Source organism: Ursus arctos, unplaced genomic scaffold (genome assembly GCF_023065955.2).
Source record: "Ursus arctos isolate Adak ecotype North America unplaced genomic scaffold, UrsArc2.0 scaffold_22, whole genome shotgun sequence".
Classification (NCBI taxonomy): domain Eukaryota; kingdom Metazoa; phylum Chordata; class Mammalia; order Carnivora; family Ursidae; genus Ursus; species Ursus arctos.
This window is the reverse complement of record NW_026622897.1, coordinates 19,322,013-19,394,101: the sequence shown is the minus strand read 5'-3', so window position 1 is coordinate 19,394,101 and position 72,089 is coordinate 19,322,013. Positions and strand designations below refer to the sequence as shown.

Here is a 72,089-nt window from a genome sequence, read left to right as displayed (position 1 = left end):
AGTGCCTCTGACACCGCAATGGCTGTTCCTATTTTTTTCTTTTTTTTTTTTTTAAAGATTTTATTTATTTATTTGACAGAGAGAGAGACAGCCAGCGAGAGAGGGAACACAAGCAGGGGGAGTGGGAGAGGAAGAAGCAGGCTCCTAGCGGAGGAGCCTGATGTGGGGCTCGATCCCATAACACCGGGATCACGCCCTGAGCCGAAGGCAGACACTTAACCGCTGTGCCACCCAGGCGCCCCTGTTCCTATTTTTTTCTTATTCAGTAGAAGAGAGCCATGAATTCCAGCCCATATTCAAGGGGAGGGGAACTAGGCACCACATTTTGAAGGGAGTGTCAAAAAATATGTGGAATGTTTTAAAAGCACTACAGGTGACAAGTTAAATTTTTGAGGAAATTGTCCATTCTTCATGCAAATTGTCAAATTTATTTTGCATACCAGTATTTATAATATCCTCTCATTATATCGTAGCAATATTTTATCATGAAAATAATAAATATAAAGTCGAAAGCTTATACAGTGAATATCTGTAATACTTGTCATTTGCATATTTTACTCTGCTTGATTTTTTACACATCTATCTACCCATCCCTCTATCTACCCAACAATCTGTGTTATTATGCTTATGATATGTGCATATTAATGTCTGTATATCCTCCAACAAGATGTAAACTGATTTATGCAAAAGAAAACACATACATACAAACCAATAATGAACATTTGGCAAAAAATTATTTGTTATTGACATGGGTACATGTCAAAGTAAATGGCAAATATTCACATACTTCTCCCTAAATACTTCAGCATGCATATCACTAATTATACTTAAAATTTGTTTACAGTTTGTTTCTTGTAAGGTAAAATTTATGTACAGTGATGCACAAAGCATAAATGTGCATACATAGAGCTCGACAAACGCATAGACAGGTGTAATCCATACCAACTCAAGATTAGAATGTTATCATCACTCCAGAAAATTCCATTTTATTCTTTTTTAAAGATCCTAATTTTCTGGTGAAAATCTGCACACTTTCATCTAATTCATCCATCCTCTATTTTCTTGATTATATTAATCAGAATTGTTTTAAAATCCTTGTTGCCAACTCCAGAATTGGGATGATCTGGAGACCTGCTTCTGCTGTCTCCTTTTTGCAGATTGTCTTACCTCCTTGCCATTTTGCACTGGATGCTGAACATTGTGGATAAAAGAACTAACTCTAAGAACCAGAGATGCTCTAGGTGATTCTACCTTTTTGCCAGAGATGTTTCCGCTTTCTTTTGTTAGGTACACAGTAGGTAAGATGCTGATCACTGAATCCAATCAGGGACCGAGCTGAGTTAGGTCAGTGCTGGAGTTTTAGTACAATTCATTCCACAACTTAGTTTTTTCTCATCTTAGAGCCTGATCTTTCCAGGTTTTTGATTGGGAGTCTGTTGGGTTTTTGTCTCTTAATCTCTGAAAGACTGGAGAGGTTTTATTATCCTCTAGAGAGGATTTCAGCTTAATTCTTTAGCCTCCCACTGCATGTCCTTAGTTTCACAATCTGGCCCCTGTTTTGAAGCAGAGATGGGTTGGGTGAGTTTGTATCAGTGAGTTAAATGCAGGCTCCCTCCCTATGCAGTGTCTTTGTTTCCTAAATACAGCAGAGTGTAGGAGATTTCCCTGTTGGTCTAGTCCACCAGCACCCGGTAAATGTCCTGTGGGGAAGAATGGGTGCCTGATTAAAAGTCCCTCAAATCTCCAATTGTCACTCCACCTTCGTAACAACCGCTGAGAGCTCCGATAGTTCATTTTAACCCCAACAGAGGGCCTTTGCTTGGACCAAGGCCAACGGTGAGTTGGCACCCACAAGCAGAAAATTCCTCCAGGGTAAAAATTTCCGGAGATGGTCCTCTTACCTTGAAATGGGTCTGTCCCCTCTGGAAGTTTAATTCATCTTGTCCTCATTTCTTCCATAGCTTCCTGATATCCTGATACAAAACATAATTTTTGTAGTTCATATAGCCTTTTATTCCCTGCCATGACATATTGCACTTTACCCAAAAGTCTTTGTACTAGAATTTTAATATTCTTAATATTCATAAGTGATTTTGTGTTTTATTACTCATTGTTTCTTTCTTTCTCTTTCTTTCTTTCCCTTTCTTTCTTTCTTTCTTTCTTTCTTTCTTTCTTTCTTTCTTTCTTTCTTTTTTACTCAGCCCTGTGCTTCTAAAGTCAATTCATGTTGCTATGTTCACAGCTCATCCGTGGTCTTTACTGCTGCAAAATACTTCATTGTACCTCCTCATTTGCCTGTTGATGAACACACATTTTGCTTGTACTCCTTGTGCCACAGAAAAGGTACATTTCCCCTTGTGGTCCTTTAAGAGAATTCAATTGCGATACGTGTGGAGGACCTAGAAGTTTCAGGTCATAGGGCAGCATATAGTTACCTTGTCTTAAGTAGTATCATATTGCTCTCTAGAATGGCCACGGTGCATAAAGTTTCTTACATTCCCACATCTTCACTGACAGTTAACACCCTTCAACTTTCAAATTTTTGTCAGTCTGTTGAATGTAAAGCAGAGGTCCTCAAAACGTGGTCCAGGAACTCCTGAGAGTACCTGAGGAGCTTTTAAGGGGTCCACAAGGTCAAAACTATTTTCATACTAATATTAAGACACTATTTGGTCTTTTAACTCCCATTCTTGCAGGACAGTGTAGTGGTGTTTTCCAGAGGCTGCATGACATGGATATTTCAGCAAGCGATCCGAGAGGGGACAACCTGAGCATGAATGCATCAGACTGTTAAAAAATCTCAGAGCTTTTGCTGAAGGCTTTGGACTCGCCTTCTGTGATACTGATGTGGAGGATGCTGGAGAGAAAAGGCATAGGAAACAAAGATGGTTAGCAGCGACTACAATGTTGAATTAAGCCAAAAAGAAAATTGTCATATCAATATCATACATGCTAGTATATGGGAGAAGTAATGACTGAGGAATAATTCATAAAAGGACAATTTTAACACCAGGCATAATGTCTGTTGTTGAACCAATCAACCCCATTACAAATACTGCAACTCCCCACTGGGAACTGCCTTGATGAGACGTGATGACAAAACACTATGGTCAGCATGCAACCCTCAGCCATGACAAACACAAGCTAGGAATAGAGCTGTGATGTGCAGTCTTCAAATGGTGTCTCTGACACAAAGTTCATCAGTACCTTAGGGGTAATCACAGAGCAGTTGCTGAGATCCACAAATGATAAGCTCCCTAGAAGGGGAGGAGCTGGAGCCTTGGCTGCCTTGTGCCGTCCCTGAGAATGAACTCTGTCCCTATAGCGGTATGGTCTGCAGAAATTCTCTTCCAGGTGGGAGGCCAGGTGTGAGCATCTCCCCCACTGAACTATTGCCTGTGTTTTATTCGTCTCACTACACTCAATGTTCATTAGGAGTCAGATGGGCCGGGCAGTGTTTCAGAGATCAGCATGGTTAAGAGGAAATGGCAAAGGCCTGGAGTTTTTACTGCCTACAGTCTTTTTGTACATTTAGAGATAAAACTTTTTGTGTTGCATTTCTTGGGTCTGGATGTGTATTTTGCTTCAGAAATTTAATCTCCTTTTTCATATAGTCAATCCCAAAATATTCACCAGAACATGATAATGTAAAGCTGACATTATCTCAAATCCAGGGAGCACAGCGTGGTGTGGATATAGTTATACCACGTACTGAATGACAAGTCCTGTCCTTATCTACAAAGTGAGAAGTCAAAATATCAACTCTTAAGGTGTTCTGTAAACCCAAAATGGGATAATGCATATGGAAATATATATTTTTTTCAAATGCTCAGTTGCTATAGAAATATGAGTTGCCATCAGGCAGCTGGAAATTGACTTTAGATTTTCCCTGGACCAGAAGCTCTATGATCCAAACATCAGGAGAGGTTAGTTACCAGCTAAATCAGAGGGCAGCAGTTGGGGTGACAGCACCATGTGGTCGTTCCTGAGAAACCTTTCAAAAAGGGGTACAGTCTTCACTCTGACAGGCCAGGCATATCAGTATTTTTTTTTATTATGTTCAATTAGCCAACCCACGTTGGCTAATTACGGAGGGCACGTGTGGTCATGCATATAAGTATTAATGGAGATCGAGTTGTTGAATTTTAATGCACATAGTTGTAGAAGTTAGAAGACCATGAAGAAACTGTTTTACGTGCCTGCATGTGGTCTATGCAAGATGTAGTCAAAGATGAAGGAAAGCAATAAAGAACAAGGAATTGTATATACCCACAAAAAAGATGGGTGTTATCACAGTTATTTATCTGTGAAAAATTATACATGCTTGTGAGTGTATGTATTGAAAATTGTAAAAAAGCAGAAGAGAAGTAGGATAAAGTATTTTGTGTATTTATACCAGTAACTAGATTTTCCTTGTACATGAAACTGAATCCAAAAAATTGGTAGTTGGGTCAAGCCCTATGATGCTTGAAAGTCAGCATCTATGACTCTCTACAGTGTTCTATTAAAGAAAGATTAGATTATATCAACTGAGAATTTTCTAGCTTGAAAAATTAAGGAATCAGAATAATTTTATAGCTTCATACTTGGGTATATTAGGCTTGGAATGTAGTTTGTCTTGAATAAAATAAGGGAACTAAGGAAAAAAGATGAAATCTATTGGTCTTTCTGTACTCAGAGGAGCTCAGGAAAATTCAGGGTAGGTCAGGGTTAGAAGTAGGTGAAACTAGAAATAGAACATAATAGGTTCACAGATAAAAGAAAAATGATTTGGGTGGGGAACCAGATCCCCCTCCTCTGTGTATCCTTTATATTGGGATCCCAAGAAGTCTGTCTGTCCTTCAATTCCCGCCTCATGTCATATCCACCCCTGAGAGTGGAGCATGCATATATATTAAGAAGAGGCACATAGAAAGTCATGGGGACAGCATTCACTCTCGAAAAAAGAAAATAGAACCAATAAAGAAACATACTCAGAGTACAATAAACATTAAGTATTGAGAAATTCAAACTGTGATGTACCTATGTTGAGGGGATAGGACAGAAGAATTGGGGGTTCAGTGAGTCTAAGAGAACTAAATCCAAATCAAATCTAATTGGCAGTAATTCCCTTAGCAAATAACTCATAATAACTATAATGAGTTAGACACTATTCTGGGCTCTGAATTAACAAATAATGTCTAAATTATGTCTAAATAATGAAGTGAAACAATAAATACCACCGTAAGCATATTTAGAAACTCTGTTTCCGATCTTGACTGGGTGACCCTGAGCAAATTATATGACCACCGGAAGCCTAAACTCCCTTAGCTACAGCTTGGGGATTATTATAGTAGCTACTTTATGCTATCGTGAGGTTTAAATCACCAAAGGACCCGGTAAATAGCAAGTGTTCAATTAATGTTAACTCTTGTGTTGTTTATTATTATTATTTACATGTTCTCATCATGGTATTTAACCAAAGCGCTATTATCTCCACAGTGGCAAAGTACTCAACTCTTAGGCATGTTTTCTAGAAGCGTGCATCTTCATTGTTGGGAATCTAAACTGACAGACATCTGTGTCTAAGATGTATTTCCTAAAATAAAAATAATTTAAATTCTAGTTACTTTAGTTGCCTTACTTATATAATTAATGCCATTTGCATAATTCAGTAGAGTTTATGCATTCCTTTCACACATTTAAATCATTTAATCCTCATAAAAATCTTGGGGGCAGATGGTACTTATTAGCAGGAATTATAATATGCTTTTTATCGGAGAAGAAACTCAAGAGCAGATAGATTAAGAGATTTGCCCAAGGTCACAGAACTGAGCGATGACTTGGAACTTGAACCCAAAGAACTTTTTTTCCCCTCACCTCCAGTTCAGTGGTTCTTAACATGTGGTTCCCAGATCAGTGCCATCAGCACCCCATGGGAATTGGCAATATAAACCTCGGGCCCCACCCAGATCTATCAAAATTCTGGAGATGAGGCCTGCAGTATGAGTCTTCACAACTTTTCTAGGCGATTCTGATGTACATAAACATTTGAGAGCCACTGTTCTAAGTCTGTAGCCTTTTAAATATGTATACCTGGGCCTCTCAGCCACTTTATTCTTGATGTCTTGCTATTAGCACAGCCTAGGGAAAAAGAGGAAAACTGTATTATTATGATAGTTTTTTTCATCTTCTAGGAAACTGAAGCTCCAAAAGTTACTCAAGTTACCAGGTAGCTAGTAAGAGACAGAACTGGGCCTGGGACCCAGGACTTCTGGCCACCAGTCCATCCTGTAATATATGCTGTTTTGCATGTTTTTGTTGGATTTTATTTTTTAAAGTAAAATTGATTTACTGGATTTCTGGAGATAAAGAGGAGAGGGATCTAATTACTATGTTTCATAAGCATTTTTAAAAAAAATTTCAAAAGCAATATATGTACATGAAAAAAAAGAAAATGTAAGTAGGTAAGAAAAAATGCGAAATTAAAAACACCATATTTCCTTTATCTAATGATGACGATTCTTAATTATTTAATGTCTACCTTCCAGATATTTTTGTATGGCTACCTGTCCTTTTTTTTCCTTGAAAAGAGACCATATTATAGACACTGTTTATAACTTACTTTTTTGTGTTGCATTTTAAAATACATGGTTTCATATGATTTCCTCCACCCCTCTCCACTAACAATACCTGCCTTAATCATGCTCCTTTAGGGCTGGTTTAAGATTTAAGATTATAGATTATATAAGATTTAAGATTATAACTTACTTTTTAAAGATTATAGATTTAAGATTTAAGATTATAACTTACTCTTTTGTGTTGCATTTTAAAATACATGGTTTCATATGATTTCCTCCACCCCTCTCCACTAACAATACCTGCCTTAATCATGCTCCTTTAGGGTTGGTTTAAGATTTCTGTAGTAAATACAGGGAAACACACATTGCATCATAAGCTTTATACCTTAAATTGTGATGCCAGAAATGGCCCATTTTTTCATAAATATAACTCTTTGAGTTGTGTTTATTATCCCATTTTAAGATAAGGGATTTGAAAGTCAGAGAGAGGTTAATCAACTTTGCCAGGGTCATTCAGCTAAGAAGTGGCAGAACAGAATTTGTACTGAGATCAGACTGATTCCAACGTGTATGGTCTGAATAATTAGCAGGGACATATAATTTATCATTGAACTAGGATATATCTGAGAGGGAAAGAGATGATTCTAGAGTGCTGTGAGCAGAAATGGCAGAGTAGGGAACTCCCCACGTCCTTTCATACACAAAGGCGATAAATAAACCGACAGAAGACTTTTGAAATTAACTTTCTAGGAACTCTGGATACTAACCAAAAGTTTGCAGCAACCAGAGACACACAATTAAGAGAAAAAAGCTAAATCTCAGTAGGACCGCTGAGTGGCATTTTAATTTATCCCAGATGCATCTCGGGCTCCCGGCTGGGTGTTGGCCTTGAAGACAACAGCCTGCATTCCTGGTATAAGTACCAGTACTGGAGGGAGCACAACAGACCTAATTCTCCAAGAATCGTGGTTATTTGTTTCAACCTCTCTGGTGGTTCTCTGAAAGGCCAGCTCAAAGGGCTTGCCTCTGCTTCACCTAATCTGGATTTCTCCCAGGGCTGAGGTGGCTGTAGGGGGAGGAGGACATGTGTGAAAAATGTTTAAAGGCAAATGCCTTAGTTACTACAACTTAGTTGGGGCAAACAATAGATGAGCCATAAAACTTGGGAAGAAAGACTAGGGAATGAGATGTTTTGGGAAATAGGGGCTTTGAAAAGCTCCCACATATTCCTGAGAATCTAGAAGGCCACAAGCATGCCCAGCACGGGGCTCATACTCAGAACAGGTCTGAGAAGACCCTAAGTTCTCACCTCTGACTGACCTTCTGGTAGCGTTATCTATAAAGTGGCACTAACTCAAATGTCCACCAACAGATGCATGGACGGATAAAGGAAATGTAGTATAGCCATACAAAGGAATATTATTCAGCCACGAGAAGGCTGAAATACCGACACGTGCTACAACATGGATGAACCTTGAAAACATTACATGGCGTGAAAGAAGACAGACATAAAAGGCCCCATGGTGTACAATTCCATTTAAATTAGGGAAATCAATAGGGACAGAAAGCAGATTAGTGGCTCCATGGGCTGGGGGTAGGTGGGAGTACGGAGTGACTGTTTATAATTGCACAGCACTTATAAACTGCAGTATATACAACTTAAAATGCTTAAGGTGGTGAATTTTACCTCAATAAAAAGTAAAAATAAAATAAAACAGAAAACAAAAAAGCAGGTGGCTCTAATAGCTTTGAGGTGCCTTTGAAATGATGCCTCCATGGCAACAGTCTCTCAAAAGACATCAAGTCAGAGGAACTTCTCCTGGGGTCACATCATCCAAGCAAGAACCCTCAAAGGTTCTGAGAGAAAACTCAACTTTTAATGAACCCCTGAGGTCTTATTTGTGTTCGAGTCCCAAGGAGACTCTGCCTTGAGGGGCCTATGTGAAGTTTGTGATAATGAATTGTTTTTGTATATTTGTAAATTTTGTGCAGTGGGACTGAGGAGATAGCTTGGGATTGATTAATGATACTGGAGGACGTAGAACAATTCTAAGCAAAAATCTATAAATCAGGTACCAACCAGTGCTGCTGAACCCTGGTTGAAAAGGGGCCACAAAGAAAAATAAGCAATCATTGTTAAGTGTGCATATATACTTATCAACATAAACAGGACTTGAAGAAGATGGGTTTTGGTGTTTGTGGTATAATTTCATAATTTCTCCAAGCCCTTAATTCTGATCAAAAATATATGTAACTCACCAATATGCTGAGACTTGAATTTCCCCAAATTGAGATTTATTCGCTAAAAAGTCTGTCTTCCTTAAAATAAAAATGCACCTAATAAGGAATGTAGAGACAGATGGTCACATACCAACTGTATTAGTCCTTGAAGGAATGAGTTTATCATATCCCTTCCTAAAGCCAATTACACAAGGAATGGAATTTAGAGCCACCAGGGCTGGGTGTTTAAGAACAGAATTGGGTATCTATATAGGTACCTTCATTATATGACTTGTGATTTCTTAAAATGCCCAGAAAGTCTTTTGCTCCTCTAATCTCTATGTCTAAAAATTTCTCCCTTACAGCCAGTGCTTTGGATTAAGGCATGGTTACCAAAATGCACGATAAAACGTATTGCTTGGGAGGAATGTTTCATTGAGCTTTGTTTACCCAACGGGACCTCAGGATAGCTGGTATTACCAAGCACAATTCCAGCCATGTCTTTTCCAAGTATTTGTTCAATTATCACCTTCATAATGAGGCCTAATCTCACCATCTTACTTAAAATTGCAGCCCATTTCCCTCCCTTTCTTTCTTTCTTTCTTTTTTTTTTTTAAAGATTTTATTTTATTTATTCGACAGAGACAGAGACAGCCAGCAAGAGAGGGAACACAAGCAGGGGGAGTGGGAGAGGAAGAAGCAGGCTCACAGCGGAAGAGCCCGATGTGGGGCTCGATCCCATCACGCCGGGATCACGCCCTGAGCCGAAGGCAGACGCCTAACCGCTGTGCCACCCAGGCGCCCCTCCCTCCCTTTCTATAATCTTTCCTTGTGTTATTTTTAAGGATATAAAAAAATTGCGAAAAATATATTTTATATTTATCCACATACTTAAAATTTGAAGTGCTCTCCAAGTTTACGGTTATATTATATATACAAGGTTACTTTTTACAATTTCAGGGGCTCCCCAAATTATCTTTGTCATTCCGACTAGAGAAATTCCTCTAACATTACTTTTGGTGTGGTCAGCTGACAGCAGAATCTTGAAGCTTTTGATTGTATGAAAAAATCTTGATTTCACCTTCAATTTTGAAAGATACTTCCACTGAATACAGAATTCTAGATTGCCAATTGTTTTCTTTCTGCACTCCAAAGATGTTATTCCAATATCTTCTTGCTTGCATTGTTTCTGCTGAGAAATCTGTTATGATTCTTATCTTTGTTCCTCTATATAATGTGCTTTTTTCCTTTGGCTGCTTTTAAAATGTTCTCTTTATGATTGCTATTTGGCCATTTGACTATGGTACAACTTTGTGTGGTTTTACTTGTGTTAATTCTGCTTGTAGATTAAGTGAGCCTCTTGGATACATGGGTATATAGTTTTCATCTAATTTGGAAAAATTTCTGCTGTTATTTTAAAAAAATATTTCCCCCCCTTTCTCTTGCTAGGACTCAAATTACACCTATGTTAGACTGCTTGCTATTCTAAAGGTTACTGAGTTTCTATTAATTTTTATGTCAGCCTTTTTACTGTCTTTCTAGAGAGTTTCTATTGCTATGTCTTCAAGTGCCTTGATATTTTCTTCTGCAGTATATAATCTGACATTAATACAATTGAGTGATTTTTTTTCCTCTTCAGATATTTATTTTTAAGTTTCTAGATGTTCAGTTTGTTTTTTCTTATACCTTCAATTTCTTTTAGCATTATGCCCATTTTTTCTTTAAATTATTAAGCATATTGAATATATTTATAACAGCTAATTGTAAAGTCCTTATCTGCCAGTTCCATCATCTCTGTCATTTCTGGGCTGTTTCTGTCGACTTATTTTCCTCCTGGTTATAGATGACATTTTTCTCCTTCTTCCATATCTAGTAATTTTTGATTGCATTTAAAATTACAGATTTTATGTTGTCAAATGCTGAATTTTATTGTATTTCTTTAAAGTGTATTGGGCTTTCTTCTGGCAGGTTTTCTTTTAAAGTTTGTTTTTAAACTTTTCTAGATACATCTAGAATAGCATAGGGTATGCCCCATGTATTTATTGAAATCCTTTCACTCTGTCTGGCAGGAATTCAAATGATTCCAGGCTACACGAGCTCTGGGAATTATTCTGCTTTTTTTTTTTTTTTTTTTAAAGGCATTTTTTTTTTTTTTTAAGATTTTATTTATTTATGTGACAGACAGCCAGCGAGAGAGGGAACACAGCAGGGGGAGTGGGAGAGGAAGAAGCAGGCTCACAGCGGAAGAGCCTGATGTGGGACTCGATCCCGGATCGCCAGGATCACGCCCTGAGCCGAAGGCAGACGCTTTAACGACTGCGCCACCCAGGCGCACCTGGGAATTATTCTGCTTAATACTCTCTGGTAATTGGTTTTGTCCAAGAAGGGTTTTTGGTTTTTGTTGTTGTTGTTGTTTGTTTGTTTTCCCTTAAACCTGGCCTTATGGAATTTAACCGTACTCAGCTTTGGGATTGAACCAGTCTCAAGTAGATCTCTATTCAGGTTTCTGGAGCTCCCCTATGCAAGCACCCTCTGCTCCAGTATTCTACTCCACAGGTTTTAGCTGCTTTGGGCTCTCCAACTGCCAGCATCTGTCTCCTCAGTTGAGCACAACTACCAGGCTGTGTTTGTTTTGCTTTCCCTGCACTCCTGTTTGGAAATTGCCTCTAGGAAGAAAGTCAGGGTGATCACATTTATTCTCCCCCCCCCTCCCGGAACTAGATTCTTCTGCTGCTTTTTGTCAACATCTGAAACAGTTGTTTCATATATTCTATTTTTTTAGTTTAAGGCATAGGGCAAGTCTGAACCCTATTACTCCCTCATGGTTAGAAGAGGAAGTTGCAACTCCACTTTTTCTGAAGTATCTTTTCTGTATACTTTTTTCTTTTTCTTTTTTAAAGATTTTATTTATTAATTTGAGAGAGAGAGAGAGACAGTGACAGAGATAGCAAGAGAGAGCATAAGCAGGGAGGAGAGGGAGGAGCAGACTCCCCGTGGAGCAGGGAGCTTGACGTGGGGCTTGATCTCAGGACCCTGGGATCATGACCTGAGCCGAAGGCAGACACTTAACCAACTGAGCCACCCAGGCGCCCTTCTTTTCTCTATACTTTGAATGACAATTTCTCATATGAGAAAAGTTGAACATCTTTTCATGTGTTTAAAAGCAATTAATATTTCTATTTTCTTTGAAATCTCTATTCACGTCTTTTGTCCATTTTCTCTTGGGTTGTAGGTCTTTTTATTCTCAATTTTTAGAAGCTTTTTATATACAGACTTCAGCTTTTTGTCTGAGATATAAATATATACATTTGAAATTTCCACTGTTTATGGTGTGAGAAATGGATCTAATTTTATTATTGTTCATATGGCTATCCAGTTGTACCATCACTATTTAAAAAAATGGAAACTCATCTTTCTCCTACCAACTTGAGATGCTACCTTCATCGAATATTAAATTTCTACTTGTTCTCAAGTCCATATGCAAGTTTTATATTCTATTCCAGCCATTTACAATTCTCTTCATGTGCTATTATAGAAGCTTTATAATGTCTCCTGATCTGTAGGGTTAGCTTGTACGCATTGTGCATTCTTTCCCAATCCCCTCCCCCCCTCAGGATGTTCCATACTATTCTTGCTTATTTATTCTTTCTTATAAACTTTATAATTAGTTTGTATTCTCCAGGAAAAAACTGTGGGTATATTTACTGAGATTATGTTACATTTATAAACAGACTTAGAATTGATATATTTTGGTTGAGTTCTCCATTCCAAGAACATGGAATGTCTTCCTATTTGTTAGATCTTGTTTGTGTCCTAAGTACGTTTACATCTTTAGCCATATAGGTTTTATAAAGTTCTTGTCGGACTTTTAGCTAGGAATTTTATTTCATTTTTCTATTATAATGAGATCTATTATTATATGCTCTAACAGGTTACTATTTGTGTATGCAGTATTTTGATTTTTTATTTTATTCCTGCAATTTTATTATTATTTTTAGTATACTCATTAATTCTTTTGAAGTTTTCAGGTATATAATAATGTCATCTGCACATACAGATGGTTTTACTTCTTTCTTTCTGATTCTTTGGCCTCTAATTCCATTCTCTTGCCTAATGGTATTTTCTCTTCTCTCCTATACTATATTAAGTATAGTGGGCATCCTCTTCTTGGTTAGGTTTTAATGGGAATGCATTAGTTTGCTAGGGCTGCCATAACAAAATACTATTGAGTGGGTGGCATAAACAACAAAAATTTATTTTGTCATAGTTTTGGAGGCTAGAAATCAAGATCAAGAGGTCAGCAGGTTTGGTTTCTCCTGAGCCCGCTCTACTTGGCTTAAAGATGGCTGTCCTCTCCCTGTGCCCTCACACGGTTTTCCCTCTGTGTGCACACATCCCTGGTGTCTCTCTTGGTGTCCAAATGTCCTCATTTTATAAGGACAACAGTTGGAGGTGTTGTATTAGGGCCCACCCTAATGGCCTCATTGTAACTTAATTACCTATTTAAAGGCCCTTTTTCCAATACAGTCATATTAGGGCTTCAACATGTGAATTCGGAGGGGGTGGGGCACAATTCAGCCTATAAAAGCAGTGAATATTTTTACATTAAGAATGTTTTCAGTTCATCTGAAGAACTGCCTATTGATTTCTATTTATTTAATATGTAGACATAATGAATGGGCATTGGATTTTTCATGTGCTCTTGGCCCCACTTCATCACATCCCCTCAGATACTTCACATCCTGAAAGTTCCATTTTCTCCCTTGTACCTTTAATATTCTCTTCCCCACTAACTCTTTTTCTCAGTGTACAAGCATAAGCACACCTTCATTACACAAAAATGTTCCTCCCAATACCCTTTCCCTCTCTTTTTCGTTTACTGTAAAACAATTTAAAACAGTGATGTATACTTATACCTTCCATTTCTGTCTACATTAAGGACTGGTGTTCATTTTTAAATGTTATGCCATTTTTGCCCATCTCTCCCCTAATACCCAGTGCACCTCTGTGCAGATGGACCTGTAAATCAAAATCTGGGTTTTCTATGCGTTTTTGAACTGCTGCCTAATTGTCAAGTCGTTCCTGGGCTAGAGGGAGCTCCTGAGCAGGATCTTTGATTTCTGTCCTTAAATTTTAGGCATGTTGCCACCAGGTGGCAGTAGCTAAAGGAAAGTCTGAACTGATAGTGAAGATGTTTAGGCCTTTGTTGATTTTTAAACACCATGTATATAAATATACATATTTATACATACACATATACATATATAATTTATTTAATGGAGGAATATATACATATATATAGTAACATAGTGTGTATATGTATATATATAGTATATAGTATATAGTATATACTATATATATACACACACACACTTTATATACTTTAAAAAGTAAAATAAAAGCAAGCACTAGAGTTTGTCATGTGGAAAATGTTACAACCCTGTCCGATATCCAGATCTATAAGTTGTTTTACTGAATTTTGGTCATCTTTGAAGAGAGCCAGTGTGGGGATGCCTGCATAGCATCCGTCTGGGCCCTGGGACCAAATGGGGGAGGGGACGGAGTAGGCACATGTGTTCATTGTTCTTGAGATAAGCAGTGCCAGGGTTGAAGTGAAATTGTGCATGGTAGTGGTTAAAGTGTGTTTCATGTATGATCTCAAAGGCCATGATTTCCTGTTTTCTATAGTATCTAGGAGAGTATTCGAGGGAACCACCTCTTGATTACTACTTAGGCCTCTGATTTATCTACATGTAAAATAAAACTCTTTAAAATATCATCTTATGGCTGGATGCTTGGGTGGCTCAGTTGGTTAGGCGTCTGCCTTTGGCTCAGGTCATGATCCCAAGGTCCTGGGATCAAGTCCTGCACTGGGCTCCCTGCTCAGCTGGGAGCCTGGTTCTCCCTCTGCCTACTGCTCCCCCTGTTTGTGCTCTCTCTCTGTCAAATAAATAAATAAAATAAAAAAAATATCATATGTGGCCACAGTGATACAAAGGATATTTTCCTCCTTCATTTGGAGAGAAGACTCTGGGCACAGCCTTAATTGGAAATCATGGTCTTTAGCTCAGAATTCCTGCCAGGCTAACAAAAAAAGAAAGGCACTAGGCTCTCCTTTTTCTGGAATAACAGAGAAAAGAAGGATTTAGGTTCAGGACTTCTCCCTCCTCCATTATCTGAGCATTTTCCCTTCTAGGACCAGGAGAGAAGGGACTCTAAGACCCAGCTCTGATGTCACCATTGGGAGAGCGGCTGCATTCCACGTCTCTTGGTAGCCTTCCCAACCTAGAGTCCCACAGTGGAATGTTTTGGATGTGGATTTTCGTTTGGATTTGTCCCCTCCTCTTGTTTGGAACCGGGGTGGGGGAGAGTGAATCAAGGGAGGAGGGCTTCCCTGGTCTCAGTCTTTGAACCTCGTTCAAGGACAAGTTCTGAGTAGCCTGGGCAACTACTCAATCTTTCTGCGATGCTGTCAGTACTGGATTCTGGTGTACAGTCTAGCACTGTCCCACGCGGACTGGAGATATGCCCTGGGGCCTGAGGACCTGTGGACATCTTCCCATTTAAAAGGGGAGAACATACTTAAGTGTGGAAAGGGACAAGAAGGGATGCGTTTAAAAGGGGGGAGCACACTTAAGTGTGGAAAGGGACAAGCATGTCTAGTCCATGCTCCTGTTCCTTTGCATGGACTAGACATTCTCTTTATTTGGAGATGGAAATTCCCATTCTAAAGGTAAGGAACTGGCTCTACCTTTAATAAGGTTCTTCTTTTCCAAACCAAGAGATCACTGTCCAGAAAAGGATGGCTCAGCCATGATTGCTAGATCCCTGTTGAGTTCACAGATAGACCAGAGCGGCAGGCCATTCACTTCCTCTTGATTTTAGTTAAGTGGTGTGTCACTCAACACCCCCTCTTATTCTTCTTTTTCTTATCTTTAGCTTATCCTTCAAAGATTTCTTTTATTTATTTTGTAATTCATCCCAAATAATTGAACTCATTAATCATCATCACCTATGTAAACTGCAAGACTTAGATCTTTTTATTTGTTTCTTTGTCATCAGTGACCACTGTGTTTTGATACTATGGCTTATGGTCACTGTGGAGGCTGTGTTCTCTAATGATTCTTTCCTGCTCATCCTTGGTTCCCGTGTTATAATGTTTGGTAGAGCCATGGCTTGACCAGGCGGCCTGGACTGACCAAGTTTTATGATGACAACAGCAACAACTCTTACAGATATGTCATAGCCCCTCCTCCAGCTCTCCTGAAATATCTCCTGTGTAATGGCTGGTGGATTTTGTAGTCATGGGCACTACCTTTGTAGTTGTCAGGCTTAGTATCTTTATTTCAGGTTTTCATTCATTTTATCTCTGTAGGTATCATCTCTGATAGGGGCAGGTCCAAAGTTTCACTACCTACCGATTCCATTTAAAACTGGTCACTCTCTCTTCCTCTTCTTTGCTTTTCACCCTTCCCCACTTCTTCAGCATTCATGCTCTTTTTAAAAAGATTTATTTATTTATTTTAGAGAGGGAGAGAGTGCAAGAGACCATGAGTAAGGGGAGGGGCAGAGGGAGAGGAAGAGAATCTTAAGCAGAATCTGCACTGAGTGTGGAGCCTGATGCGGGGCTCAATCCCACGACTCTGAGATCATGACCTGAGCTGAAATCAAGAGTTGGACACTTAACTGACTGAGCCACCCAGATGCCCCAGCATTCATGTTCTTCATAAATTCTCTTGGAACTTGAGTGTTGGGTAAACCATCCAATTTGAGTGTGCTGTTTTCTACTGGGGCTCTGAGTGACATTATCTTAGTTTTCTGGGCAAGCTCTCAATTTCCTTGACCTAGACTTTGACCTTGCCTCTTACTAGTTCCCTCTCTGGGAACTATTTTATTTCCCACCAGTCACTGATTGTGGCCCTACTATGTATGTAAAGATAACCAGGAAGCAGGAAATGATTCTTGCCTACCTTCAAGTATTCCTTCCTGCCTTTGCTTGTCTAGCTCCTGTGCCTTATTCACCCATGGCTAGGACTCTTTGTTCTCCCTACCTCACCAAATACCAGATTTGCTCTGCCCTATGGATCCTGTGCACTAAATCAGGTCTTATTTGCCCCGTAGCCAACAGGACAAGGAAGGACAGGACGCAGGAAAGCTAAAGATTAAGACTGATAGGTACATATCTCTCTGCTTCCCTCCCCCACAAAGAGCTCCTCTCCCAAAAGAGCTCCCAAATTGGGTTGGGAGTTCTCTGGGTTGCTCTTGCCTTGGGACACAATTCGTATACTTACCCCAAATTGCACATGGGATCCTAGAAACAGATCCAAACTCTGACATTTCTGAGAGAAATGGCTAGGCTAAAAGGGAAGCGGTCTTTTAAAGAGGTTGTATCTTAAGATTTCTTTATTATTTCTTGGGGGTAGTTTAAAAATTAAAGGCATGTCTCAGTAGTATCATGGTATTGAACTATATTTAGTGGAACTTTATAAGGGAGTCTACAAGATATGACCAGGAGGAAAATGATTGCCCCATCTGTGAAGGGGCCATTGGCTCTGGCCAAAAGCAGATGAATCCTGTGTAACTGGGCACCTATTCCTTCTGTGCCCCAGGATGATGAAAAATGGGAGGAATCCTTTCTCTTTGTCCACATTCCCTCCTGACTCATCCCCAAGAGAAAACAATGAGTCCTCTGTGTGGGGGCTAGAAGAGGGTACTGGTGCTGGTGACGTATGGCCCCACCCTGAGCCTTTTAGGACACGCCTGTCCTCAGGAGTTTCTTCCTCTTCAGAGTGCTCACCCTTTGCAGGGAAGACTACTACTGCTAGCTCTGCTGGTTTGTAAAGTCAACCTGGGGAAGTAGGGAGGGAATTAGAGAGTCCTTTTATGGTTACAGCTCCAAGGTGTTCAGTTTATCTTTTTAATATATAGCTCTTGCGAGACAAATGGCCTACAGACTTCCTCTACCCTCTTCCTCAAAGATGTTACTCTCTGAAAGAATAATCATCTTTGGAATCTGGCCTGTTTGTACTTTTTTGGGGGGTTTATTACACTAACAAAAAGAGCTTGGAAGGGAAAAACAAGTATAAATACACACTGAGTATTGTGTGGGAGCAAGAGGGGAGGGCTGTTTTCACCCCATTAGGAAGATGGTGGAGGGGCTAATGACCAGTCACAGGATGTGAGAGCTGTTCTCCAGCCTGGAATGCTCTCTGCCCCCTCCCTTCCCTTGCGTGCTCCAATTGGCCAGCAGTGATGGTGCGTCCTATCAACTTCATCAGTATTTAGGCTGATCTTTATTTCGTTTTGTGTGGCTCCTGTCTTCTTTCTCAGTTAGTTCACCACTCAGAGTGTGGAGGGGAGGAGGGTTAATTATCAGTAGCCACATGTGTCAGTCAGTGTTCTCCAGAGAAACAGAATCAATAGGATTTATCTATCTACAATTTATTTTAAGGAATTGGTTCACGTGATTGTGGAAGCAAACAAGTCCGCAACTTGTAGGGCAGGCTGGCATGTTGGAATTCAGGTAAAAGTTGATGTTGTAGTTTTGAATCTCAAATTTCATGGGGTAGACCAGCAGGCTGGAAACTCTGGCAGGATTCTTTGTCTTGAGGCGAAACTCCTCCAGGAAATTTCTTTGCTTTTAAGGCCTTCAACCAATTGGATGAGAGCTGCCCACATTATGGAGAATAACCTGCTTAGAGTCAGATGATCATAAATGTTAACCACATCTACAAAATACATCCACACAACTTCTAGACTAGTGTTTGGTCAAACAACTGGATACTATAGCCTAGATAAGCTGACATACAAAATCAGCTGTCACAGTCTGCCCACTGTCAAGTTGGCATCCAAATGTATCTCCTTGAATTGTACTGAATCTCCACCATAAGACAATAACAAAGCTGTGCTTCTTCCCAACATGACACAGCCTGACCCATAAGATCAAGAATCACACCACTCTAGGGGGGGCGCCTGGGTGGCACAGCGGTTAAGCGTCTGCCTTCGGCTCAGGGTGTGATCCTGGTGTTATGGGATCGAGCCCCACATCAGGCTCCTCCGCTATGAGCCTGCTTCTTCCTCTCCCACTCCCCTGCTTGTGTTCCCTCTCTCGCTGGCTGTCTCTATCTCTGTCAACTAAATAAATAAATAAATAAATCTTTAAAAAAAAAAAATGAATCACACCACTCTTAGCCAAAGCTCTCTTATTTTACTCTTCAGTAGACTCACTGATTTAGCCATATTCCACCTTTCCCTAAATACACTTGTGTTTTCTGTACCTCCATGTCTTTTTTTTAAATTTTTAAAAAATTTTTTTATGCTGCTTTCCCTACCTGGAAATCCTTCTCCCACTGTCTGCTAGTCACTTTCTACTTATCACTTAGGACTCGGAGCAAAGAGTTCTTAGCACACTGTGAAACTTAATCATGTATTTCCATAGTAATGATGTTAAGAGATAGGACATGGTTTCTGAGTGAAGACGGAATATAAAATAAAGGTCTGGCCAATTATCTATCATAAAAATAAAGACACACCACATATTATACACTAAAATCATTTAAAACATAAAGTCATAAAATAAATTGTATAAAACAGGAAATGAGCTACTCCTCAACAGACAACAAAGTGTGTGTGTGTGTGTACGTGCGTGTGCGTGCAGGTGTGTGTCACATAAAAGACTGCTACTATAAACAGGCTCATTCAAAATATAAATGCTAACTATGCCACATGTTAGCCATGTAAACAATAATGATGTCATTAGCCTTATTTGAGTTCGAAAATAATTTGGAGGATGTATTAAATTATTTTAAGATGTTTCCCAGTAACTTTTGAGCAGATACATAGATAGATATCGAGGTTGCAAGCAAACGTGGTTAGAGTTGTTTTGCTGACATTAGAGCATTAGTTTATCTTTTTAAAATATAGCTCTTGCGAGACAAATGGCCTACAGACTTCCCCTACCCACTTCCTCAAAGATGTTACTCTGAAAGAATAATAATTTCTGGAATCTGGCCTATTTGTACTTTTTTGGGGGGGGGGTTGTACTACACCGATAAAAGGGGCCTGGTAGTGAAAAGCAAGTATAATACACATTGAGTATTGTCTGGAAGCAAGAGGGGAGGGCTGTTTTCACGCCACCAGAAAGACGGTGGAGGGACTAATGACCAGTCACAGGATGTGAGAGCTGTTCTCCAGCCTGGAATGCTCTCTGCCCCCTCCCTTTCCTTGGGTACTCCAATTGGCTAGCTCCCATTACAGCCCATGATGGTTCTTAGCTGCAAGAAACAATCTGACTCTGGTTAACTTCAGTAGGAAAGAAATTTATTGGAAAGATATGGGGTAATTCACAAAACTATACAGAAGCTAGGGAACCAAGTTTAGGAAATAATTAGGAACCATGGGATGCCAGGAGGCTAGAATCACAGTTATGGCCACAAGTAAGGAATGTGCTGCTTTAAGTCACACTGGACATTGGCCATTATCACTGGTCCCATTACAAATGTAACACTGCTGGCTGCAAGAGATTATCATCTTTGTCTTTCCATTATGGACTCAAAATTCTCCTTGCTTCTTCGTACCACTTGCTCTGGAAGCAAATCCTATGTGGGGGAATCTGATTGGCTGAGGTCTTCCTCTGTACCTTTTAGAGATCTGGGGAGCATTGTCTGGCTTTACTAGCTACCAACTGGGGAGAATTCAACAGTCAAACCAGGGCAGGTCTCCAGACAGAGAAGGGGGTTCTGGTGCTGGGGGGCCCGATATCAACTACACCCTATCCTTCAGGTCTCTGAATTTCACTTTCTCAGGGAAGCTATCCCTGATCTTGGAAATTCAGTTCAATTCCATTAATGCTTTCATCCAATCCAGTACTTTCCCTTGAAGCATTACCACACTTCTAATTTGATCTAATAATATCTAGGGCCTCTTTATGATAAATGTTGGGTGTGAGGTTTTACAATCATAGAGGAGGTGTGAATTCCAGGTCCACACACATGCAAGTGCAGGTATGGTTAGGATTCTCAGGGGAGAGGGTTTTCCTTTTTCCCTGCTTCCTTCAGAGCCAAGGCTGAGACCAACCTGTGTCCTTGCCCTCTGCCCTGTGGGAGCAGTTTTTTTCTAGTTCATTCTTTCAGGTCTCACTTTCTTTGATCATGGGTTTATGAGTGTGGTGGGAGGTGACATGGCCTCGAATCCCACTCTGTATCATGCCAGGGCCGCCGGCTTCACCTCTTGCCTGTCATGTGTGCAAATCCAGGTTCCTGGCCCACGGACACCCGCAGGTCAACCCTGGCTCCAGCTTCACATACACTGTCAGATTCCTGCTTTCTTACATTTTCCTTTTTTTTGCCCTCACAGAAACTTCCCTTACTTTCCCACAAACTATGCCATATAATAAAAGGTCACTTTAATATTGCGTATCCACTATTTTTATGTGTCTCTAGTGATAGGTTTCTTTCCTGCTTATATAGCCAGAAATATTTATAGTTTCAATATTTTTCAATTTAATGAGTGGATGCTTTATTTATTTTAAATTTAAATTCAATTAGCGAACATATAGTTCATCGTAAGTTTCAGATGTAGAGTAATAATTTATCAGTTGCATGTAACACCCAGTGCTCTTCACATCACGTGCTCTCCTGCATAGATGCTTTAATAATTATTTTAATAAACAGAAATATCTATTTCTCTTTTATGTGCCTCTTGGTCACTGCTGTGTACTTGCTGAATCTTCCATAAAAAAAAAAGCCATTTTTCCTAAAATAAACTCAGAACATTCAAATTTGGAACTGAGATGGACTCTCAGGGTGGGGAGAGGTGATTGCACCAAGTGACTCAGACCCTGTCCTGGAGATTTCCCTGTCCCTTCTCTCTGCTGTCCACCCACCAGCATGCAGGCCTCAGAGGGCTGCTGCTTCTCCTCATCACCGGACAAATGACCACAACCTTGCTGCCCTATGGTGCCTCTTGAGACAAGGCCAGAGGGTTCCAACATGACTGTCTTTGAGGCTAGGGGATGGCAGAAGGGAAATAAGCATGAAGCATGTGAACAGAATACATATTATGAGCTGTTGTTTAATCATTATCAGCTTCAGGAGTCCCACAGAGGTGTCCACACCCCAGCTCCTGTGTCAGAGGCCTCCCTTGGCCCTCACTATGCAGGATCACATTTGACTTATCTACTTCTCGAAGTCCAAACTGAGGAAGGGATGCCAGGTGCTCTCTCTTTTTCCACCTATGCCCCTCTTCTTACAGTGTTGATTTCCTGGATGAGACTCCACTTATCTCCCAGGTGGTTGGCACTGGCAACACCTTTTCTCCATGGGAGAAGAATCCAGTGGGGCTCCTTTTGTTTCGACAGTAAATGCAGGTATCAGAATTTGCACTCAGGCCAGCCTGACAACAAAGCCCATGCAGTTTGCGCTCTCTGATGCTGCTATAAGGTCTACATTTCTCTGAGCATCTAGGTGATAATGATCACTTTGAGCCCATGTGGCTTTACACATGAATTTCCAATCTTAACATAAATAAGGACGCGGTGTCTTAAAAAAGAGCATGATCTTTTGACATGTACTGCTGAGATGTGCACTTGCGTGTTTGCTAACCCCTAAGTTACTAACTCCTGAGCTTGAACTAATTATTTCACTTTTGTTAAACTCAGTTTACCTTACCTGTAAAATGGAAACACGACCAATATCTTACGTACCAAATTGTGACGTCCTGATGCTCTTTCCATTGCTGGGTTTTTAGCATGCTGGCAGCCAGTCTCATGGGCATATTCCTTGCCCATCCCAACCCAACCTTAAATAAAGAGGTTGGAGAACTTCCTGGTGAAACCAACAAGCCTAAAAGGTGTATAGACTGATAAAGTGGCTTCCATGGGCATCTTTTAACTAAACAGTGCTTCTCAAATTGTGGTCCCCAACTTAGCAGCATCAGCATCACCTGGGAACTTTTTAGAAATACAGGTTCTCAATCCTTGCCCCAGAGCTAGTAAATCAGAGGCTCTGGGGTACAGCCCTGCATGCTGTCTTCCTAAGCCTCCTAGGTCATCCTGATGCAGGCCGAAGTTTGAGACCCACTCCTCTATCAGTCAGTGACATATTTATTTCAGTTTCAGTCTCAGGCCATGAAACGATTATGGTGCTCACTCTCCCTCAGCCACATGAAATTCAAAATATGATTTTAATATTTGAAATGAAGCAAAAATTACCTCTATTCTGAAATTAAAGTAGTTTCTGTTTTTTTTTTAATTTTAAACTGGGAGATTGTGGAGATATTTTCTAAAATCTTTTTGGTGTCCTGACTTACTGGTGCCTAAGCACTTGCTTCATTGCTTTCAGCCTAGCCCCAAGTAATGAAACTTGGTCAAGGTAAGTAAGCTTCACGCTTGGAGCTGTCTTACTCTAAATTCCATGCGAAGACAGGAAATAAGGTGGTGGAGATTCCTACTGCATTACACGGTGGCAGCAACATACTGGAGGGGAACTCCTGGGCCAGGGACATCAGCGGCAGGAGGAAGCCCAAGGCTATGAACGTGACTCTCCATTGGCCACCAAGGCTTAAGACAGCATGCCCTACAGCTGTGTGTAGAAGCCACAAGATACTGCTGGGGGGTGGGGTGGGGTGGGGAGGCAGAGACAGCAGGAGGGATCCCAGGACAGGCAGGGTGAGCACAGGACGGCGTCAAGCAGCTGGCTCTAAGCAGTTATCTATGCTAGGAGCAGGAGATGCTTCTCTAACTGTCCAGGCCTCGGGTAATTAGAAGGAAGCTTGGCCTTGAGAGAGTCTTTGCTGGAAGATGATCCAACTTCATCTGGGCCTGGTGCCAGCCTGCTTAGCCTGAGCTGCCCCTGAGCTGGTGGAGCTACACAACTTTGTGCTAAACCCTCACGGAGGAATTTTCAGCATGGCAATAGGGAAAGGGAGGCATTGGGCCAGCGACCCTCCGTAATTGGTGTGGGATTTGAGCGGAATTTGCTTAAATGTGTTGAAGTTTCTTATTTTGCGGTTCGGAACGAGAATGGAACCCCAGGACTCTGCTAGGGATGATTACAACTGCATTTTCTTCTTTTTCCTAATGAATGTTTTAGCTCTGAACTGTGGTTCCTATTCCCAAACTGTGGTGCATTTGACACTTAAGACTATCCTTTCCACACCCTTGCCCTGGACTTTTCCCAAGCTGTTTCAACTACTTTAGAGCCTTCCGAAAAGCTCTGGGCTGCATAGCAGGATACAGAAGTGCAAAAACCATGAACTTTGAAAGCTGCAGTCCAAAGACCGGGGACCACAGTATCAGTTTTTTGCTGTGTAACTTTTGAGGAACGGAATACACAAACGCATAATGGCCAGACCTTGTGTAAAAATAGAATTCTTACCCAGAACCTGTGCAGCAACCAGCCTGTGAAGCCTAACCACAGCCTCTGCACTAATTAGCCCAGAATGGTCAGCATTCAGCTGTTGACTGCCAGCTTTGCTGATTTCTGTCCTCTGTTCCAACTCCGGACCGGAGAAAGCCAAATACTTCCCCCACCAATCACAGAGCGAGCCCGCCTCTACTTAGCCAGCCTCCAGCTTCCCCATGCCAACCACCTCCAATTAGAACCCCACTGATACCCTTCCCTTTTTTTTTTTTTTTTTTCACTCCCTGGCCTCCTTATGAGTCTCTTTACCAAAGGCAAGCGACAGTGGCTGGCTCCTCATTATGGCAAGCTCTGAATAAATAGCCTTTGTTTGTTTTCATTTGGTGGTCTTTGTTTTTTCCACACTTTGGACAACTCACTCAGCCCTATTTTTCTTGTCTTATGTTTTTTTAAGATTTATTTATTTATTTGAAAGAGAGAGGGCACGTGTGAGTGTGAGTTGGGGAAGGGCAGAGGGAAAGGGTGAGAAGCAGACTTCCCACGGAGTGCGGAGTCCAATGGGGCTCCATCCCGTGACCCCATGACCCCAAGATCATGACCTGAGCCGAAATCAAGAGTTGGAGGCCCAAACAACTGAGCCACCCAGGTGCCCCCTATTTTTCTTATTCGTAAACACTAAATAAGATGATCTCACAAGATGGTAAGTATTGATTGCTGTTGACCGCTAAGATGCCATTTTAAAGAAAAACACTTTATTGAGGTGTGATTGACATGCAGAATGCTGTACTGAATGTACTGAATGTATACAACTTGATGAGCCTGTAGACAAGTATACATCCACGAACACCATCACCACACTCAGTGCCATGAACATGTGCATCGCCTACGAAAGTCTCCTTCTGTCTCCTATGTAAAAAATTTTTTTTGTGACAAGAACACAACATGAGATTTATCGTCTTAGCAAACTTTTAAGTATACGATACTGTATTGTTAGCTACAGGCAAAAAAAGAAAGAGACCCTTTGGGGTTTTTAGGCTGAGTGTACTTCTCAGAGGACACATGAGAGAGATGTTCCTTGTGTACACACCCCTTCTATCTCTAATGGTATGAAAAATAAGTAAGAAGCTTATGCACTCACATAGTCTTCCTCTCATTTTAAGAAAGCTCTATGCCACACCCATAACAAGTAGAAAAAACCCCGAGAAAGCTGAAATTAAAGTTATCTCCAGCTTAATATGCTTTCTCATAAAGAATAGTCTTCTGCATATAAATTTGAATTCACTCTAAAAAAAAGATGCTTTGTAAAGTGTGATAGGAAGGACAAACTTATCTCAACTGTAGGACTTGCCAGTCAGGGAGAGAAGCAGTTATGGGCAGACACATGGGCAAAGGTCACCTCCCTCCCTAACAGCCTTCTAGACTTGGTGAGAGGTGTTCCAACCCTGGCCCTTCTCTGGCTGTGCCCCTCCCCACAGAATGAAGAGATCTAAGGGGATGTGCTCAGCCAGAACCTCTGTACCTCATTCTGGACTTGTTCTCAATGTTGGAATACCAGAATTCCCTGCTCAAATACCCTTTACCTGCTTATAAGGCTCTTCCCAAGGTCCATCCCCTCAAAGTAGACCACAAGCTGGTTGTTCACCCCTAGACCAAAGGGATGACCAGGGGATGGCTGCACACAGGGGATATGGATGGAGCTTGGACACGAGGATATCCATCAATGCGTCTTCATGAGGCCCCTTGCGGAGGGGGCCAGATCTGGTGGTGAGACGTGGAGGGAGCACGCTGTGGCTGTGGGCAGGGGGCTGGAGACCAGGCAGAGCCTTCCTTTAATATCACATTCTGGTGCAGAATTCTTAGCATTCTGAGATTTCTAAATTTGAACCTGGCATTTTAGCTTGTTGCAAAGGTATATTTGTCAAGGTAGGAAGAAGAAAATATTTAACACTCTGTTAGCTTGATTTTTAACTTCCAAATATTTAGAGAATCTTTCTCCAGGCCTCACAGATATTGAAGGTGGGCCTGCCTGTCTCCCCATTCAGCAGTTCAGTGGCCAGCTCTGAGCCAGGGCTCTTGGGGCATGTTGACTGGTATGCACCTGGGGGGTGAGTCTAGAAAAAGGAACTTTTATTTCTGTTTCTCATTTCCCCACTCCCTACCTCCATGCGTCTTCTCTCTCTGGGTAACCATTCTTTTTTTTTTTTTTTTTTTTAAAGATTTTATTTATTTATGTGACAGAGAGACAGCCAGTGAGAGAGGGAACACAGCAGGGGGAGTGGAAGAGGAAGAAGCAGGCTCACAGCGGAGGAGCCTGATGTGGGACTCGAACCCGGCACGCCGGGATCACGCCCTGAGCCAAAGGCAAACGCTTTAACGACTGCGCTACCCAGGCGCCCCTCTGGGTAACCATTCTAACCTACTTAATGTATATTTTATTTTTTTTCTTTTTAAATGTGTTTTTTTTCTGGTTTGTGTACATGTTATTTTATATACATAAATAATGTGTTGTAGATCTCACACAGCCCTTGAGTTCTAGGCTCTATCTTCCGTAGCTAATCCTCTGCTTCTCACTGCTGCCAAGTCTCTGCCACAGCCTGTGCTTTTACGTACCCAGTGGTGGGTGTAAAGAGAGAGCTCATTGTTTTAATTTGGACTGCTCTGATTAGTAATTGGTTTAAGCATCTCTTCACATGCTTGGCGGTCCTTCAGGTTTTGTCGTGTAATGTGTTTGTTGTATATACCTTGCCCATTTTTTCTGTTGATGTTTTTCTTCTTGCTGGTTTGCCTGCGTTTCTAATATATGCTAGTTAGATATCGTCTTCCATTCTATTTCTATTAACTCCATCCCCTGTGTCTTTTGCTGAACAAATATCCTAATTTTTGACATAATGAAATTCACCAATTTATTTGGCTTTATGGTTTCTCACCTTCAGCTAACAAGTATTTTCCTACGTTTTTTTCTAACCAGCAGGCCTCTATAGTGGTAGCAATCTTATCTCTGGAGAAAGGTCAGGAAAAAATGGGTAGCCACTTGGGAATGGCTCTTTCAATATCCATTCTACTCTCCTTCTGGTCAGGTTAAAAACTAAAAATTACATACCCAGATGCTCTGGTAGCTGGAGCCCTGGGATGTGAATTAATTGGCACTGGAGAGGTGGTGGGAGGGGGATTCCCACATTTCATTGTGATCAGAATCACCTGAGGGTTTATTACAGCACAGATTGCGACTAATTCTATAGGCCTGAAGCCTACAGAGGGCCTAAAAATTTGCATTTCTGACAGGTTTCCAGGTGATGCTTAACCTAGGTTCTATTCATGAGTGTGAGAGGCAATTTTCATGGGGACAGCAGGGACAGGGGCAGTAGGACCCCTAGGTCATGTCTACTGTGGAGTCACTCTGGGTGCCACCTCACCCCTTCTCCAGTCATCCAAAAATCTGTAAGCAACTAGTTTCCTGTATTAGATTCCTTTCTGCTTGACAAAACTAGTTATTTCTGTTTCCCATAATAAACCACTGCTTGATACAATAGCACACCAAAAATAGCTATAAATGACAAGAGGATGTCCATAAATCCTTTGCCCTATGTCAGGCCGCTAAGTCTAACCCTTTTATCCTTGATACCATTATAAGCAAGGGGAGCAGGGAGAAACTTTGTCCCATGGCGAATGGATTTACCAAGTGAGGCCGACAGTAGATCTATCAGTTATTTAAGCAGGACAAGAGATTTTGCAGCAATGTGTAACCTAGGGTGACCCACCCTCCTGCTTTGTCTGGGACTGACAGATTTCCTGAGATACAGGGCTTTCAGTGTTAACGCTGGGAAAGGGCCCGGCAAACCGGGTCAAGTTGGTCACTCTAGTGCAATCTTTCCTTAGTCATCTTGAAGAAGCTGTCTACAAAGTGAAAGAGGCTAGGGCAGGTGATCAAAGGTGGGGACCTGAAAAATTATTTTTTGGAGATATCTGAAACTGGAAAAGCATAATTAGGTCCAGCTTAAAAGGCTGTTCAAATGGAGTGTCGGCCTAAAGATGAAGGGATAATGTGTGAGAGTTGACTGTGGGCTCTGAGTTAGATTTGGATCCCAGTGTGGTTTGCCAGCTACATGACCTTAGCAAGTCACTGAACCAAGTTTCCATATCTGTGAGATGGGGATAGCAACAGTACCTACGTGTTGTGAGGCAGCATTGAAACAATGCATATAAAGCATCTAGGGGAGTTGCATGGCTCAGAGTAAGCATCTCAAACCATGTGACTGGCTCTTACTATTTTTATTGCTACTATGAAATTACATAAAGGGATAATGTAGAGGTTCTTGGGCAGAAACAAGTAGAGAGGCGTGAAGAGAGGAGAGGGGGTCTGGATGAGCAAGGAGCTGTGTCTCACTTCTTGGTGACTTTCACACTCACCTCTCTCTGTCCTGTGTACTCCCCGGCACAAAAAAAATAAGAACTGGATTGAGTAATATTTACTATAGGGAAGGTAATAAAACAATGGATGACTTTCAAACTCAATGTTGAAAGTTTAAAATTTATGTTAAATTACAGTTAAGATAGTAAATGTTTATCCAAGGATTCGGGACGGAGAAAATGGATCTCAAGTGAAAGAAAACATGAACTTGAAATAATTTGATTTCAAACAGAAATGAGAGTCCAGAGAAGTAGAGAAGGAAGAGGGAAGAAGGGGAGGAGGCATTCATCCAACCATGTAGTCAAGCGCCTATTTCCCATCATGGTTGGATAAGTATTCAGGAGGCTTCCCTCTGGTTTTAAAACAACTTAATTTTCAAATTGAGAAAGAATAACATTTACATCAAAACACCTTTCTCCTCAGTGTTTTCTGCATGGCGGCCTTTACCTCCTTATTCCTCAAGCTGTAGATCAGGGGGTTCAGCATGGGGATCACTGTGGTGTAGAACACAGAGGCCACGTTCTCCTGGGCCAGGGAACTGGCTGTGGAGGGTTTTAAGTACATGAATGCAGTAGATCCATAGAACATCCCCACAGCTGCAAGGTGGGAGCTGCAGGTGCTGAAGGCTTTGGACCTGCCCTCAGTGGAGCTGATGCGGAGGATGCTGGAGAGGATGAAGACATAGGAAATTAGGACTGTTAAACTCGTGACTATGATGTTGAATCCAGCCAAAAAGAAGACTGTCATCTCAATATCATAGGTGCTAGAGCAGGAGAGCTTCATGAGAGGGAGGATGTCACAGAAGTAATGACTGATAAAGAGCTCACAATAGGACAGTTTTAACATGAGGCCAGTCTCTACTGTTGAGCCAATGAGCCCCATGGTGTAGACCACAGCCACCAGCAGGAAGCAGACTTGATGACACATGATGACATTGTAGAGCAAAGGGCTGCAGATGGCGACATAGCGGTCATAGGCCATCACTGTCAGCATGTAACACTCGGCAATGACAAACACAAGAAAGAAGTAGAGCTGTGACAGGCACCCTGCATAGGAGATGGTATTCTTCTCTGACACAAAGTTCACCAACATTTTCGGGGTAATGACAGAGGAGTAGCAGAGATCCACAAGTGATAGATTGCTGAGGAAGTAGTACATGGGGGTGTGAAGCTGAGGATTCAGGCAAATCAGTGTGAACATGCCCAGGTTCCCTATCATGGTGACCAAGTAGATCCCAAGGAAGAGGAAGAAAAGTGGGAGCTGGAGCTCTGGCTGATTTGTCAATCCCCTGAGGATGAACTCAGTCACTGTAGAGTGATTTTCTGCAGCCATTCTCCTGTGTTTGGGAGCCCTGTGGGGATGGGAGAGAAGAGCCCATGAAAGGCTGCATCTTGGACTTTTGGGTGAAGCTAGTTTTGAGCACTTGGGGTCAGTTGGGCAATCCTGGGCTCTTTCTTGATGAATCCTTCCTTCATCTTGCTGTTTGCTGGGAGAAAGACCAGGCTCTGGGTGTTTCAAAGATCATGAGGATGAGAGGAAAAAGGGGGCAAGATCTGGGACTTTCACCACCTTTATGTTTCTCAAATATCCTACAGCAATGGTTCTTAAAGTGTATTCCCTGGATCAGCAGCGTTAGTGTCATGTTAGGGATACAAACTCTCAGGCCTCACCCAGGACCCACCAAATCAGAAACCCTTGGGGTGGTGCCAACAATCTGGGTTTAACACTCTTTCCAGGTGATGCCGATGCATGCTTAGGTTTGAGAACCTTTATCCTATAGGTAACAAGCAGCATATTTTGTATTTTGTGCTTGGAGATGTATTTTGCTTCAGAAATAAAATTTCCTTGTCATCTGTGCAATTCCCAAATAGTCTCTGAGTGTGAAAGCACAAATACCCATCTCAAATCCACACAGTGTCAGGGTAGTATGGTAATTACAATTGTATCACTGAGTGACAAGTCAATGTCTGTATCTGAAAGATGAAGATGAGAACAAAAAGCCTCGATAAATTAGACAGTAATGGTTGACAGGCAAGATGGGTGCCCTCATGTCAAGGGAGAAAAACTAAAATTTTAATCAGGCCAAATGACCACCGGGAACAAAACCAGTCAGCACAGACTGAGATGACAAGCTTGTACAAAATTCAGCAAGATTAAAAAAAAAAAATCCCTCGCAACACATCCTGTCATGCTCTTCAGCGGCTGCCACATCCTGAAACTGTTACCAGAAATAGCGAGTTGTGTGTCTTGCTTGCCACTCTGCTCCTGAAACTTGCAGCTTGGGACCTAAGTCTGACCAATGTCCATAAAGGGCACAGAGCTTGCCCTAGGTTTTTGCCTATTTAAACCCCGAGCCTGATCCTTCCCTGACAGAACTACTTCAGTTTGTAGCCCAAGGCTGTGTCTCCCCGGTTTGCAAACTGTGCAATGAAGCTTTTCCTTGCCTCTGAAGGAGTCCTTGCATTCCAAGATGTTTTTTGTTGACAAAGAAATCAGTCCAGGGCCCGATGGCTTCCCAGGGGAATTCTACCAAACACTCAAAGAAGAAATAATATTCTTATGAAGCTGTTTCAAAAAATAGAAATGGAAGGAAAACTTCCAAACTCATTCTATGAGGCCAGCATTACCTTGATCCCAAAACCAGACAAAGACCCCACCAAAAAGGAGAATTACAGACCAATAACCCTGATGAATATGGATGCCAAAATTCTCACCAAGATACCAGCCAACAGAATCCAACAGAACATTAAAAGGATTATTTACCACGACCAAGTGGAATTTATTCCTGGGTTGCAAGGGTGGTTCAAGATTCTCAAATCAATCAATCAATGTGATACATCACATTATTTAAAAAAAGGACAAGAACCATATGATCCTCTCAATTGATGCAGAAAAAGCATTTTACAAAACACAGCATCCTTTCTTGATTAAAACTCTCAACAGTGTAGGGATAGAGGGAACATACCTCAAAAGAAGTCATCAAACTCTTACTCTTCGCAGATGACATGATACTTTATGTGGAAAACCCAAGACTCCACCCCAAAATTCCTAGAACTCATACAGGAAATCAGCAAAGTGGAAGGATATAAAAATCAATGCACAGAAATCAGTTGCATGTCTCTACAACAACGAGACAGAAGAAAGAGAAATTAAGGAGTCGATCCCATTTACAATTGCACCAAAAACCATGAGATACCTAGGAATAAACCTAACCAAAGAGGTAAAGGATCTGTACTCTAAAAATTACAGAATACTTACTGAAGAAATTGAGGGAGACACAAAGAAATGGAAAAACATTCCATGCTCATGGATTGGAAGAATAAATATTGTTAAAATGTCTATGCTGCCCAGAGCACTCTACACGTTCACGGCAATCCCTATCAAAACACCATCAACATTCTTCACAGAGCTGGAACAAATAATCCTAAAATTTGTATGGAACCAGAAAAGACCCCAAATAGCCAGAGGAATGTTGAAAAAGAAAACCAAAGCTGGTGGCATCGGAATACCAGACTTCAAGCTCTATTACAAAGCTGTAATCATCAAGACAGTATGGTACTGGCACAAAAACACACACAGATCAATAGAACAGAATAGAGAACCCAGAACTCTATAGTCAACTGATCTTCGACAAAGCAGGAAACAACATCCAATGGAAAAAGGACAGTCTCTTCAGCAAATGGTGCTGGGAAATTTGGACATCCACATGTAAAAGAACGAAACTGGACCATTTTATTACACGACATAAAGGTAAACTCAAAATGGATGAAAGACCTAAATGTGAGACAGGAATCCATCAAAATCCTAGAGGAGAACACAGGCAGCAACCTCTTCGACCTTGGCTGTAGCAACTTCTTGCTAGGCACGTCTCCAAAGGTAAGGGAAACAAAAGCAAAAATGAACTATTAAGACTTCATCAGTATAAAAAGCTTCTGCACAGCAAAGGAAACAGTCAGCAAAACTAAAAGGCAACCTATGGAATGGGAGAAGATATTCGCAAATGACATAGCAGATAAAGGGCTAGTATCTAAGATCTATAAAGACCTTATAAAACTCGGGGCACCTGGGTGGCTCAGTCATTAAGCGTCTGCCTTCAGCTCAGGGTGTGATCCCAGAGTCCTGGGATCGAGCCCCACATCAGGCTCCTCCGCTGGGAGCCTGCTTCTTCCTCTCCCACTCCCCTGCCTGTGTTCCCTCTCTTGCTGGCTGTCTCTCTCTGTCAAATAAATAAATAAAACCTAAAAAAAAAAAACCAAAACAAAACAGACCTTATAAAACTCAAGACCCCCCCCCCCCGCCCAAATAATCCAGTCAAGAAATGGGCAGAAGACATGAACAGACATTTCTTCAAAGAAGTCATACAAATGGCCAACAGACACATGAAAAAATGCTCCATATCACTTGGCATCAGGGAAATACAAATCAAAACCACAATGAGATATCACCTCACACTGGTCAGAAAGGCTAAAATTAACAAGTCAGGAAACAACAAATGTTGGAAAGGATGCAGAGAAAGGGGAACCCTCTTACACTGTTGGTGGGCATGCAAGCTGGTACAGCCACTCTGGAAAACAGTATGGAGGTTCCTTAAGACTTTAAAAATAGAGCTACCCTATGACCCAGCAATTGCACTACTAGGTATTTACCCCAAAGATACAAATGTAGTGATCCAAACGGGCATCTGCACTCCAATGTTTATAGCAGCAATGCCCAGCATAGCAAAACTGTGGAAAGAGCTGAGATGTCCATCGATGGGTGAATGGATAAAGAAGATGTGAGATATCTATATCTATATATCTATATCTATATCTATATCTATATCTATATCTATATCTATCTATATCTATATATCTATATATCTATATATCTATATATATATAATGGAATATTACTCAGCCATCAGAAAGGATAATACTTACCATTTACATCGATGCCAGATCCTCAGTGACTAATGGATGGACTTGGAGGGTATTATGCTGAGCGAAATAAGTCAATCAGAGACAGACAACTATCATGTGGTTTCACTCATATGTGGAATATAAGGAATAGCACAGAGGATAATAGGGGAAGGGAGGGAAAACTGAATGGGAAATCATCAGAGAGGGAGAAAAACCATGAGAGACTCTTAACTATAGAAAACAAACTGAAGGTTGCTGGAGGGGAGGTGGGTGAGGGGATAGGGTAACTGGGTGATGGGCATTAAGGAGGGCATGTGATGTGATGAACACGACATCTGAAACTAATGATGTACCATATGTTGGCTAATTGAATTTAAATTAAAAAAAAAGACATCAGTAATATCAATTTCAAAGGTGGTTGTAAAAATAACACAGGATAATGCATATTTAGAAATATTTTTTCAAGCACCCAGTTCCCATAAAAGTGAGTTGTCATCAGGTGTCTGGAATTTGTTCTTAGTTTTTCACTGGACTTAAGGCTCTAAGACAGTGGTTCTCAACACTGACTATAGACTGTAATCACCTGGAGCATTTGAAAATATTGATGCCTGGGCTCCACGCATAGAGGTTCAGATTAGTTGATCTGTGGTGCAGCGTGGGCACTGTTACATACTACAGTACAGAGTAAGTGCCCAAAGCCATTATTGTTATGATGATGATTTTCAGATTGTAATACAAAACCAGGCCCCATGATCTCCCTAATGACAAGGTACTCAAATTGTCAACATGTCCCTAAGAAACATGGATCATCCTTGTTGAACCTGATACTTACAGACATCCCATCTCTAAGATGTATCGCTTAGGCTAAAAACCTTAAGTTCTCACTCTTTTTATTGCTTCCTCATATAATTGCTAACTTTTGTATAATGCCCTCAAAGGTCAATCTCTAACTCCTTCTAAAATTTTGGGTATGAGGAAAAAATGTGTTGTGAGAAGGATTTTTATTTCCATTTCCTATTGAGAAAACAGAAGCGCCAGATCCTCAGTGACTTGCTTGAAGCAAACTAATATCAATGACCTAGAACTCGAACTCTTCTCGCCTGATCATGAGCTCATTTCTTAGCCCAAGTGTGCAGCCTTGTGTATCCGCACACCTACAGCTCTAAGCAATGTGGTGGTTGAAAGTGCTTTACACTTGATGTCTTAGCTTGTGCACAGCATATGAAAAAAGAGGAATGTTACATTATTTTTTTTTCATTCTCTAGGAAGTCGGAGCTCTAAACATTACCCCAAATCATACAGTTGGTAGAGACAGAACTAGGCTATAACCCATGGCTTCTGACTATCATCTGTTTTGTTTCCATTAAACCGTATTGTTTTGCTGTAGCTTATCTTTGAGTAGCACTTTATTATTATTTAGTAAACTTAATTTATTGAATTTTTGGAGATGCAGGATGGATTTCATTGCTAACTTCAAGGACATTTAAGAAAGTACAAAGGCAGGGGTGCCTGGGTGGCTCCGTCAGTTAAGCCTCTGCCTTCGGCTCAGGTCATGATCCCAGTGTCGTGGGACAGAGCCTCGTGTCAGGCTCCCTGCTGAGTGTGGAGCCTGCTTGGGATTCTCAATCTCTCTCTCTCCTTCTGCCCCTCCGCCTAAAATAAATGAATCTTAAAAAAGATACAAACAAGCAAAAGTAAAAACACCATTTCTGCACTATTTGGAGACTAATACTGGCAGTGACTATCTTTCTATATATATACATATATATATATTCTAGATATATATATATTCTAGATATATATATATATATAAATATATATATTTACACATGTATAAATATATACGGATTTTTAAAAAAACATTTTGTAACCTGCTTTTTAAAAGTACTTTATAATACATTGTCTCATTTGATTCCTATAATAATAATAACTCTGGCACTAACTGTATTTCCTTTTCTTAGATATAACAGTCTTTAAATCCTTAGGATGTGGTGTGAAGACAAGAAAATCTGCATTGCATTGCAAACTTCATATGTTATTGGTGGTATGGCATTTAACTTCACAGTAACTAGTCTCAGAAGTAGCTAAGTTTTTTCCATTTATTAGAGGAGAAAACAAATTTCTTCTGGATAACAATAGGTTCAAGAATCTTATGTATCCCCTGTACCCAATTTTCATCTCTTAAAACAATAAGAAACACAGAAAATCCACCTTGAAGATACCATTACCAGAAACCAAAGTGGTTTACAAAGCGGTGCAGAGTAAACACCACTCAGTGTGGTGCAGACGGCGAAAATCCTAGACGGCACTGAGTTAAGTTTTTACTCCCATAATCATCTAATGATATGAAATAGGCAAACATGATCCATATATTTGATATCAGTTACTACGATGATTACCTCTAGCTTTACCAGACCATCAGTGGCTTGGGATTGTTGCTGATGAGAACACAGCACACAAAGAAAAGATGCTTTGAGATGAAGGTAGACAAATGTTAGAAATAAAGCCTGCATTAGAAATAGGAGTTCGCAGAAGAAATACTTTTCTCATACAATTGCTTGAAATCCATAATTAAATACCTGTGGTGAGAAAAAAACAGCACGGTCTCTTGGAAATTTTAGGGGATGCCTTGATTTCCAGCAGTCAGGAAATAAACAGCAAGAAAGGAGAGAACCATACAGATTGATATTTAGTCGTAAATGTATTCTGAGGGGCCAGCACGGTTATGAAAAATGGGGTCACTGAGACTGGGAGACTTGGGGGTCTGTTTATATAACACACAGGCAGAGCCTCTTGGGATGCCGTCACTTCAGAGCCTGGAGTCCTTGCTGAAGGAGCAATTAGAGTGTTGGCGTGCACCTCTGCTGTGAAGCATGGTTTGTCTCCCGGGTGTGTTAATTTTCCTTTTATTTGGAGTCATCTGCAGTTTGGGAAACTTAGAGTCTCATGCCAGCCTTCAACTATCTGATAGCCAACAACCCCGTCATTCTCACCACCACCCCCGCCACTTGTCATTACCACCCACATCATCAATTACGACCTTGATGGCTACTACTCAACGTTATTCTTCAGTGGGCATAATCAGTTAGGCTGAAAATGTTTATTTTAAATGTTTCTGGAACAAATGAAAATATTTTACTAAAACAAACCAGAACTTCAGTTGAGGGATGTTAAATTTATAAGGAACATTGAACTTGTCACCCTGCCGTGGTACCTGTAGGGTGGCCACTGTAGAATGGCGGGAGGTTGAGGGACGTAACAGGTAGAATGACAAGAACTCTTCGTGCATATTCTCATTCATGAAGGGTATATGTTCATAAGAAAATTTACTTTTAGAGATTATATTCAGTGCTATCTTACCCATGAAAATGTTGCTAATGAAGATTTTTATTTTTATTTATTTTTTATTTTTTTGAAGATTTTATTTATTTGTTTGAGAGAGAGAGAGAGATTGGGAGAGAGAGAATGCATAAGCAGGGGGAGGAAGAAGCAGGCTCCCCGCTGAGCAAGGAGCCCGATGTGGGACTAGATTCCAGAACCCTGGGATAATGACCTGAGCGAAGATAGATGCTTAACTGACTGAACCACCCAGGTGTCATGCTAATAAAGATTTTTAGACTTTTTATTTTGAGATAGTTGCAGAGTCACGTGCAGTTGAAAGAAATAATATGGAGAGAGCCTGTGTACCCTTCATACAGTTTTCCTCAATGGTAACATTTTGCATAATTATACGGCAACCTCACAATACCACACACCCGTACTGCCATATACAACCCGTGGATTTCATTCAGATTTCCCCCATCTTACTTGTACTCATTTGTGTGTGTGTGCATACATTCAGTTTAATGCAATTTTATCTCCTGCGCAGTTTCATTATCCATCCACAGTTCAGATAAAAACACTTATATGTCCTTCATTTTTTGATTTTCAAAATAATGATTTGGTTTCTTATTATCCTCCAAAGGTGACCTGTTATTTTTCTTTAGAATCATTATACTCTCATCAATTTAAACATATTTTATGTTTAAACTGTTATTACAATTATTATTATCCTTTTGTTGCGCAAATTTTCTACGTCTGGCCTGTGGAATTCTCTTCAGTTTGCCCCTTGAGTCTTCGTCAGGAGTATTCCTAGTAACATATACTAATACTAATACTAATTTTAAGGCAGTAACATGAATACTAATTTTTATCTAATACTAATTTTTATCTGTTATAACAAGATGTTGTGAGCTTATCCCATACATTTCATTCTTCAGATCAGGAATCGACCATTTCTCCAGGAAACATGCCTTCTTTTAGTGGTGAAATGGAATTCCAAGACCAGTTATTAGGCTCTAGGGAGGCTCATTACTTCTGGGTTGGTTATTGTTTCCAGGTCTTTTCAGAAAGAACCAGGAAATTTCAGGCCACATGATTCTCAAAGGATCTCTTGCTGGGAATGGCCAGCAGTCCCTGTACCGACGGATGAAAGAATACTCCAACCTTTGCCGTGAAACAGAGAAGAAGGCAAGGGAGTCAAGGCTCAGAGACAAGACCCTTTGCTCTTCTTTGCTCCCACTTTTATTGGTCCTTTGAGACAATCACAAATCCTCATCACTGTTTCTCAAGCACAGATGTGTGACAGGGGGTCTTATTGAAACTGGGAGGATCTGTTTACCGGAAAGATACGATATGTTAATTTGGGCGTGTTTACTACTTCTGCTAAACATAGCCTAAGGGACAATGACTACAACTTTTAGATCACTGGGCGGCTGTTTGGGCTGGGAAAGCTTTGGGAAGGCAACTCCTCACGGCACTCCAATGGCAGAGTGGTCACACAGGCCTCCGCATTCCAAAGGAAGGCCTATGCCCTTCTCTGAAATCTTCTTGCCCTCGGCGGCCTCTGTGTTACATTTTAGCAAGCCAGGTATTAATGGCTGATTTCATGCTCTACATTAACCCCAACAATCTCTTATTAAAAAAGGCCAATAATTTCACTGGTGTACATTTTGATATTTATTTTGGGGGCAATTTTCTTAGGTGTGATGATTCTTTTAAATATATCACTTCAATTTTTTTTTTTTGGACACTAGGAAAAGTTCCATGAATTATATATAGTCTTTATTATCTTTTTTGCCCCTTGCTTTAGTTTTCTCCTTTGGAGCTCCTACTCTATGTGGATTGGGTTTTCTTTGTCTGGTGTCTATATTTGTTGCTTTCCCATAAACCCTCTTCATTTCTTCTCTCTCTCTTTTTTTACCCCCTTTTCCAACTTCTATTTCTCCTAAGGCATTATCTGTTGTGTTTATTCGCTCTTCTGCTACTTCTAACTCAGTCCAATTTTTTAAATTATTTTTTCTTTTATTTCTAATAATTTCTTGGGTTCTGTTGCCTAATTTGTTAGTTTTTCTAATTCTGACATTTGTTGTTCTTTCATACCTTGTAACATTTTCATGTGTTTTAGTTCATTTTGAAATAATGTAATAGTATTGATTTATTTGTAGCCATGGGCAATGGACTGAGTTGTGTTCCCCCACCCACCAAATTCAGATGTTGAAGACTTAACCCTCAATGTGACTGTATTCTGAGACAGAACCTATATAAGGAGATGATAAGGGTTACATGAGGCCCTAAAGGGGGTCCTAATTTGATAGGGCTGGTGCCATTCGAAAGACAAGGGAGAGGCACCAGAGCTCACTGTCTCTCCCATGTGAGGAAAACTGACAAGGCAGCCATATGTAAGCCAGGAAGAGTTCTCACCAGAAATCACCTATGTAGGCACCCTGAATTCCAGAACTGTGAGAAAATACACTTCTGTTGCTTAACTGACCCATTCACATTTTGTTATTGCATCCTAAACAGACTAATACAATATGTCTCTGTGGTTTGCTCCACATTTTCTATCAGAAAATTTTTCTTTTTACTTATAATTTTATGAGGAATGCCTTGATTCTTTTCTGCTGTTCATTTTTATATCAAATTAGGTTTTTTTTCTTTTTTTAAAGATTTTATTTATTTATTTGACAGAGAGAGACAGCCAGCGAGAGAGGGAACACAAGCAGGGGGAGTGGGAGAGGAAGAAGCAGGCTCCTAGCAGAGAAGCCTGATGTGGGACTTGATCCCAGACCGCTGGGATCACACCCTGAGCCGAAGGCAGACGCTTAACGACTGCGCCACCCAGGTGCCCCTAGGTTTTTTTTCTAACTTCATACCTATAGAACTCCCTATTCTGTCACTTCTGTGAAGTGTTAAAAAATATGATGACTTTACTGTCTGAGATCTGGCTCTGTTCCCTTTCTACCTTTATCTGGATCTTTTCTTTCTTTTGTCTCTACCCTATTATGTTTAGTTTGGGTTTTATTCTTATTCTTGTAGGGAGCTTTGATTGCTTTATTTTAAGAGTTCATAGTGCGCAAACCGTAGCCCCTTCAGATCTTAGCATGGAGTAATTTAAATTCACACACTATTGGAGAATGCAAAATCCCTTCCAGTTTTAGGTGCTATTTTCAAATTGGCCTTTTGAGAGTTACTTGGAATACCGATTAGTTGTTTTGGAGTTTCAGGTTTGCCAGATGTCCTGTTGCTTCCTTCTGTTTCTTCCTGCACAGATGCTGATACTAAGCAGATTTTAAGCTCTTGGTGGTTTGTGCCCATCTGCTTGTGTTTGGAGGTAAAGGGGATAACATAGCACTTATTTTTGTCATAGACGTTGTTAATGGGATTATGCTTTGCTATTTAGTTGTGCTGGTTTTTTTATGGGGGTATCCAGGAAGACTATAAAACTGTGACACAATCTCCCTCAAATCCTCCAAGATTTTCTACATGCTTTTTCATTATTTATATTAAGAAGACTAATCATTTGAAGAACATGAAGACCACATGTTAGGGCACGAAACAAGTCTCAATAAATCCAGAAAGATTGAAATCATATCACACATCTTTTCTGACCATAATGGTATAAAACTAGAAATGGATCACAAGAAAAAAAACTGGAAAGAACAAAAATACGTGAAGGCTAATAAACATGCTACTGACCACTGAGTGGGTCAACCAAGAAACCATAGAGGAAATAAAAAAATACATGGAGAAAAACAAAAATGAAAACACAACGTTCCAAATTCTTTGGGATATAGCAAAAGTGATTTTAAGAGAAGCATTTAGAGCAGCTCAGGCCTACTAAAGAAATAAGAAAAATCTCAAATAAATAACCCAACTTACAACTAAAGGAGCTAGAAAAAGAAGAACAAACAAAGCCCCAAACCAGAAGAAGGAAGGAATTAATAGAGATAGAGTAGAAATAAATGAAATAGAGACTAAAAAAACAATAGAACAGATAAATGAAAACAGGAGTAGGTTCTTTGAAAAGATCAACAAAATTGATAAACCTTTAACCAGACTCATCAAGAAAAAGAGCTCAAATAAATAAAACTAGAAACTAAGGAAAAGAAATAACTGACCCCACAGACATACAAAAGACTATAAGAGGTAATCATGAAAGAGTATATGCCAACAAATTGGACAACTGAGAAGAAATGGATACATTTCTAGAAATATACAACCTTCCAAAATGGAATCAGAAGGAAACGAAAAATTGAACAACTGATTACTAGTGATAGAAATTGAATCAGAAATTAAAAAAAAAAAACTTACAATATAGAAAAGTCCAGGGCCAGATGGCTTCACAGGTGAATTCTACCAAACATTTGAAGAATATTTTATACCCGTTCTTCTTAAACTATTCCAAAAAGTAGAAGAGCAAGGAAAGCTTCCAAATTAATTTTATGAGGCCAGCATTACCCTGATACCAAAACAGATATACTACAAAAAAAAAAAAAAAAAAAAAAAAAAAGAAAAAGAAAAAAGGAGAGCTATAGGCCAGTATCTCTGAACAAGGATCCAAAAATTCTAAACAAAATATTAGCAAACCAAGAGTTACAAGAGTTTGCCAGATCCAAGAAGGCAAGGACCCTAGCTTCATGGATTTTCAGGAGCTCTCATCATGAGGAAGCTTAGTCTAGTGGTTACAAAAGAGGGGCCTGGAGTCAGACAGACCTAGGCATGTGGGCTCTGAAACAAACTGTCTGTGAGCAGCTTATATTTCAAATGAGTATCATTATTGTGAGGAATTAATAAGGATATATTTATATAGTGTTTTGGATCTTGGCAGCCAGAAGTCAGTAGAAGGGTTCTATGTCAGGTACATTACTGTGTATTCAAGAAATAGTAATGGTGATAATTTTTTTCACAATGATTTTTCTTTTAATAGTACTGGATAAATGTTTGTTAAAGTAATTGTCTTCACAAGCCAAATCAAGCAATATCAAGGGTATAAACAAACATTTCTTATTCCTTTGGGAAAGTAATCTCTGATGAAATGCTTTTCGGGGAGTCTCAGTCTTAATTATCAGGCCACTGAGATCTGTAATCCTACTAAACCTCCTTATTCTCCTGTTTCCTCTGGTCAGGAAAAGGCACTGTTTCTTTCCTTATAACTAGAAGGAGTTTTGGGCAAATTAACAATTGGAAATCATGTTCTTCAGTGCAGAAGGGCCTACAAGATAACTTAGAGGTTCTGATCCTTTGGAACATATTGGAAGGAGAGAGTTCTTAGCTCAGCCTATCATTTTCTATTCATTATGGTCATTTTCGGGCTCCAGGACAATGTGGTCAAGAAACACTAGAGAATAGCTTTATAGCTCTGAACTAAAGGAAGGTGAGTATGTTCCCAACCCTGGTGAGTCAGGCAACACAGTGGTTATGAGTGCAAACGTGAGAGACTGCCGAAGTTCACCTTCTGGCTGCACCTCAGTATTTTGGGGACTTAAGCTAGTTACCTAACTCCTTTTTCTCATCTGCAAAGTGGGGATAATAATACTGTCACAGCTTAGTACATAGCCTCTCACAGGAACTCCTTAAATAAGTGCTAGCTTTAAAAAATGATCATTGAACCACTTGATCTAGGAGAGACTGGAAAAATGTGGCCTCAATTCCTTGGTTGACAGCAGTGACCCAGTGGTGGGGGTTCTGAGAAGTCACAGTGTCTTCTGACAGGACCCTCTTCAGGGAAGAGGCTCAGGTGTCAGCAATGGAAGCACAGTCAGGAGAGAGAAGGACAGAAAATGGACTAACTTAAATATCTAAAAGACATCTATATGGATATGAATAAATTACTGCTTTCTCTCTGGAGGCAAAGTTTAGCCTCTAACTGTTCTCTCTGGAAGTTAAAGTCACTTGGGCTGTAAGATAGGTCCATAGCAAACAGTAAAATTCTTCCTACCGTACTAACATTCAAATCTCTCTGTGGATTCCATTCTCCAGAATGGGGGATGGATACTGAGAGAGTGGTGATGTTTCTTTCTAACTGGTTCTCTTTTCTTTTCCCCAGACTGCCCTTCCTCTACCCATCCCCAAGAGGAGAATGGCAGCTGAGAACTCTTCTGTGACAGAGTTTATCCTTGCAGGCTTAACAGACCAGCCGGGACTCCGGATCCCTCTCTTCTTCCTGTTTCTAGGTTTCTACATGGTCACTCTGCTGGGGAATCTGGGCCTGATAACCCTGATTGCGTTGAATGCTCGCCTACACACCCCTATGTACTTTTTCCTCTTCAACCTCTCCTTAGTAGATTTCTGTTACTCTACTACCATCACCCCCAGAATGCTAAAGAGTTTCGTCTCAAAGAAGAACATCATCTTGCACGGAGAGTGCATGACTCAACTCTTTTTCTTCTGCTTTTTCGTCATTTCTGAGTCCTTCCTCCTGTCAGCAATGGCATATGACCGCTACGTTGCCATCTGTAAACCACTGGTATACACGGCCACCATGTCTCCTCAGGTCTGTTTATTCCTCTTGCTGGGTGTCTATGTGATGGGATTTTCAGGGGCCATAGTCCACATAGGAAGCGTAGCAAGTCTGACTTTCTGTGCTGACAATCTTGTCAATCATTTCATGTGTGACATCTTTCCTCTCCTTGAGCTCTCCTGCAACAGCACTTATGTGCACGAGCTGGTGGTCTTTGTACTTGTGGCCATTGACATTGGAATGCCTATTGTCACCATCTTCATTTCTTATGCTCTGATTCTCCACAGCATTCTCCACATTCACTCCACTGAGGGCAAATCCAAAGCTTTCAGTACATGCAGCTCTCACATAATTGTGGTTTCTCTTTTCTTTGGTTCTGGGGCTTTCATGTATCTCAAACCACCTTCCATTTTGCCCCTTAACCAAGGGAAAGTGTCCTCTCTGTTCTATACCATTGTGGTGCCCATGTTAAACCCACTGATCTACAGTTTGAGGAACAAGGATGTCAAATTTACCTTGAGGAAAACCTTGGAAAGAAAAAATATTTTTTTTGAGAAAGTAGGATTTGGAGAAAGAAATACCACACTTTATTAGTGTGTGTGTGTTTTCAATGAGGGATCCAACTTCCAGCTTTTTTTCTCTTCTGTACAGAACGAGAATTTTAAGTCTTTATGTTTGGATGAATGTTTAATGCATATCTATTTTCTTTGTCCCTTGACCCACCTCAGCTATTCTAAGATTGTCTCACGCATTTTTTCTATAATCACAAATCATTTAATCTTGTATGGGCTTATTAACCATTTTATCTAACCTCTTTATTTAATAGACATTGGAAATTTAGAAATATGTATGTTTTCCAGGGCCTTACACCTAACTGGTTCCACAACAGGGACTAGAATCTAGACCCTTGAGAATTCTAATCTACATTGTTTTCCTTTTGGCCACATTTTCTTGCTTTATTGCTGCCCTTGCAGATTTGATTTTGAAAGTATGGTATTTTAGCATTTTACAATCTGATTCTATTTGTAGTAATTTAATGTAACTTCTCAATAAATATCTTTTAAAAAATAACTTTTTAATATCGCATTTTTTCTTTTTAAAAGTTTTTATTTTAATTCCAGTTTGTTAATAACTGGATACATACAATTATTAACATACATACAGTGTTATATTAGTTTCAGGTGTACAATATAGTGATTCAACAGTTCCATACAGCACCCTATGTTCATCACAATAAGTGCACTCCTTAATCCCCATCGCCTATTTCACCCATCCCCCCCCACTTCCTTCTGGTAACCATCAGTTTGTTCTCTACAGTTAAGAGTCTGTTTCTTGCTTTGTGTCTTTCTCTCTTATTTTTTCCCCTTTCCTTGTTCATTTTGTTTCTTAAATTCCATATGAGTGAAATCATATGATATTTGTCTTTCTCTGATTTATCTTGCTTAGCATAATACTCTCTAGCTCCGTCCACGTTGTTGCAAATGGCAAGATTTCATTCTTTTTTATTGCTGAATAGTATTCTATTATACATATATACCACATCTTCTTTATCCATTCATTAATTGATGGACACTTGGGCTGCTTCCACATCTTGGCTATTGTAAATAATGCTGCTATAAACATATGTGGTACATGTATCCCTTTGAACTAGTGTTTTAGTCTTTTGGTAAATACCCAGTAGTGCAGTTGCTAGATCATTCTATTTTAACTTTCTTAGGAACCTCCATACTGTTTTCCAGAGTGGCTGCACCAGTTTGCATCCTTGCTAACACCTATTGTTCCTTGTGCTGTTGATTTTAACCATTCTGGCAGGTGTGAGGTGATATTTCATTGTAGTTTTGATCTGCATTTCCCTGATGATGAGTGATGAGCATCCTTTCATGGGTCTGTTGGCCATCTGGATGTCTTCTTTGGAAAATATCTGTTCATGTCTTCTCCCCTTTTTTAAATTGGATTATTTGTTTTTTGGGTGTTGAGTTTGATAAGTTCTTTATAGATTTTGGATACTATTTACCAGATATGTCATCTGCAAATATCTTCTCCTATTGTGTAGGTTGCCTTTTAATTTTGCTGGTTATTTTTTTCACTGTGCAGAAGCTTTTTATTTTGATGTAGTCCCAGTAGTTTATTTTTGCTTTTGTTTCCCTTGCCTCAGGAGACATATTTAGAAAGAAGTTGCTATGGCTGATGCCAAAGAAGTTACTGCCTGTGTTCTCGTCTAGGATTTTTTATGGTTTCAGACCTCACATTTAAGTCTTTAATACATTTTGAATTTATTTTTGTGTATGTTGTAAGAAAGTGGTGTCCAGTTTCATTCCTTTGCATCTTGTTGTCCAGTTTTCCCAACACTATTTGTTGAACAGACTGTGTTTTTCCCACTGGATATTTTTCACTGCTTTGTCAAAAGTTAATTGACCACATAATTGTGGGCGTTATTTCTGGATTTTCTATCTTGCTTCATTATCTCTGTGTCTATTTTGGTGCCAGTACCATACTATTTTGATTACTATAGCTTTGTAATGTAACTTGAAGTCTAGAATTGTGATGCCTCCAGCTTCGCTTTTCTTTTCCAAGATTGCTTTGGGCATTTGGCGTCTTTTGCGGTTCTATACAAATTTTAAGATTGTTCTAGTTCTGTGAAAAATGCTGTTGGAATCATTCTGTGGAAAACACTGCATTCAGTGTGTAGATTGCTTTGGGTAATATGGACATTTTAACAATATTTATTCTTCCAATCCATGAGCATGGAATGTCTTTCCATTTTTTTGTGTTGTCTTGAATTTCTGTCATAAGTGTTCTATAGTTTTCAGGGTACAGATCTTTTACCTCTTTGGTTAGGTTTATTCCTAGGCATCTTATGGTTTTTGGTGTAATTGTAAACGGGATTGATTCCTTGATTTCTCTTTCTGCTGCTTTGTTATTGTTGTATAGAAATACAACAGATTTCTTTACATTGATTTTGTATCCTGTGACTTTACTGAAATTATTTATCAGTTCTAGCAGGTTTTTTGGGGGACTCTTTAGGGTTTTCTATATAGAGTAACATGTCATCTGGAAATAGTGGAAGTTTTACTTTTTCTTATAATTTGGATTCCTTTTATTTCTTTTTGTTGTCTGATTGCTATGGCTAGGCCTTCTAGTACTATGTTGAATTAAAGTGGTGAGAGTGGACATCCTTGTCTTATTTCTGACCTTAGGGGAAAAGTTTTTTCCCATTAAGGATGATGTTAGCTGTGATTTTTTCATAGATGGTCTTTATTATGTTGAGGTATGTTCCCTCTAAACCTATTTTGTTGAAGTTCTTTTTTTTTTTTTATCAGGAATGGATGTTGGACTTTGTCAAATGATTTTTCTGCACTACTGAAATGATCATATTGTTCTTATCCTTTCTCTTATTGATGTGATGTATCACACTGATTGATTTGTGAATGTTGAATTACGCTTCCAACCCAGGAATAAATCCCGCTTGATTGTGGTGAGTGATTTTTAAAAATGTATCATTGAATTCAGTTTGCTAGTATTTTATTGAGATATTTTGCATCTATGTTTATCAGGGATTTTGGCTTGCAGTTCTCTTTTTTAGTGGTGTCTTTATTTGGTTTTGGTATCAGGGTAATGCTAGCCTCATAGAATCAGGAATTTGGAAGTTCCTTTACTCCTCTATTTTCTGGAATAGTCTGAGAAGAATCAATATTAACTCTTCTTTAAATGTTTGGTAGAATTCTCCTGTGAGGACATTTGGTCTTAGATTTGTTTGTTTGAAGTTTTTGATTACTGATTCAATTTCCTTGCTGGTTATTGGTCTGTTCAAATTTTCTATTTCCTCCTGTTTCAGTTTTAGTAGTTTATATGTTTCTAGGAATTTATCCATTTTTTCTAGGTTGTCCAATTTGTTGTCATGTAATTTTTCATAATAGCCTTTTATGATTATTTGTATTTCTGTGCTGTTGGTTATTTCTCCTCTTTCATTTGTGATTTTATTTATTTGAATACTTTCTCTTTTTTTCTTGGTAAGTCTGGTTAGAGGTTTATTAGTTTTATTGATCTTTTCTAAAGAATCAGCTCCTGGTTTCATTGATCTGTTCTATTGTTTTTTAGTTTCTTTGTCATTTATTTCTGCTCTACTCTTTATTATTTCCTTCCTTCTGCTGGTTTCAGGTTTTCTCTTCTTTTTCTAGTTCCTTTAGGTGCAAGGTTAGGTTGTTTGTTTGAGGTTTTTCTTGCTTCTTGAGGTAGACCTGTATTGCTATAAATTTCTCTCTTAGTGCTTTTGCTGTTTCCCAGAGGTTTTGGACCATTGTGTTCTCATTTTCATTTGTTTCTATTATTTTTTAATTTCTTCTTAGATTTCCTGGTTGAGCTATTCATTGTTTAGTAGCATGTTATTTAACCTCCATGTGTTTGTGGTCTTTCCAGATTTTCTCTTGTGGTTGACTTCCTGTTTCATAGCATTGTGGTCAGAAAAGGGGCATGGTTTGATTTCAGTCTTCTTGAATTTGCTAGTATGTGATCTGTTCTGGAGAATGTCCCATATGCACTTGAAGAGAATGTCTTTTATCATTTTAGGATGGAATGTTCTGAATATATCTGTTAAATCCATCTGGTCCAGTGTATCATTCAAAGCCATTACTTCCTTGTTGATGTTCTGTTTAGTCGATCTGTTCATTGATGTAAGCGGGGTGTTAAAGTCCCCTACTATTATTGTATTATTATCAATTATTTCCTTTATGTTTGTTATTAATGGTTTTATGTATTTAGGTACTCCTATGTTGGGTGCATAAATATTTATAATTATTATATCTTCTTGTTGACTTGTTCCCTTTATTATTGCATAGTGTCCTTCTTTGTCTCTTGCTACAATCTTTGTTTTAAAGATTTTATTTATTTATTCGACAGAGATAGAGACAGCCAGAGAGAGAGGGAACACAAGCAGGGGGAATGGGAGAGGAAGAAGCAGGCTCATAGCAGAGGAGCCTGATGTGGGGCTCAATCCCATAACGCCGGGATCACGCCCTGAGCCGAAGGCAGCCGCTTAACTGCTGTGCCACCCAGGCGCCCCTACAATCTTTGTTTTAAAGTCCATTTTGTCCAATGTAAGTATTGCTACTCTAGCCTTCTTTTGACATGCATTTGCATGGTGTTTCTCCATTCTTTCACTTTCAATCTGCAGGTGTCTTTAGACCTAAATGGGTCTTTTGCAGACAGCATATAGATGGGTCTTATTTTTTTTTTATTCATTCTGTTTACCTTATGTCTTTTTTTTTTTAAAGATTTTATTTATTTAACAGAGAGACAGAGACAGCCAGTGAGAGAGGGAACACAAGCAGGGGGAGTGGGAGAGGGAGAAGCAGGCTTCCAGCAGAGGAGCCTGATGTGGGGCTCAATCCCAGAACGCTGGGATCATGCCCTGAGCCAAAGGCAGACGCTTAACGACTAAGCCACCCAGGTGCCCCTACCTTATGTCTTTTGATTGGGGCATTTAGTCCATTTATATTCAAAGTAATTATTGATAGATATGTATTTATTGCCATTTTATTACTTATTTTGTGGTTGTTTCTAAAGGTTTTCTTTGGTCCTTTCTTGTATTTAATACTACTTTTTTTTTTTTTTACAAGAGGAAGTGAAAAATTTACTGAAGTTGGTCTTGGCCAAATGACAAGAGAAGTGTGTTAAGACTGTCGTGTATGGGTCGCAAGCATGTAGGTCCCAGAAAGCAGGTAGAGCACGGTGATTCCTGAGGTCATGTGTGGAACCCTAGGGATCCAGTTCAGTGACTAGGATTTCTGTAGGTTTAAGGGTTATAAAGATGCAGGTGGAAAGTTTTATATAAGACTAAGCATCAGAATTTAGAGCCTTTAAAAAGAAGGGTTAGCTTGGGTGTTTTAGCTATAATGGAGAAATCTGTGGCTTAGGATAATCAATGAAGGGTCTGTAAGTTCTAAATGAAGAATAGATAATTTGGGGGATCCAGTTAGTTATCAAGGCAGTAGTACCAAACTTATGAGGAGAGGCAATTTCCATAGAATTTTTAAGGCACTACAGACTACACTGATTTTTTCATACAGGTTTATGTGGGAAAGTGATAATTTACCTCAAGACTGGTTTATAAATCCACGACACTGGGGGGCGCCTGGGTGGCACAGCGGTTAAGCGTCTGCCTTCGGCTCAGGGTGTGACCCCGGTGTTCTGGGATCGAGCCCCACATCAGGCTCCTCTGCTGGAAGCCTGCTTCTTTCTCTCCCACTCACCCTGCTTGTGCTCCCTCTCTCGCTGGCTGTCTCTCTGTCAAATAAATAAATAAATATCTTTAAAAAAAAATAAATCCATGACACTAGGTAAAGAGAGATATAGAATATATCAGAAACTTTGATCTCAATGACTCCTTAGTAAAAAAGCTAGGTTCTTTGGAAGAGTACTAACATTTAGTTTTTAAGAAACTAAGTATTAGCTTCTCTATTTTTAAAAGTGAAACAGGGGCGCCTGGGTGGCGCAGTCATTAAGCCTCTGTCTTCGGCTCAGGGCGTGATCCCGGCGTTCTGGGATCGAGCCCCACATCAGGCTCCTCCGCTGGGAGCCTGCTTCTTCCTCTCCCACTCACCCTGCTTGTGTTCCCTCTCTCGCTGGCTGTCTCTCTCTGTCAAATAAATAAATAAAAAATCTTAAAAAAAAATAAAAGTGAAACAGTGATCTTGACTTTCTTGGGATTTTGAGAGGATTGAATGCCAGGCACTTAATAAATCTCAGTTCCTTCCCTGATGGAACTCCTTCATCTAGTTATCAGTACCTCCTCTAGTTTTTGCATGACCTGAGGTAAGTCACTTTATCCCCTTAGAACTCTGCTTGGTCATGAGAAAGATGGACTTTCCTTTAAAAAGTATATTAAGTGTGCTTAAAACATATTTTGACTAAGCCATACTTGCACATGGTAAAAAAGAAGGGGAGCCAATCACAAAGAGGCATGGGAAAGGATATGGCTGAGAAGAGGGAGAGCAGAGGTATCCCTGGCCATAGATGAGACACTATGGATCAAAGCTCTGAAGCCACAGAGTGATACTTTGTCCCATGATTTTGTCTTCATTCCATTATTGCATCACCTCCATCTCTGGTTGATGCTGTCATGAGGTCAGAACCTTGATAGATTAATATGCCAGGATGAGTTATTCAAGAATCAGAAAAAGAAAAACCATGTGCCTCATTTGAGGTGCCACACAGAGTAGTTTCTCGCCCTAATAATCATCTGTGTTCCAGTTGTCCATCCCTTCCTCCCCCAGGGGCACTGACAACCATCACACTCTCGACTTGTCTCCGTAGTTTTGCTTTTTCCAGATTGTCACAGAGTGGACTTCTTTCACTTCTTAATATGCATTTAAGTTTATTCCATGTCTTTTCATGATTTGATAGCTTATTTCTCTTTAGTACTGAATAACATTCCATTGTCTGGATATACCACAGCTTATTTACCCATTCACAAACTAAAGGACATCTTGGTTGCTTCCAAGTTTTGGCAATTATGAATATAGCTACTATACACATCCATGTATAGGTTTTTCAACTCTTTTGGGTAAGTACCAAGGAGCACAATTACTGGATTGTATGGTAACAGTGTTTAGTTTTGTAAGAAACTGCCAAATGGTCTTCCACATTTTCCATTCTCACTACCAACGAATAAGAGTTCCTTTTGCTCTACATCTACGCCAGCATATGGTGCTGTCAGTATTCTTGATTTTGTATTCTAACAGGTGTGTAGTAGTATCTCATTGTTTTAATTTGCATTTCCCTGATGACAAAGATGTGGAGCATCTTTTCATATGCTTATTTGCCACTTGTGTATCTTCTTTGGTGAGGTATCTGTTAAGGTCTTTAGCCCATTTTTAAATAAGGTAGTTCATTTTCTCATTGTTTAGTTTTAAGAGTTTGTATTTGGATAACAGTTCTTTATCAGATTTGTCTTTTGCAAATATTTGCTCACAAATTATCTTTTCAATGTCAGTCATCTCCTCACCTGTTGGCAATGGTCTTATAATGTTATATAGTAATATTATAATTTATTATTTTATAATGAAACCTATATTTAAAACACCATCCTTTACCCTCACTGTTCAAGATCACGTTTGGACTTGTCTACCTGTCAAAGTTTAGGCTGAGAAAGAAAAGCCAGATCCTCTTTTTTCTATCTCTGACTTCTTCTTACAAGTTGTTTTTCAGGATCCATTTATTCCTGGCAACTCTTTCACTCTCAGAAGAACCCAGTGGGGCACCTCATTGTTTTTGCAGTAAATGAGAGCATCAGAGTTTGGATTAAAATCAGCCTGAAAACAAAGCCTATATAGTTTTCACTGTATGATGCTGCTGTAGGATTTGTATATCTCTGAGAATCAAGTTCTCATTTTAACCTGGAGCTCACCTAGATTTGTGACCACGAATTTCTATTCATTGTTATAAACATTAGAGAACATGATTTTTTGAGTCAGTCTAAATATGTTTGCATCTCTTTTCTACCTATTACTAACCATGCAGATTTGATCTAAGTATTTTCATCTTTTTTAACTTCTGTGTATTTATTTGTACAATGCAAATAATATTTCCCTCATATGGTTGTTATGAATATGAATTGCATAACATATTGCAATCTTGTAGCATAGAGCCAGGCATTTCTATTATTTCTCTTTTTAATTTCCCCTTCTGATTATATAAGAAAAATATCTCATGTGCCATGATACGATTTTTTAGATATGATACATAAGAAGTACAAAAAGGACCCATTTTATGAGTTTCTCAATACCTTAAGGCTGAAGCAGGGAATGTTATTAATAATTGAGGTAGCTGAGGCTCAGCGATATTAAGTAGCTTTCAATTTATAGTAAATATGGCAGAAAATTTTATCTAAATGTTGACTGATTCTGCTCATCATTGTTTAGATATAAAAGTTTTGCAATTCTTCTTCCCCTAATCTACCTGTCAGAAAAAATTAAGTTGACTTCTAGAGAGTTTGAACCAGTGAGATCTGGAGTGGGGTCAACAAGCCCTTCGGAACAAGGTGGGCATGGCCCTATACTGAAAAGAAGAGGATTAAGTTTACGACTGTGCAGTCAATGGTGAGATCTACAGATTCTTTCAACTGCTGGATTCTAAGGATGTATGCAGCCAGCCTGATTATAGGTATCTTCCTTGGCCCCCTGAGATTAGAAGATTATTGGGCTCTTCTTTGATGAAATGAACCTGCCTAAGAAAACAGAACTACAAATACTGTTGTATGGTTGGCCCCAAATAAAATGGCCCACACAGATCACCCTTTCCCGAAAACAAAGTCCACTAGTTGACAAGTCTGGCCCAATTACAATGATTGTTCTGTCAACTTGTTACTGTCTCTTAAATACATCAGGACAGCTAAGGATCACTAGCCATCAGAGGGATGATTGTATATAAAAAAAGCCAGAAAAAATAATTGGGAAATAGAATGTAATGTGATAGCTGCCCTCTAACTTTGCTCAGAGAAGTAGCCTATGTCTGCTCCAAAGTGAGAAGCCAGAGAGGTGCCATGCTTATCAGTCATACTTATGGTGATTGCAATGGGCAAGGAGTTCCTACAAGAGCTGTCCATGTAGGCAGCCTTCTGGGCATGGAGTTTGGAGAAACAGATGCTGGGACAGGAATATCGTGTTGAGGCAGTCCTGAACTAGAAAAGAGGAGTAGGAGGAGCTTGAGGAGCAATCATCTTGGAGTAGAGACTCTAAGAAGCCACTTCTTTATCATTTTATCTGCTTTCCCGATTTTCTTCATCTATTCTCCTCCTATGAATCTGCCTTCATGGTTGGAAACTGCTGGGCCATATCTAAAAGCTCCTTCCTCTCAAAGGTTCCCCTGGACTTCCAGGCAGATCAGCAGTGGGCTGTCTCTGCTGCACTTGCATTTTGGCAACAGTGTGTAATTTGATGACTCCTTCCTAAGACAGCTGACATTTTTAGAAGGTTTTTTGCCTGAATGTGTCTGAAACAGAGACGGGGCAGAGGAATGATGTTGCAGGAAGGGAGTGGGTCTTGAAGGAGAGCCTCTGACTTTCCATTGAGCAGGGAGCCCCACACAGGGCTCAATCCCAGGACCCCAGAATCATGACCTGAGCTGAAGGCAGATGCTTAACTGATTGAGCCACCCAGGTGCCCTTGAAAGTAGGATCTTAAAGAAATATTTGCAGCATCAATTTACTATAGCCAAGAGATGGACGCAACCTAAATGTCCATTGACAATGCTTGAGGAAACAAAATACGGTATATACATACATAGGAATATTACTGATTCCTAAAAAGTAAAGAAATACTGTCACATGCTACAAAATGGGTGAACCTTGGGGATATTATGCTAAGTGGAAGAAGCCAGTCACATAAAGACAAATACCGCATGATTCCACTTATATAAGGTATCTAAATAGTCAAATTCATAGAAACAGAAAGTAAAATAGTGGTTACCAGGGGTTGCAAGAAAGAAGAAAAGGGGAACTGTTATTTAATGGGTACTGAGTTTTAGACCTGTAAGATGAAAAATTACCAGAGATCTGTTTCACAATGCAAATATACTTTACACTCCTGAACTATATGCTTAAAAATAGTTAAGATGGTAAATTTTATGTTATGGTGCTTTTTGTCACAATAAAAAGTAAATAAAAAATAAACCTAGGGGCACCTGGGTGGCTCAGTCAGTTAAGCCTCTGCCTTTGGCTCAGGTCATGATCTCCAGGTCCTGGGATTGTGCCCAGGTAGGGCTTTCCTGCTCAATAGGGAGTCTGCTTCTCTCTCTCTCCCTCTGCCCCTCCCCACTGCTCATTCTCTCTCTCTCTGTCTCTCAAATAAATAAATTCTTTAAAAAAAGTAAACCTAATAAAGTGTTAAATAAAACATGTTCCTATCTCTTACCTTGACAAACTACTTTCACAACCCTGGAAGGCCAGATTCAAATTTAGAATCCTGAGACTCTATGAAGTTCCATGCCCAAGGTGGCAGTACAGGGAAAGCCAGGTGCCTGCCTACCAGAGCTGACTCCCTCTACTTGTCACTCTCACTTCCCTTACAGTGCGAGGGGCCTACACACGTGCAGCTATAAACACCTACAGTCCACATGCCCAATTGCCATCCACATCCCTTACTGTATAGTAAGCTGTATAGCTTCTGCCTGACTACACCTGGGAGTGAACATACCAACAGTGTGGTCTGCTTTTGGAAGGATGGACCCAGGCCCTGGAAGCTGAGGAGTGTTGCTCCAGGTCAAAATTTATGTGTGATCTTTCAGACCTGACCATAGGCAATTATGAAGGCTTTCTTTCTTTCTTTCTTTCTTTCTTTCTTTCTTTCTTTCTTTCTTTCTTTCTTTCTTTCTTTCTCTCTTTTCCTTCCTTCCTCCCTCCCTCCCTCCCTCCCTCCCTTCCTTTTTTCTTTTCTTTTCTTTCTCTTTTCTTTTCTTTCTTTTTTCAGGCTTTTCCTGGTAGGCCTCACAGGGGAAAGCTCTAGCTGGCTCTAGCCTCCATATGGAGAAAAGAAAATACTCAACTCCAGCCCACTCTGGCCATCTTATGAATTTTACCAAACATTTAAGGTAAAATTATACCAATTCTCTACAATTTCTTTCAGACAATAAAAGTATTCTGTGAGGGCAGCATTACTCTAATAGTAAAAGCAGACAAAGACCATATAAGGGGAAAAAAACCAACAACTACAAATTGATTTCTCCCATGAACAAAATGCAAAAATCCTCAACAAAATATTAGCAAATAGAATCCAACAATATATGAAAAGGATTATACATCACGACTAGATGGGATTTATCCCAGTTATGCAAGTATGATTCAACATTCAAAAGTCAGTTAATTGGGGCGCCTGGGTGGTTCAGTCGGTTAAGCATCTGTCTTGGCTCAGGTCATGATCCCAGGGTGCTGGGATCGAGCCCCGCATTGGGCTCCCTGCTCAGCAGAGAGCTTGCTTCTCTCTCTCCCTCTGTTGCTCCCCCTGCTTGTGTGTACTCCTCTCTCTCCCTTTCTCTGTCAAATAAATAAAATCTTTAAAAACAACCCCCCAAACCCCAAAAATCAGTTAATGTACTTTATCGAATAAACAGACTATGGAATAAAAATCACATAATCATATCAATAGGTGGAGAGAAAGCATTCGACAAACTCCAACACCGATTCCTGATAAAAACTCTCAGAAGTTGCTGAGGTCGAAATAGCACAGAGGATCATAGGAGAAGGGAGGGAAAACTGAATGGGAAGAAATCGGAGAGGGAGACAAACCATGAGAGACTCTTGACTCTGGGAAACAAACTGAGGGTTGTGGAAAGGGAGGTGGGTGGGGCGAGGGGGTAACTGGGTGATAGGTATTAAGGAGGGCGCATGATGTGATGAACACTGGGTGTTACACACAACTAATGAATCACTGAACACTACATCAAAAACTAATGATGTACTATAATTGAGTTTAAATAAATAAAATTAAAAGAAAACTCTCAGTAAACTGAGAATAAACCTATTCTCTATTCTTCTAGAATAGGAACTTTCTCTACTTGACAAAGAACACCTACACAAAACCCACAGCTAACATCGTACTTAATGGTAAGAAACTCAAATCTTTCCCACTAAAATCAGGAGCAAAGTAAGGATGTCCCTTTCATGACTGCTGTTCAGTGTAGTACTGGTAGTCCTAGCAAATGCAGTAAAACAAGAAAAAAAAAGTTATACAGATAGAGAAGGAAGAAATCACTGTCTATATTAAAGTGGAAGGATACAAGGTTAGCATACAAAAGTCAATTGCTTTCTCCAGCAAAAACCAAGTAGAATTTGAAATTAAAAACACAATGCCATTTACATTAGTACCTCTAAGAATGACGTATGTAAGCATAAATCTAACAAAACATGTACAAGATCTGTATGAGGAAAATATGAAACTCTGATGAAAAAATCAAAGAAGAACTAAAATGAAGAGATATTTCATGTTTATGAACAAACTCAATATTGGCCAGATTTTTAGCTCTGGACTTGATCTACAGATTCAATACAATTTCAATCAAAATCCCAGCAGGTTATTTTGTGCATATCAACAAACTAATTCTAAAATTTATATGGAGGGCAAAAGACCCAGAATAGAAGTAGGCCTGGCTTGAAAGTTGGAGAACTGACACTACCTCATATCATGACTTACTATAAAGCTATAGTAATTAAGACAGTATGATACTGGCAGAAAAAGAGACAAATCACGGGAACAGAATAGAAATCCTAGAAATAAATCCACGTAAATATAGTCAACTGACCTTTGAAAAGTGGCAAAAAAAACCCTGAGCAAAGATAGTCTTATCAAAAAATGATGCTGGACATCAACATGCCAAAAAATGAATTAGAGCCTTACATCTCACACAAAAATAACTCAAAATGGATCATAAACCTAAATGTGAAATGCAAAACTATAAAACTCCTAGAAGATAACATAGGAAAAATACAGATGATCTTAGGTGTGGCAGTGACTTTTTTGGTATAATACCAAAAGAACAATTTATGGAAGAAAGAATTGATAAAGTTGGACTTCATTAAAATAAGATTTAAATAAATAAACTTAATTTAAATAAATTAAAATTTTCTACTCTGTAGAAAGACACTGTCAAGAAAATAAAAGACAAGCCACACTCTATAAGAAAATATTTGGGAAAGACATATCTGATAAAGGTCTGTTATCTAAAATATACGAACTCTGGATAGACCTTGAGGACACTATGCTTAGTGAGATAAGTCAGACAGAAAGAAAGATACTGTATGATATCATTTATAGGTGGAATCTAAAAATGATTCCAAACTCTTAAAAACAGAAATTAAAAATGTGATTACCAGGGGATGGGAGTGGGATGATAAGACAGATGTTAAGGGTACAAACTTGCAATGTGTAGTAAAAAGTCCTAGAGACCTACGCACAACATAGTGGATATTGACAGTCATATTATATGTACCATCAAACTTGCTAAGAGACTACATGTAGCATCAAACTTGCTAAGAGACTAGAACTCAATTAGTTCAAAAACTAAACAGAAATGATAATTGTGTCACATGACAGTGGTGCTAATTATTACTACAATGGCAGTCATATTACATATTATAAAAATAGATGTATCAAATTAACATGTTATATATTTTAAGTTTACTCAATGTTATATGTCAAATATATTTCAATAAAAAAAGGAAAGGAATAACCTGATTAAAAAATAGGCCAAAGACCTTAACAGTTACCTCACCAAAGAAGATACACAGAAAGCAAATAAGCATATAAAAAGATGTCCCACATCATAAGTCATCAGGGAAATGCAAATTAAAACAACAGTGAGATATCACTACACACCTATTAGAATGACCAAAATAAAAAACACTGACAACAGCATATGTTGGCAAAGATGTAGAGCAACAGGAACTCCTATTCATTGTTGGTGGGAATGGAAAATGGTACAGCTAGAGTGTAGTGGTTTCTTACAAAATTAAACATACAATCCAGCAATTGTGTTCCTTGGTATTTACCCAAAGGAGTTGAAAAACTTGCACATGGATGTTTATAGCAGCTGTATCCATAACTGCCAAAACTTAGAGGCAACTAAGATGTCCTTCAGTTTATGAATGGATAAACTGTGGTATATCCAAGGAATAGAATATTATTCAGTGCTAAAAAGAAATGAGTTATTAAACCATGAAAAGACATGGAAGAAACTTAAGTGCATATTAATAAGTGAAAGAAGTAACTCTATGACAATCTAAAAGGCAAAACTATGGAGACAGATTGATACTTCTCAGGGCTTCTAGTGGAGGGAGGGATGGACAAGCGGAACACAGAGGGGTGACCCTATAATGGTTATACATATAACAGAGACATGTCATTATGCATTTGTCCAAACCCATAAAATGAAAATGTGTGGCTACCTTATCTCAAATCCAGGTAATATGGGCTGATAATTAAAGCTCTACCAATTACTGAGTGACAGTTCAATCTCCACATTTGCTAAACAAATGGAATTATGATACCAATTCCCAAAGTTTAAAAAATAATGGAATAATATATGTGGAACTATTTTCCAAATATTTAGTTGCTGTACAAGTGTAAATTTTCATTAGGCAGCTGGAATTTGTCCTAATTTTTCATTGAACTTGAGGTTCAATCGGTACTTATTCTTTTTTTTTTTTTAATGATTTTTTATTATATTATGTTAGTCACCATACAGTACATCCCCGGTTTCCGATGTAAGGCTCGATGATTCATTAGTTGTGTATAACACCCAGTGCACCATGCAATACGTGCCCTCCTTACTACCCATCACCGGTCTATCCCATTCCCCCACCCCTCTCCCCTCTGAAGTCCTCAGTTTGTTTCTCATAGTCCATAGTCTCTCATGTTTCATTCCCCCTTCTGATTACCCCCCCTTTCTTTATCCCTTTCTTCCCCTACCGATCATCCTAGTTCTTATGTTCCATAGATGAGAGAAATCATATGATAGTTGTCTTTCTCTGCTTGACATATTTCACTTAGCATTATCTCCTCCAGTGCTGTCCATGTTGTAGCAAATGTTGAGAACTCGTTCTTTCTGATAGCTGAGTAATATTCCATCGTATATATGGACCACAACTTCTTAATCCAGTCATCTGTTGAAGGGCATCTCGGCTCCTTCCACAATTTAGCTATTGTGGACATTGCTGCTATGAACATTGGGGTGCATATGGCCCTTCTCTTCACTACGTCTGTATCTTTGGGGTAAATACCCAGTAGTGCAATGGCTGGATCATAGGGTAGCTCAATTTTTAACTTTTTAAGTGACCTCCACACTGTTTTCCAGAGTGGCTGCAATCGGTACTTATTCTTAGTTCTGGTTATTCATAATAATCACCTGGGGAGCTTTAGAAAATAATGATGTCAGATTCCTACCTATACTAATTCTGATTTATTGATCTGTAGCATTTTTTTTGGGCATTGAGCTCTATGCTTCTGGGAAGGCAGCAAAGTTTAGCTAAAGAAAGTAAAAATTTTGTTTTTTTAAAGTTTGTGTTTATTGGAACTAGAATAATTTTGTAGCTTGAAAAACTGGCATGGAATGCAGTTTATCCGGAGTAAAATAAAGCTACTGAGAAACAGTTTGAGACTGATTAGTCTCTACTGGGTTGAGAGGACTCAGGAAAAGTTCAGGTTGGATCAGGAATAGGAGTAGGTGGAAGCAGAAATAGAATATATTGCAACTCATAGATCAAGAGCAAAACAATCTGAGTGTGAACTAGACAGTCTTCCTTCTTCCCCTCTTTGCATAGCCCTAAATCCTCTGTCCTTAGTGGGCAGTCCATTCTTGGCCACTTTGTGTATCCTCTAAATGCGCTTCACCATTTTTCTGTTTCTATGTTGTTGATTTCCAAATTACTATTTATTGTTTGTTTTTAGAGTCAACCTATGATCAATGCAGAGAAAATTTTTAGCTGATGGTAATTATATGCAGATGCCCAAGAGACTCCCTGGAAGGAATCTTGGTATTCCTCAATTGAAGTGGCTGTTTAAATTTGGTCTGAAGAAGCAACTCCCATCATGGGGTGTTGCATCTTCTTATGATGACTTTTCTTCATTTCTCCTATAAACCCAATGAGGAAAAAAAAAAGAGGAAAACATAATTTATAAGAGGAGATAGTATTTTTCTTCTGATAAGTTGCTTACCAGAAGTAATTTGGTAGATTCTATTGAGTAATTATCAAGAGGTAAATGTAAGCTCCTGGAAGATCACTTTTCATACTGGCTAAAATTTCCTAAGTTCTAAACAAGATTGGTTAACAGATGAAATAACCTTAAAACAACTCTAATCCTTAGTTTTTATAATTTCAGCTTATGGATGAGTGAAGAAAAGTTCCATTTGATTGAAGAAGATATCTATCTGTATATAGATCTATCTATATCTATCTATCTATCTATCTATCTATCTATCTATCTATCGATCTACTTTTTAAATCTGAAGGATTTCACAACATGGTCATTCTGGATACTTAAAAGTGAGTGGACTTTGATTTCTACCCATGAAGGAAGGACTCCTACTGGAATTGTCCTTGTACCATAAACAACTAGGAAACCAGACAAGACATATGAAATAATATTTTCCAGACATTTGACAATAGGCAACACCAAACTGATTCCTGAAAGCAGGGAAACAAATATGAGCCAATAATTATATCAGATCAGCTGCCTGTAGGAATTTTCCATGCCACTCTCTAGGTGGGAAAATCCAGAAATGATGAATATTGGAAAACCTAGAACAACTAAGTAATAATAAAAAAAGAGCTGTATCTAATAAGCCAATAGTGGAGATAAAATCAAATAATCAAAAAAACCTCAATTAGTCCAAAATAAGGCAAGAAAAAGAAAAAAATGGAATAAATGACAATTGGCAGAAGTAGAAAACCATAGCAAGGATGGAAGATTTAAACTCAATCATATTGGTAATTGAATTAAATGCTAATGGCTTAAATATTCCAATTAAAGTGCAGAGATTGTCAGATTGGTTAAAAGGTATTATTCAACTACATGTTTTCCCAAGAAATCTACTTTATATAGACACAGAGAGCTAAAACTATAATGATGGGAAAAAATACTGTGAAAACATCAACAAAACGAAGCTGGAGTGACTATACCAGCATTAACCAAAGTAGAATTCAAAGCAAGGAATATTACTAGAAATAAGGAGGGACAATTCAGAATGATAAAAGAATAAATTCATCAAGGTGACATAATACTCCTAAATAAATTCATGTATTAATGGTTTCAAAATATATGAACCAAAACTGACAGGGCTGAAAGGAAAAACAGACAAGTCTACCATTAGTTGGAGATTGCAATATTCCCCTATCATTAATTGATAAAAGTAGTAGAAAAATTAATAAGGACATAGAAAATATCCATAAATTGACATTTTTAGAACACTCCACCACAAAGTAGCAGAATACCTAATGTTTTAGGTGCACATGGAACATATCTTAAGATAAAACCTATTCTGGGGAATAAAACAAAGCACCATACTTTAAAAAAGTTGAAATCATATGGAGTATGTACCCTTACCATAAAAATACAAACTATGAGTGATTTATGGAAAGATACCTGGAAAATCTTCAAATCTTCAAAAATTAAGCACCCTACTTCTAAATAACACACAGGCCAAAGAAGAAGTCACACATTAAATTACACTTGAAGTGAGGGAATATGAAGATACATTAATCAAAATGCTTATGCTGCTATAGCAAAGCTAATAGGAAAGCCTGACATTAAATGATCACTTTAGAACAGAAGGAAATTCTAGAACCAGTAATCTATACTTCCACCTTAATAAACTAAAAAAAAATCAGAAAGAAGAAAATAATATAGATAAGCATGGAATTCAATGAAATAGGAAACAAACAGCAGAAAGAAATCAGTGAAACTCAAGCTGGTCTTTGAAAATATCAATGAAGTGAAAAATATCTAGCTGTAGATAGATGAGAGAGACACACACAAACAGAATCACACAGCATATAAAGGAGCAGAAACGAGATGAGGATACTATTATTGGACATCTCAGTGAAAATACTCTAGAACCTAGGATAGAGGGGACCCAACACAGGAAAGCAGCAAAGGAAACTCTAGGCTGATAGTCATGCCTCAAGTCTGCAGAGAGTCCGGAAAGGACAGAGGATAGAGGCCTTCAGGAGAGAAATGAAATTAGTAGCTTGTCCCAAATATTTGGATATTTGGAAAATAATATAAAGGAGGACTTGACAGATATTATGGAGCATCTGAAAATATAAAGGAGAGATACTTAGTACTGATCAATTGTTACAACCCCAGGAAAAATTACAAGTAGCACAAATAAGGAAACAATCAAAAGTACAATATTTGGTTCTGCAGTGATGGTTCATTCTGCATGATAATACAGTCTGCATTATCAGAGTTCTAATACTGTTGACATTAAGTACTGAGAATAGAAAATTGTATTATATCAATTTTGGGAGAATATGGAAAGGAATTGGGGTAAGGGAGTGTTAGATAATCAGCATCTGAGTAGAAGTTATGTATTTAGTAAATATGTATCAGTAACTATTATGAGTTAGGTCTTATTATAGACTATAAATAATGTCTAAAAAATAGTGAAATCCCCAAAGAGCATTGTAAGCATATAATGGAGAAACACAGAGGTAGATGACAGAGGAAACAGATACAAGATTTGAAAGCTGTTTCCTCTGGGCAGCAGAGCTGGGCTCAGGGATGCTTGGGGCAATAACTATTAGGTTTTTTTTTTTTAATTATTAACTGTTTAGCAGCATTTGAATTTTAAACCATATGCATGCATTATTTTTAAAGAGAAAAACTGATCAAAGTACTGTGTTCCGATTTCTCAACATTTGCTGCAACATGGATGGCACTGGAGGAGATTATGCTAAGTGAAATAAGTCAAGCAGAGAAAGACAATTATCATATGGTTTCACTCATTTATGGAGCATAAGAAGTAGGAAGATCGGTAGAAGGAAGGGAAGAATGAAGGGGGGGTAAACAGAAGGGTGTATGAACCATGAGAGACTGCGGACTCTGGGAAACAAACTGAGGGCTTCAGAGGGGAGGGGGTGGGGGAATGGGATAGGCCGGGTGATGGGTATTAAGGAAGGCACGTATTGCATGGAGCACTGGGTGTTATACGCAAATAATGAATCATGGAATTTTACATCAAAAACTGGGGAAGTACTGTATGGTGACTAATATACAAAATAAAAATTATTAAGAAAATAAAAAAAAAACAAAGTACTGTGTTCCATTATATATATATATATATATATATTTACTGGTGGCATTAATAACATCATATTTTTGCGTAAAGAAGCACGATTGTGTTAAAATATTATATTTGGGGGCGCCTGGGTGGCACAGCGGTTAAGCGTCTGCCTTCGGCTCAGGGTGTGATCCCGGCGTTCTGGGATCGAGCCCCGCATCAGGCTCCTCCGCTATGAGCCTGCTTCTTCCTCTCCCACTCCCCCTGCTTGTGTTCCCTCTCTCGCTGGCTCTCTCTATCTCTGTCGAATAAATAAATAAAATCTTAAAAAAATATTATATTTGACAGTGTGGTAGTCAAAGGTGTAGACTCAGAAGTTAGGGCTGGGTTAAATTCCAACTCTGACTTTGACCACATGATCTTAAGCAAGTTATTTAACTGTTCTACTTCTAAGCATTCTTGTCTGTAAACTGGGACTAATAATAAAATGCACCTCACAGTGCACAGTCCCTAGCACACAGTATTGCCTATAATAAGTAATTAATATCTCTTATTACTCATTAAAGGATCAGATTATAATATCAAAGCATGACCTTCATAGAGATAAAGTACACGAACAACAGACATGCTATCCAAGAGGCATGACCCAAAATGTATAGGGTATGATACTTATGGATATCTTATCTCTGAGATCCATTCCTAAGGTGAAAAAATTTATATCCTTGCTAATTTAATTTCCTCCTCAAATAGTTACTGACACTTTCGTTATCCTTTATGGTCTACACACTTCTTTCAGAGATGAGTCTCACACACTACTCCTAAAATCCTTAGGAGGGGAGGGAATGTATTTAGAGCAGAAATTACTATACGCATTTTAATAATAGGGAACTGAAGTGCTGAGATTTTAAGACTTCCTCAAAGGTCACAGAGCTTACTAGTGGTGACTTGAAATTAAAAACTAATTCTACTGTCTCTAAACCTGTGCTTTTTCCGCTCCTCTGGACTGCTGTCTTATAAGTCTGTGCAGCTATGGCTCTAGGCAATAGTGTGGCTGTAAAATACTGAGGTTTACTCTTTATTCCTTAGTGTGAGGAGAACATTGGAAAAGAAATGAGATTGTATTATCTATTCTCCAGGACAGGGGTTGGCAAACTCAGCCAAAGCCAGCCCACTGCCTATGATAACATTTTCATTGGAACAAAGCCACGTCCTCCTTCCTTTATGCATTGTTGATGCTGCTTTCCTGTTAGAATGGCAGAGCCGTGTACTGGCAACAGACACTGTGCAACCTAAAATCTATACTATCTGGTCCTTTCTGGAAATGTGGGCCAATCCCTGCTCTAGGAAACTGATACTCAAGAAGTTACACAATTTACCTCAGGTTATACAGCTAGTTAAAAGCAGAACTGGCCTAGAATCCAGGATTTGTGACCAACAGTCTGCTGTCCTCCAACATACCGTGTTCTCCTTTTGTGGCACCTCACTTTATTTTTATATTTCATGAAACCTAATTTAATACATTAAGGCCAAGGAGGGATATTATTGCTATATTTCCAGAATCTCTTTTTAAATCACAAAATATATTTGCATTGCAGGAAAGTAAACATACAGACAGGCAAAAATAAAATAATCATATTCTAACCAAGAATCTAAAATTGTAATGTATATTCTACCAGATCTTTTTAAAATGCATATATGCATTTACATATATAGGTATAAATATAGATGCATTTTTTAACTCAAAGTGAGCATACTATACATTTTTTTTAAAGATCTGATTTGCTTTATTAAATGATTCATGAATCAGGCAGCATCTTATCTAGCAAGGAGAGTATATGTTGTTTTATAACCTGCTTTCTTATATAACATTAAAATACTTCAGCTCACTTGATCAGCAACAGCAATAACACTGTTGTGCTTGTGATATTGGAGACAAGGAAGTCTGCATTATTGTAAACTTTATACCTTAAATTACTGGCAGTGAGATATTTAACTTTTTAGTCATTAAAAACAGCAAGAACTCTGATCTGTGTTTTAATTTTTAAGAAAGATAAATTTCATCTAGACAGTGATAACAGATTTAAAAGCTATTTTACATATCCCCATCCATCAAATCTGGGTCTTCTAAAATGATAAGAAACAGAAAATCCACTTTAAATATATCAATACCAGGAATCAAAGTTAGGTCTAAAACAGAATACTGTTATGAATTAGTGTTTGTGCTTGCCTCTTGATGGGAGCACCTTTCCTATTATACAGGAAATTGTGGGCAACAGAAATCTAAGTTTTATTCCTGTTATCTTCTAGCTAACTTATCCATGATCCACAAATTTCTTGATGCTAAAAATCTTTTTTTTCTTTTTAAAGGTTTTATTTATTTATTTGACAGGGAGAGAGAGAGCACAAGCAGAGGGAGGGACAGAGGGAAGGGGGAGAAGCAGGCTCCCCTCTGAGCAGGGAGCCCCACGTGGGGACTTGATCCCAGGACCTGAGCCAAAGACAGACACTTAACCAACTGAGCCACCAGGAACCCCTGATGCTAAAAATCTTACCAGTAATTTTATCAGATCACCAGAAGCTCACACTTGTTGCATGACAACACTCAGAATTACCCAGACAACTGTATTTCCTTTTCAAGTGGGGAAAAATCACCTTGAGGAGGGGAATATATGATTGGAAATAGTATATGTAAAAGACCTGCATTAGAAATGCAAGTTCATGGAAGATATTTTGTTGCCATCTTACGTAATTACTTTAAAACTATAATTGGATACCTGGTTTGAGGAACACTGTAACACTGTTACCTGGACATCTTAGGCGGTACTTTGTTTTCAGCAATTAAGAAATATCAGAAAACAGAAAGGCACCAGATTTACATCTATTTCCAGTGAAAGGGGCCAACACAGTCCTAAAACTGGGTCACTGAGTTGGAGAGTGTTGGGTATATTTATGTATAGGCAGAACCTCTCCTGGGATATAACCGCTCCAGAGACTTGGTCCTCTTTGAAGGCAATTAGTCTTTGGGTGTACACTTTGTACTATGAATGACATCTCCCTTGTGTATTAATTTTTCTTCTGTTGAGGGAGTTACCCTGCAGCCTGGGAAGCTTGGTGCCAACTGCCAGCCCTGGAACATTTTTAGCTTCATCAGCATTATCATCGTTACCATGACCACGTTGATCCTTACCATCAATATTATCATCACCTTCACCAACGTCATCACTTTTGGCATCTGTCACCATGAACATCGTCAGTATTCATCATTAGTTTTTTTGTCATTGTGTACAATGAACTATATTTAAAATTTTATCATAAAAGACTTTCTTTTACATCTTTCTGCATTGAACATTTCTCCAAAACCAAATTCATTGAATTTACTAAAAAAGAAACCTGTTTAATTTTAGTTAACTGTTTTTTATTTTTATTTTTTTAAAGATTTTATTTATTCATTTGACAGAGAGAGAGAGACAGCCAGTGAGAGAGGGAAGACAAGCAGGGGGGAGTGGGAGAGGAAGAAGCAGGCTCCCAGTGGAAAAGCCTGATGTGGGGCTCGATCCCAGAACTCTGGGATCACGCCCTGAGCCGAAGGCAGACGCTCAACGACTGAGCCACCCAGGTGCCCCTAGTCAACTGTTTTTTAAAAATTGAAACAGATACTTTGATTATTATATTTTATTTTTTACAGATTTACTGAAGTATGATTGACAAATAATTATATACATTTATGTTGTACAATATTTTTTAGGTGTACCGTATGAGTTGATATATGTTTATATTGTGAAACGATCACCACAATCAAGCTGATTCACATATCCATCACCTCACGTATTTACCATTTTTTTTTTTTAGTGGTGAGAACAGTTAAGATCTACTCTCTTAGCAGATTTCAAGTGTAAAATTAACTATAGTCACCATGCTGTACATTAGATTCCCCGGAACTTATTCATCTTATAACTGATGACTCTTTGACCAATATCTCCTCATTTCCCTCAGTCCCTGACAACCACTATTCTTAGGTCTACAAGTAGATCCATATTAAATGCTACTGATGCCGGTTCAATATTTTGGTTATCTAGAGCTTGTTGTCTAGTAGATTCCTTAGGAAAAGCTCATGGCAACAAGATCCCCTAAGTTTTTGTCAGTTAATAGCAGTGTATCCATAGCTTTTATATTTGAAGTCAGATTGGCTATACAGAAAATTATCCTTGGTTCACATTTTATTTTTTCGAGTATCTGAAATCTATTACTCCATTAATGTTGTGAAAACATATAATGACAGTAAGATTTCTTTTTCCCTTATGAGTTAATTTGGTCTTTTTGCTTGGGTGCCCCAAATCCTTTCAAAAGCATCATTTATTAAGACAGGGAATATAGGAAGAGAAATTTTTTGAGGAAAGGTAGTGATACAATTTTTTAATGTGTTGAATATTAGGTGTCTGTTGGGTGTTCAGATGTGAATAGAAATACAAATTTGGAAGTCATTAGCAGAGGGTAGTTTCAGCCATGGGAGTGGACAAGGTCTTTTGGAGAGCACAGATAGAATGCTAAGGTTAGAAGACTGAGGATGGAACTCTGTGGAATATCAGTATTTAGCTCTTGAAGGAAACGGAGAGGTGGCCAGAAGTTGAACGAAAATTAGATAGGTGATGTGTTTCGAAAAGGAAAGTATGATATAACGGAATAGATATGTACTGTTCTCTGCCCCCAGTTCCTGGCACAGAACTTCTGAAACCCTTGTAATTTCCTCGGTGATAGGAGGGTCATTTGTTCTAATGAGGTGGCTCTGGTGGGCTCCTGAATAGCTCCTGGATGGGGGTCGGTCATCAGAAAGAGTAAGCCATGATTAGAAGCTCGGAATTTTCAGCCCTGCCCCCATTCTCTTGCACAAAGGGCTGAAAATGGAGCTAATGAGCAAATAGGTTGACATGATGGAACCTCCATAAAATCCCTGAAGTAGAGGGTTTGGAGAGCTTCTGGGTTGGTGAACATGAAGTGTTAAAACAGTGCCATGTCTGAACAGGGCACGGAAGCTCTGGGGCCCATCCCACACACCTTGCCCTCCATCTCTTCCATCTGGATGCTCATCTGTATTCTTTAATTAACTTGTAAATGTAAGTAATTGTTTCCCTGAGTTCTGTGAACCACTCTGGCCAATTAAGCAAACCCAAGGAGAGGGTCTTTGGATCCTTCGATCTATAGCCAGTTGCTCAGAAGCACAGGTGATAACCTGGGCTTGGGACTGGCATCTGAAGTGTGTGTGTGTGTGTGTGTGTGTGTGTGTGTGTGTGTGTGTGTTTGCAGCCTTGTGGGACTGAGCCTCTAACCTGTGGGATTGGACGTTATCCAGGTAGTGTCAGAATTGAGTTACATTGTAGGACACCCAGCTGGTGTAAGGGAGACTTGCTTGTTGTTGTGGGGAAAACTCCCACACGTTTGGTGACCAGAAGTGACAGAATGAAGTGTTCTGTGTGAATAGTAAAGGATACTCACAGGAGAAAAACACACAATAGGGAGGAACTGGGTTTTTCCCTGCATGGGAAGGAAAAAACTGAGTTTTTCCATTTCAGAAAGGAAAATGAATATTTCAGGAAGTCAGCTGTCACTGTGTTAGGTAAAATAGTACTGGAAAGTTTTCATCGAATTTAACGGCATTTGGTTTCATCTATTCCTTTTATAGAGGAGAAATTTCCAGGTAAAGACAATTTAGTGACTTGTCCAAGAGTGTATGACCTGCGCCAGATCTTCAGACTTTTAAGCCTACGATTCTTCCAGGACACCACACTGCCTCTTGAATTAAGCTAACAAAATGAAGCTCTTGAGAGAAAGCTTTGTAAAATATTGAACACATCACTGAGAAGGTATATGGCTTTCCTTTCCAGAGTGGTCTTTAGAAGTTGCAGTTTCTATAATGCGGCAAGTAAGATTATAGAGGAGTCCATGCATTTTACTTTCTTTATATTGCTTGATTTCTCAGCACATGTAAGATATTTAATTTAATTTAATACTTATTAGTAAATTAACAAGTCTCTGTTAGCTTAGAACAATCTTTCTGTTTCTACCTATCAATTTCTCCTTTCCATGAAGTCACACTTGAAGTTTATTTTGGATTTGTCCTGATTAATTCTGCCTATATTGTACTTCCTAGCACACTGATTTCTTTTTTACCCTTTATACTTCTTGTAAATGATAGATTTTACAGTATTTATATATTAATTAGTACAACTTTACTAATTAGCACATTTCCTGAATTTAAGCCCCTTAGGAAAAAAAAAACTTGATTCTGGAGAATTTTAAGTTGCTTGGTAACTCTCTATGTAGTCTTTGCTGTAACTTCTGTCACTTAGTAAACTTTCCTTTGCCAGGACCTACAAGAAAGGGAATAGTTTCTTCTGCAAACGCTTTGACCTTTATAGGTGGAAATCGTCTGGCCTTGTGTAGACAGCATTATCAACATATTAAAGGCTTCAAACTTAGTTTTAGTAAACCTAATTATACGTGGTTTATATTACCTTTTTTTTTGGTAGAGATAAAATGTCTGCTTCTCAGAACCTCTGATGAATTATTTCAGACAGTAAAAAACTATCCCGGAAATTATGGGTTTGCCGTATGGATTTTCATGGCACTATATCAACATGCAAGCCCATTACATTCATTAAATTTTTGAAGAGCATCTTTAATGTATTCATCACTCTGATAGGTACTGAGTGTGTTAGTGTACCCAAAAGCTATAGGATTAAGGATTTTTCTTGAAGAAGCTTTTAATCTAGTTGGGGTTTCTGGAATGCAGTCTTGAAATAATGAATAGTATAAGGCTGTATTAGACAAAGGACAGTAAGAGTAACATGGAAAAATAGTGAATAGACTTGCAGGAGAATGCCTTAGTTCAAGATTGTTTTTCAATTATTTTTTCTCCTTGCATCCCAAAATTTTCTCTACCTTGGGCACCTGGGTGGCTCAGTCAGTTTAGCCTCTGCCTTCAGCTCAGGGCATGATCCCGGGGTCCTGGGACTGAGCCCTGCAACTGGCTCCCTGATCAGTGGGGAGCCTACTTCTCCCTCTCCCTCTCCCTCTGTTGCTCCCCTTGCTTGTGCTTTTGCTCTGTCAAATAAATAAATAAAATAAAAAAAAAAACCCCTTTTTTTCTCTACCTTGACCTCTCTGTCATTTTGTAAACTCAACCAATATTTACTAAATGAATATTCATGGAAGTATAATTCAGTCTTCACAAATATCTGCCAGTTTGGTATTATTATCCTGTTTTTAAATTTTTTACTATTTATTTATCTATTTAATCCTGTTTTTTAGATTGGGACTAAGTATTAATTAGGTTAAGTTACTTACTCAGGTTCACCCAGGAAATAAGGAATATAGTTAGGTTTAATTCTAGCTTTGCTTTCCCAGGTCTTGCTCTTTTTTTTTTTTTTAAGATTTATTTATTTATTTGGGAGAGAGAAAGAGAGTGAGAGAGAGTGTGGGGGGAGGGGCAGAGGGAGAGTATCTTCAAGCAGACTCCCTGCTGAGCATGGAGCCCAACTCAGGGCTAGATCTCACCACCCTGAGATCAGGACCTGAGCCAAACCAAGAGTCTGGAAGCTAAAATGACTGGGCCACCTAGGCACTCCCCAGTTCTTGCTCTTAATTGCTATGCTTGCTTTTTTTTTTTTTTTGACATTTTTGTTGGTCAATTTACTTCTCCCCCTTATCTATTGGCATGTTTGAAACATTCAGACCTTACCCCTAATTATTCTGTCTTTAACCACAACTCCTTGAAGCCATGTTCCTACTTTTTCTGTGATCTCCTCTATTCAGGTGATCCCGCAATTTGTATCTCAATCCCTTTTATTAAGTCTCTGACTTTCTATTTTCTACTTCTTTCTGATCATTGTTGTTTGGAAGTCCCACCAGCATTTGATGATCTTGTCTAAAATCCAGCTCTTTACACCTCCACTTCCTTATTTCCCATTTCTGTCATGGGCGGGGCTTGGAAACTTAACCAAATTTGATTTGTGCCTCTTCTCAGTTCTCTCTCAAGCCGTAGAGATATGAAATCCTGTTTGGTATTTCATCATAATATCATAATATGTGGCACTGTTTATCTTTTTTTGTTTATACTGCTTGTATAAAGTGTCTTCTTTTTTTTAAAGTTATTTATTTTTAGGTAGTCTCTACCTCCAATGTGGGACTTGAATGCACGACCCCAAGATTCAGTCACATGCTCTTCCAACTGAGTCAGCCAGGCACCCCATACTCGTGTAAAGCTTTTAAACTGACTTCCCTGCCTTTGGTTTCTTTCTCTTCCAGCCCATTCTGAAACTGCTTTCAGCCAAGGGTACAGTTATTACTACTAGTATAATAATAAATTCTATTTATTTAATAAATCTTTAAGAATAATATACATAAAAATATATCATTTTAATAAACTGCTTTTTTTTAATCTTCCTTGTGCCAGAAGGCACATCATTTACTCATTAAAATAACACTTTGAGTGGTAGTTCTTTTCCTCATTTTAAGATTAAAAATTAAAAACTTACAGAAAAGTTAAATTTCAAAAGATCACACAGCTATTAAGACATAGAACTAGGATTTATGCTGAGGTCCACCAGATTCTGGAGTTCATCCTTTGAATACTTCTCACTCAACTCAGATATATTTCAGAGTGAAAGGGAAAGCTATTAATAATTTCTGGAGGGACTGCCCTAGGAAAAGTAGGCTTAGAATAACTATGAATTCTACTCTCTACTTCCTCACCATTGGTTACACTCAGATAAATAATGGAGAGGCTGAGAGAACATCTACTTTTGGAGAAAGGAACATGTGTTTATGTACTTGATGAGTTCAGAGATGACCACAGGACAGTCTCTTGAAATATCCAGGAAAAAAAAAAATCCTGTTGGGTACACAGGAAAGGAACTTAATAGAGAATGGAGAAATAAAGACACAAATCCGAGAGCCATTTATATAGTGGGATTGTGGAAGCCACGAAACAAAGGAGCTCATCAAGAATTTAAGGAAGCAACTAATGAATCATTCAATATTACATCAAAAACTAATGATGGCTAATTGAATTTAAATTAAAAAAAGGTAAAAAAGGAACTT

General features: G+C 39.1%; 2 protein-coding genes across 2 annotated transcripts; one reads left to right on the top strand and one right to left on the bottom strand.

Annotated features, from left to right (window-relative positions):
* Nucleotides 1-28,949: 28,949 nt before the first annotated feature.
* On the bottom strand, nucleotides 28,950-29,879 carry LOC113259922 (olfactory receptor 8A1). The gene has a single exon (XM_044386487.2). The coding sequence runs from the start codon at nucleotides 29,877-29,879 to the stop codon at nucleotides 28,950-28,952; it is 930 nt and encodes a 309-aa protein (XP_044242422.2).
* Nucleotides 29,880-42,836: 12,957 nt separating this feature from the next.
* LOC113260181 (olfactory receptor 8B12) lies at nucleotides 42,837-43,769 on the top strand (the record flags this gene model as incomplete). Its single annotated transcript, XM_026505926.3, has 1 exon — nucleotides 42,837-43,769. A coding segment is annotated over exon 1 (924 nt), but the record flags the coding sequence as incomplete, so codon positions are not given.
* Between the last annotated feature and the right edge of the window lie 28,320 nt (nucleotides 43,770-72,089).

Bases quoted from the DNA above. Each gene is read 5' to 3' on its own strand.
- LOC113259922 (XM_044386487.2), bottom strand. From the start codon at position 29,879: ATGGCTGCAGAAAATCACTCTACAGTGACTGAGTTCATCCTCAGGGGA.